General features: G+C 45.1%; 1 protein-coding gene across 1 annotated transcript; it reads right to left on the bottom strand.

The window, feature by feature from the left end:
* Nucleotides 1–16,462: 16,462 nt before the first annotated feature.
* On the bottom strand, nucleotides 16,463–40,178 carry LOC119516067 (cystatin-8-like). Its single transcript, XM_037812245.1, has 4 exons — nucleotides 39,948–40,178; nucleotides 32,965–33,078; nucleotides 30,336–30,389; nucleotides 16,463–16,669 (listed from the first exon to the last, which is right to left on the bottom strand). The coding sequence occupies exons 1-4, from the start codon at nucleotides 40,176–40,178 to the stop codon at nucleotides 16,463–16,465; spliced, it is 606 nt and encodes a 201-aa protein (XP_037668173.1).
* Nucleotides 40,179–72,089: the final 31,911 nt, after the last annotated feature.

The raw sequence follows: 72,089 nt of genomic DNA, 5'->3' as shown, positions 1-72,089 counted from the left end.
TACAGCACATCTCAATTTGGACCTGCCATAATTCAAGTGCTCAGTAAGCTCGTGGCTCCTGTATTGGACACCATGGGTTAGGATGAGCAAAATCACGAGGGGAGCATCCTGTTACCCACTCCCCCAAACTGAGGAGGAGCAGACCTCCTGTTCCAGGGAACTGTGCAATTAGGAGGCAGTTAGGATTTGGGGACTTGAATTTCATGTCTGAGAAGATGGCAACTTAAAAAATAAAAAAGTGTTCCATTTTTTTCCATTAGTGTGGTTTCTGCCTATAAAGAGTGCGTGTATTTTAAAACCTGGCAATCAGGTGCTTTTCCTACTCGGGCAAATTGGCCTATTCAGTGTCATTACTTTAATCATACACGTGCAGTCTTTACAAGCAATTTACCACAGAAATTGAGAGAAAAACCCACCGCCTTCCAACTGAAAATATAACAGTCTTTTTATAAATATGCACAACCATATGACAAACAGTTTCTGGGGCACAGTGCTCCATTCCATTTCCTTTGAGAAGTCGGAACTGTGGATCTCCAACACTGTTTGGAAGTGTGAATTCTTCATTTCTTGGCTCTGGTGAGCAATGTCCTCATCATGGCCAGTTTTGCCATTTTTCACTTTTCTGTTTGTGTTATGATGCTAGAGGAAAGGAGCATAGAGAGAGGACATTCCTAATATTTGTCATCTGCTTTCTTTCTGCATCTTAAAGCTAAACAAGCATTGACAAGTGTGGTGGTTTGAAGTTGTATGTACCCCAGAAAAGATCAGCTCTTTTAATCCATTCCTGTGGGTGTAGACTTATTGTGGGTGGGGCCTTTTGATTAGGTTATTTCAATGAGATATGACCCACCTCATTCAAGATAGGTCTTAAGCCTCTTACTGGAATCCTTTATAAGAGAATAAAACACAGAAAAAAGCCCAAGAGAAGCTAAGAGAGAAACACCCAGACAAGCTGAGAGAGGAAGCCACTAAACCCAGAAGCTGGAAGCAACGAAACCTGGGAGAGAAGGACCAGCAGAGATCGCCATATGCCTTGCTATCTGACAGAGGAGCCCAGGCTCACCAGTAGCTGGAGTTTAAAGTACAGGTATCATCCTGTTGATGCCTTAACTGGGACACTTTCACGGCCTCAGAACTGTAAACTTGTAAGTGAATACATCCCCACTGTAAAAGTCAACCCATTTCTGGTATATTGCATATTCAGCTTTAGCAAACCCAAACAACAAATTAATGTGGTTGATTTTGTCCAGTACATTCTCTGAGAAAAATAAGCACTGGATGGGACACCTGGCACAAACTACTAATGAGTGGCAGAAATCTTCAGGCTACAGTCTAGCTGAGAAAGCTGAGTGCTGTGCCATTAGGAGGGAAACAGAAGCTTGAAAATGAGGAGACTATGTTGGGGGAGGAGCTGACCGGTCCTGGGCTGACTCCTAGTGCGTTAAGCCTATGGGTCCATCTGCTTTTCCTCAGGCTTCTATTTGTCATCCCTTTCTTTTCACTCTGCATCTTCTCTTTGGCATGATGTCACCCATTCCCATGGCTTCACCTGCCATATATACTGTCCTGTACCAAACTCTAAAGCTCCAGAATCCTCTATCCAGTTGAATGTTGGACATTTTCATTAGCTGTCACTCCAGCAAAATAAACTCCAGGTGGCAACAGCAATAGACGAAGGCCACCTGTGGGAACCCCGGGCACAGGGCATTCCCCAAGGACCTTGAAGACTGCACATAGCAGCTTGTGGGACCTAGGTCAGTTAAGGTTTGACCTATTCTTGTGAAATCAGGAGCTAAATGTGATCTATACCCAAAACTACCTCCTCCTTGAGACTCCCTGAGATAATGTTATCTACAAGATAATCTATAATCTTCCCTCCTCCATGTTGATTACAATCAATCTCTCCCTGCTTTGCAAGACCCCTGCTCCTGCCTTATGTTCTCATATCCATTGGAATGTTGAGCCCTTATAACCAGCCTATTCGGCCCTGCCAAAGTGCAGAGCATCTTCACATTGAGCTCTGAACCTGCCGCCATTCAGAACAGCTTCTTTTTTTTTTTTATTTTTTTATCTTCATTTTATTGAGATACATTCACATACCACGCAGTCATACAAAACAAATCGTACATTCGATTGTTCACAGTACCATTAAATAGTTGTACATTCATCACCTAAATCAATCCCTGACATCTTCATTAGCACACACACAAAAATAACAAGGATAATAATTAAAGTGAAAAAGAGCAATTGAAGTAAAAAAGAACACTGGGTACCTTTGTCTGTCTGTTTCCTTCCCCTATCTTTCTACACATCCATTCACAAACTAGATAAAGTGGAGTGTGGTCCTTATGGCTTTCCCAATCCCACTGTCACCCCTCATAAGCTACATTTTTATACAATTGTCTTCGAGATTCATGGGTTCTGGGTTGTAGTTTGATAGTTTCAGGTATCCACCAACAACTACCCCAATTCTTTAGAACCTAAAAAGGGTTGTCTAAATTGTGCGTAAGAGTGCCCACCAGAGTAATCTTTCGGCTCCTTTTGGAATCTCTCTGCCACTGAAGCTTATTTCATTTCCTTTCACATCGCTCTTTTGGTCAAGAAGATGTTCTCCGTCCCACGATGCCAGGTCTACATTCCTCCCCGGGAGTCATATTCCACGTTACCAGGGAGATTCACTCCCCTGGGTGTCTGATCCCACGTAGGGGGGAGGACAGTGATTTCACCTTTCAAGTTGGCTCAGCTAGAGAGAGAGGGCCACATCTGAGCAACAAAGAGGCATTCGGGAGGAGGCTCTTAGGCACAATTATAGGGAGGCCTAGCCTCTCCTTTGCAGCAACCGTCTTCCCAAGGGTAAAACCTATGGTAGAGGGCTCAACCCATCAACCACCAGTCCCCTATGTCTGTGGTCATGTTAGCAACCATCGAGGTGGGGTAGGCCAATACCCCTGCATTCTCCACCGGCTCCTCAAGGGGGCTCTACATATTTTTTTCCTTGTATTTTTCTTTTTTTTTAAATCAACTGTATGAAAAAAAAAATTAAAAAACAAAACAAAACAAAACATACACTAAAAGAACATTTCAAAGAGACCATAACAAGGGAGTAAGAAAAAGACAACTAACCTAAGATAACTGCTTTACTTCCAACATGTTCCTACTTTACCCGAAGAAAGTTACCTAATATAGCAACATTTCTGTGAACTTGTTCCTACTATATCCATCAGAAATTAACAGACCATAGTTGTTCCTGGACATCCCCAGAACGTTAAATAGCTTATCTGTTCTTCTTGGATAATTGTTCCCCCTTCCTTAATTGCTCTCTATTGCTAGTTCCCCCACATTCTACATTATAAACCATTTGTTTTACATTTTTCAAAGTTCACATTAGTGGTAGCATATAATATTTCTCTTTTTGTGCCTGGCTTATTTTGCTCAGCATTATGTCTTCAAGGTTCATCCATGTTGTCATATGTTTCACGAGATCGTTCCTTCTTACTGCCGTGTAGTATTCCATCGTGTGTATATACCACATTTTATTTATCCACTCATCTGTTGAAGGACATTTGGGTTGTTTTCATCTCTTGACAATTGTGAATAATGCTGCTATGAACATTGGTGTGCAGATATCTGTTCGTGTCACTGCTTTCCGATCTTCCGGGTGTATACCGAGAAGTGCAATCGCTGGATCGAATGGTAACTCTATATCTAGTTTTCTAAGGAACTGCCAGACTGACTTCCAGAGTGGCTGAACCATTGTACAGTCCCACCAACAATGAATAAGAGTTCCGATTTCTCCACATCCCCTCCAGCATTTGTAGTTTCCTGTTTGTTTAATGGCAGCCATTCTAATTGGTGTTAGACGGTATCTCATTGTGGTCTTAATCTGCATCTCTCTAATAGCTAGTGAAGCTGAACATTTTTTCATGTGTTTCTTGGCCATTTGTATTTCCTCTTCAGAGAACTGTCTTTTCATATCTTTTGCGCATTTTATAATTGGTCTGTCTGTACTATTGTCATTGAGTTGTAGGATTTCTTTATATATGCAAGATACCGGTCTTTTGTCAGATACATGGTTTCCAAAAATTTTTTCCCATTGAGTTGGCTGCCTCTTTACCTTTTTGAGAAATTCCTTTGAGGTGCAGAAACTTCTAAGCTTGAGGACTTCCCATTTATCTATTTTTTCTTTTGTTGCTTGTGCTTTGGGTGTAAAGTCTAGGAAGCGGCCACCTAATACAAGGTCTTGAAGATGTTTTCTTACATTATCTTCTAGGAGTTTTATGGTACTTTCTTTTATACTGAGATTTTTCATCCATTTTGAGTTAATTTTTGTGTAGGGTGTGAGGTAGGGGTCCTCTTTCATTCTTTTGGTTATGCATATCCAACTCTCCCAGCCCCATTTGTTGAAAAGACCATAATGACCCACTTCAGTGACTTTGGGGGCCTTATCAAAGATCAGTCAGCCATAGATCTGGGGGTCTATCTCTGAATTCTCAATTCGATTCCATTGATCTATATGTCTATCTTTGTGCCAGTACCATGCTGTTTTGACAACTGTGGCTTTATAATAAGCTTCAAAGTCAGGGAGTGTAAGTCCTCCCACTTCGTTTTTCTTTTTTAGGGTGTCTTTAGCAATTCAAGGCATCTTTCCTTTCCAAATAAATTTGATAACTAGCTTTTCCAAGTCTGCAAAGTAGGTTGTTGGAATTTTGATTGGGATTCCATTGAATCTGTAGATGAGTTTGGGTAGAATTGACATCTTAATGACATTTAGTCTTCCTATCCATGAACATGGAATATTTTTCCATCTTTTAAGGTCCCCTTCTATTTCTTTTAGTAGAGTTATGTAGTTTTCTTTGTATAGGTCTTTTACATCTTTGGTTAAGTTTATTCCTAGGTACTTGATTTTTTTAGTTGCTATTGAAAATGGTATCTTTTTCTTGAGTGTCTCTTCAGTTTGTTCATTTCTAGCATACAGAAACATTACTGACTTATGTGCATTAACCTTGTATCCCGCTAATTTGCTAAATTTGTTTATTAGCTCTAGTAGCTGTATCGTCGATTTCTCAGGGTTTTCTAGATATAAGATCATATCATCTGCAAACAATGACAGTTTTACTTCTTCTTTTCCAATTTGGATGCCTTTTATTTCTTTGTCTTGCCGGATTGCCCTGGCTAGCACTTCCAGCACAATGTTGAATAACAGTGGTGACAGCGGGCATCCTTGTCTTGTTCCTGATCTTAGAGGGAAGGCTTTCAGTCTCTCACCATTGAGTACTATGCTGGCTGTGGGTTTTTCATATATGCTCTTTATCATGTTGAGGAAGTTTCCTTCAATTCCTACCTTTTGAAGTGTTTTTATCAAAAACAGATGTTGGATTTTGTCAAATGCTTTTCAGCATCTATTGAGATGATCAATTGATTTTTCCCTTTTGACTTGTTAATGTGTTGTAATACATTGATTGATTTTCTTATGTTGAACCATCCTTGCATGCCTGGAATAAACCCCACTTGGTCATGGTGTATGATTTTTTTAATGTGTGTTTGGATTCGATTTGCAAGTATTTTGTTGAGGATTTTTGCATCTACATTCATTAGGGAGATTGGCCGGTAGTTTTCCTTTTTTGTAGCATCTTTGCCTGGTTTTGGTATTAGATTGATGTTAGCTTCATAAAATGAGTTAGGTAGTGTTCCATTTTCTTCAATGTTTTGAAAGAGTTTGAGTAAGATTGGTGTCAGTTCTTTCTGGAAAGTTTGGTAGAATTCCCCTGTGAAGCCATCTGGCCCTGGGCATTTATTTGTGGGAAGATTTTTGATGACTGATTGGATCTCTTTGCTTGTGATGGGTTGGTTGAGGTCTTCTATTTCTTCTCTGGTCAGTCTAGGTTGTTCATATGTTTCCAGGAAATTGTCCATTTCCTCTACATTATCCAGTTTGTTGCCATACAGTTGTTCATAGTATCCTCTTATATTTTTTTTAATTTCTTCAGGATCTGCAGTTATGTCACATTTTTCATTCATTATTTTGTTTATATGGGTCTTCTCTCTTTTTGATTTTGTCAGTCTAGCTAGGGGCTTGTCAATCTTGTTGATCTTCTCAAAGAACCAACTTTTGGTGATATTTATCCTCTCTATTGTTTTTTTGTTCTCTATGTCATTTATTTCTGCTTTAATCCTTGTTATTTCTCTTTTTGTACTTGATTTAGGATTGGTTTGCTGTTCATTTTCTAGCTTCTTCAGTTGATCCATTAGTTCTTTGATTTTGGCTCTTTCTTCCTTTTTAATATATGCATTTAGTGCTATAAATTTCCCCCTTAGCACTGCTTTTGCTGCATCCCATAGGTTTTGGTATGTTGTGTTCTCATTTTCATTCGTCTCTATATATTTAGCAATTTCTCTTGCTATTTCTTCTTTAACCCACTGATTGTTTAGGAGTGTGTTGTTTAACCTCCAGGTATTTGTGAATTTTCTAAGTCTCTGATGGTTATTGACTTCTAATTGTATTCCATTGTGGTCAGAGGACGTGCTTTGAATAATTTCAATCTTTTTAAATTTATTGAGGCTTGTTTTATGTCCCAGCATATGATCTATTCTGGAGAAAGTTCCATGAGCACTAGAAAACTATGTGTATCCTGGTGATTTGGGATGTAATGTCCTGTATATGTCTGATAAATCTAATTCATTTATCAGATTGTTTAGGTTTTCAATTTCCTTATTGGTCTTCTGTCTGGTTGATCTATCTATAGGAGAGAGTGATGTGTTGAAGTCTCCCACAATTATTGTGGAAACATCAATTGCTTCCTTTAGTTTTGCCAGTGTTTTTCTCATGTATTTTGTGGCACCTTGATTGGGTGCATAGACATTTACGATTGTTATTTCTTCTTGCTGAATTGCCCCTTTTATTAGTATGTAGTGGCCTTCTTTGTCTCTCAAAACATCCCTGCATTTGAAGTCTATTTTATCTGAGATTAATATTGCTACACCTGCTTTCTTTTGGCTGTAGCTTGCATGAAATATTTTTTTCCATCCTTTCACTTTCAGTTTCTTTGTGTCCCTGTGTCTAAGATGAGTCTCTTGTATGCAACATATTGATGGTTCATTTTTTTTGATCCATTCTGCGAATCTATATCTTTTAATTGGGGAGTTTAATCCATTTACATTCAACGTTATAACCGTGAAGGCATTTCTTGAATCAGCCATCTTATCCTTTGGTTTATGTTTGTCATATTTTTCCCCTCTGTCTATTAATATCCTTTATTGTACCCATACCGAATCTCTTTAGTACTGAACCTTTCTCCAAGTCTCTCTGTCCTTTCTTTGTTTCTCTGTCTGTAGGGCTCCCTTTAGTATCTCCAGTAGGGCAGGTCTCTTGTTAGCAAATTCTCTCAGCATTTGTTTGTCTGTGAAAAATTTAAGCTCTCCCTCACATTTGAAGGAGAGCTTTGCTGGATAAAGTATTCTTGGCTGGAAATTTTTCTCACTCAGAATTTTAAGTATATCGTGCCACTGCCTTCTTGCCTCCATAGTGGCTGCTGAGTAGTCACTACTTAGTCTTATGCTGTTTCCTTTGTATGTGGTGAATTGCTTTTCTCTTGCTGCTTTCAGAACTTGCTCCTTGTCTTCTGTGTTTGACAGTGTGATCAGTACATGTCTCAGAGTGGGTTTATTTGGATTTATTCTATTTGGGGTTCGCTGAGCATTTATGAGTTGTGTATTCATGTTGTTTAGAAGATTTGGGAAGTTTTCCCCAACAATTTCTTTGAATACTCTTCCTAGACCTTTACCCTTTTCTTCCCCTTCTGGGACACCAATGAGTCTTATATTTGGACGTTTCATATTATCTATCATATCCCTGAGGTCCATTTCGATTTTTTCAATTTTTTTCCCCATTCTTTCTTTTATGCTTTCATTTCCCATTCTGTCAACTTCGAGGTCACTGATTCGTTGTTCAACTTCCTCTAGTCTTGTACTATGAGTGTCCAGAATCTTTTTAATTTGGTCAACAGTTTCTTTAATTTCCAAAAGATCATCCATTTTTTTATTTAGTCTTGCAATGTCTTCTTTATGCTCTTCTAGGGTCTTCTTGATTTCCTTTGTCTCCCGTACTATGGTCTCATTGTTCATCTTTAGTTCTTTGAGTAGCTGCTCTAGGTGCTGTGTCTCTTCTGATCTTTTGATTTGGGTGCTTGGGCTTGGGTTATCCATATCATCTGGTTTTTTATATGCTTTATAATTTTCTGTTGTTTTTGGCCTCGTGTCATTTGCTGAACTTGATAGGGTTCTTTTAGGATTTGTAGACCAATTGAAGTCCTTATCTCTAATTTATCAGATCTACAGCTTCGTGGAGTACACTTTCTCTAACTAACCAGCAGGTGGCGTCCACGAGCCACCTGTTCTCCACAAGCCAGTTCTCCCCTGCTTAGCCTTTTTGGTGAGTGGGGGAGTGAGTCTTGTGGGGTCCAATTGGTGTACCAAGCTTGCGTGTGTAGTTGGTGTTGCCTGCCCTGTGTATGGGGTGTGTTTCTTGGTAGTCAGGGAGGGGGGGGGGGTGGCTCTAACAATCAAGTCTCCCTGGTGATCCTAGAGTTTTAAAGCTGCTGCAATATTCTAATCCTTAAGTACAGTCCTGCCACAGTTTGTCTCTGCCACTGACCCACAAGTCCTTGGTATTGGCGTATGGCTCCTGAGACTTGCAAGTGGGCCCCTCTTCCAGGCCGTGCACCCCGGGTCCTCTGTTGAGGGATGACTGTGCTATGTCACAGCTGAGTGCCGTCCCCCCAGGGCAGTTCTGGGCTGCTGGGCTGTGTAGGGAGGCTCCCAGTCTGCTGAAATGATGGCTGAATGGGGCTTTGTTAATTCACACTGCTCTACCTTCCCAACTCTGGGACAATCAGCTGAGATTGCAGGGAAGGCTAATGTCCACGCCCAGATTTGTGGTGTGTGCCTGTTATTTGAAACACTTCCGTCACACTCGGTTGTCTGGGGCAGTTCTGGGCTATGGGGCTGGCGATGGGCAGGAGTGTTTCCTGTCCACCAGGATGATGGCTGTGAGCAGACACCCCCCTTTTCTTGGGAAGTTGTGGTGTTTAGTGAATTTTCTCAGCCACTGGATTATTGCGTTTTGTCTCAGAGCTCTCCTAGTTCTGCTCTTGACTTGACCTGCCCAAATTGCAAGTCTTTGAAGCTTTCTGTATTGGGCTTCTTAGAGTAATTGTTTTAGAAAAAGAAAAAAGGATTAAAAAAAAAAAAAAAAAGGGGCCCTCCTCAGAGATCTAATGGGTTATTGAAATGCTAAGAGACAAAGCAACCTGTGCCATTAAGGAAAGGTCCACAGGGCAGAGAGATCAGGTTTTCTTCGGTATTTACATATGCGCCTCAGGGCCTGAGCTCGGGCCTGAGCTCTGCCCTTCCCCCTTCTATGTTCACCAGAACTCCAAAATCCTCCGCTTTTATTTTGGAGTTTTTCGTGTTGTTTTTTTTTCTATGCCTGTCTCCTCTCTGCTGGGCTGGCTGCTCTCAGATTCTCTGGTGTCTGGTCTCCGTCTATCTATGGTTGGAGTTTGGATCAGCAGAATGAGTTTCCGATAAGGGCTGCCACTGCAGTTCTCCCTTCTCCTTCCCGGAGCTGACAGCCCCTCCTCCCATGGGACTGAGCCTGGCAGGGAGGGGCGCGGGTCCCCTGGCCGCAAAAACTTACAGATTTCGCTGATCTCAGCAGTTCCACGTTTTCATGAGTGTTGTATGAAGTATGCCCAAAGTCAGATTGCTCTGTGATGTCCAGTCCACGCAGTTCCTGGCTTTCTACCTACTTTCCTGGAGGAGTAACTAAAACATACATCTCACCAGTCTGCTATCTTGCCCCACCTCCAGCCTTCTGGCCCTTGATTCTTGAAGCATCCATGGTGTACAATCAACTGTTCATAGTACCATCATATTGTATTATCTGGAAGTGAATTGCTTGGGCAAGTCCACACCCAAGGGGCATGGATTCCACAAGGACGCGCACCCCAGGGGGAAGGGAGCCTGGGAAGGTCCTTGGAGCCAGCCCAGCACGTTGGCTAAGGAGAGGCCCTCGGACGTGACTATCAATGGAATGGGAAGCCCTTGGAGGGCTGACACCCGAGGGTGACAACGTCTGGTTTACACTGAATTTCAAGCCCCTCCTGGTGTGGACTGAGGAATGAAGCCTGGGAGGGTCGTGACTTTCCCCGGATCACACCCCACGGCTCAGCTCTGATGTGAGGTGGGTTCCCTGCTCCTCCCACTCCTTCTGGCAATTCTCCCTTCTCTAAGCTTGTGCATTAGCCAGAGGCGACACCGGCCCTCGAGTGTGATAGGAATTATTGCGCGTCCACCTCCTTCTTGGGAAGGAGAAGCCACCACTGTCCCCTCGAGCAGGGGCGTGACCTGGGGGGCTCTGAGAGGCACAATGACTTGTTCCAGGTCACAGAACTGGTTGAAGACGGGGTCTGAGCCCAGCTCCGCCTCCCAGTGGTGTCCTGAGGTCCCCAGGCCTTGGGGGGCGGCGTGGAGGGCTGTGTGGGTGACACCATGTGCAGTAAGGGGACAACATGGGGGAGGAGGGGAGCAGTCAACAGTCAGGGGGATGGGGAGAGTTTTATCCAGGGAGGGGGCACAGGGAAGTGACCTCACTTCCTTGGAGACACAGCCCCACAGAACATGGAACCCCAGTAACCAGGCACCTGCATTCCAGAGACGGCCCATAACAGCTCACTCGAGCACAGACACTGGAGAGGAGAAGATGTTCTCGTGCTGCCTCCCGCTGTACCGAGGCCGGAGACCCCAGAAAGGCCAGGGCGAGGGTCTCATCCCCCGCTGCAGGCGCTGGCTCAGCCGTCGCCCTGGCAGGATCTGGCCGTTTAGGCAAAGGAGGACACAGGGAACCCAGTGCCCCCCAATGTGGGAGGCGGGTCAGGTCGACCCGGGGATCCTGCCTGGGCAGCCTCAGCACCCCAGGGTGGGTGTTTGAGGGGAGGGGCAGGGGAGGGGTCAGGCCCTGGGCAGGAGCAGGGGTCAGAGTGGACCCCTGGTTCCCAACCAGGACACGGCTGGGAGGGCAGGATGGGGGAAGGTGGGGGTGGCGTCCACCTGCCCAGGTGCTGACCGAGAGCCATGGAGCTGTCCCCTCCTGTCCCCCAGCGCGGCTCATGGTCTTGTCTTCACAGAGCTCCAGGGAAGAGACCAGCAGAGAGCTGGATGACGGGGAGTTCGACACCCCACCCGTGGTCACGGGGCCCGAGGGCCACACCCCCAACAGGGGCCAGAGCAGGATGGAGGTGAGACGGGGCAGAGGGGCCACACCCAGATCCCAGGACAGGAAGGGGCTCCGGGAACCAGCCTGCCTGGGCTGCCTTCCAGGGTCCTTCCGAGGGACTCCCCTGTGGGATCCCCACTCCCACTCCCAGAGGGATCCGGAGGCCGCCCCCCACTCCCCACTAGGCCCCAGGCTTCACCAGCTGCAGTGTTTGCTGGAATATAGGGTTCCCAACTCTGGTGAGTCCACGGCAGCCTTTGCTTGTGATGCTGCCTTGGTTGTTTCATCTACCTGCGCCCAGGTGCTCTCTGCACCAAGGGGTCCCCCTGCAGTCAGCTAGATGTCCCCCCCACACCTTCCCCATCTTTTACCATCGTCAGGCTTTCAGGTGTGCGTTTACCCACAACGACGTGGGAGTGATTATCCTATAACACAGTTATCCTCTCATACATGTGTCTCTGCCACTTGCCGTCTCATGGGGCTCACCGCGACCCTCCAGGTCAGGCGACAGGGCTGTCGTGTTCCCTAGGGGAGGCCAGGCCCTCAGAGGTTCAGGCTCTCAGGGCCTCGGGCCTTGACGTGACTCCTTCCTGCTGCCCTTTCCACAGGGCTGCAGGGGGCATCACGTCCCCTGAACATCCTAATGTTCCCGCCCACCCAGGATAGACCCCAGGAAGGGACGGTCAGGCCACAGGTGATGCATGTTGAGAGTGTGAACGGCTGGGGCCAGGTTCCCTGAAGCAGCCGAGGGTCCCACAGCAGGTGAAGACGGGCTGCTCCCCTGCCACCCCCTGACCACGTGTCTGATCTGCTGTGCTAACTGTTGTCCTCTGGTGTCAGCCAGGCCCATAAAATCTCACTGTTGTTTTAATTTGCAATTGCCTCACTGAGAAATGGGTCCACATTTCAGTTGGTTAAAGGCCATACAGAATTTCTCTTCTCTGAGTAATCAACTTATGTCCTTTCACATCCTGGGACTGTCTCCAGCCCTGGAATCTCCAGGCATTTGCCCCTTGACAGGATCTGGGTCACTGGAGCCCCAGGTTCTCAAAAGTCCCTATCATACAAAAGAGAGAAGAGGACATGGACGGCTCTGAAATCAAATGCGGGATCAGGGCGGGTCTCCCCGTGCGCTGTCGCTACCCAGGGGGAGAAGGAGGCTCCAGGAGAAGCCCCTCAGTGCCAGGGCCGGACCCAGCCTCAGGGAGCACGGGCGGAACATCTCACAGCCAGAGTGTGGGACGGTCCTGGGTGTGACCCGTGTCCCAGCAGCCACAGGCCCTCGCTAAGCCTTTGCTTTCTCCTCTCTAGAATGGGGTGGATTTGTGAGGACTCAGGGCCCAATGCTCGTGTTACAGGCTGTTTGTAAGGGAGGTGCTACTATTACTCAGGTAACAAATTAACCTGAAGGTAGTACCACAGAAATCATTGCCCCACGATACTTTCTTGCCATAAGCCAAGACTTTCTTCTGCTAGAGACACCCGTGTCCTCCCTCCTGCCACAGTCCCTGAGGACTTGGGTCTCCGGGTCAGAGCTTCTGCCTCGAACCTCCTGGTGTCCTGGTGGAGCCACTGACCCCGGATCCCTCCTTCTCCCACCCACTGTGATAACGGGATGGCTGGGGTCATGGAGGACACTGGCCTGCTGCCGACCATCATCAGCAGGTGGGAAGAGCCGGGCCAGTGCCTGGTGCCCGCCCTCCAGGCCAGGGAGGGCCCCTCTACCCTCCAGCAGGTGACGGGTCAGCTGGTCACCAGGTCAGTGCATTGCCCCTCTGCACCCCGATTCAGCCAGCCCTTGCTGGGTGTCTAAGGCCTCAGGGGGCTCCTCCAAGGAGTGGGGTGAGAGGACATATCACAGGGTTACTGTGAGGATGAAAGGGGATGGGCCGTGGGAAGGGCTGACCCAGGCCTGGCCCTGCATGACGAGCAGCTGGAGGCGCTGGGCTTGGTCACAGTTAAACCTCTCCTCTCCCGCTGGAGAAGCATCTGGCTCAGCCCTCACCTGCCCGGGGCCCTGGCCTCACCCACGTTCCCATCAGTAGAGATGGTTGGAGATTCCATCCTGGAGGGCCCCGTCGGAGGTGTAGTCAGAGTGGGGACCGACGGGGGTGGGAGATGAGGTCCAACCCACTCTACATCCAGGAAGGTGCTCGTGGGGCTCCTTCAATAAATGGATGTTGTGTGCCTACTACATGCAGTTTTCTAAATTAAGCATGATTGGAGGAATAAAGCAATAAAATACCCCATCTTCCTGGGCTTTCATTACTTTTGGGGTGTCAGACAGTCCCGATGACCTCATGGGCAGGAAGGAGAACAGCAAGTCACAGGTGACGTCCCCTTGACCCCTCTAGGTGTGGACTCCTATATCAACACCTGGAGTGTGTCCACCGCCAGGACCAGCTGAACATGTGAGTGGACTCTGGGTGAAGGATGAGGGGCTCCTTCCTCCAGTGTCGAGTGGGAAAAGTGGGGTGGGGGGCAGTATGTGGGAGGAGCAGTTCACATGCCTGGGTCCCCCACAGCTGAGAATTCCTACCTTCCTTCCGTCACCCCATTGTGGTTGAGTTGCCCCCCTTTCTCGCCTCCAACCCGAGAACAAGGTCCCAGGCTGGGAGGTGGTGAGCATCCTGCTTCCCCATCTGCCTGGGTCCTCACTCGTGGGTGCTGAGCTGCAGGCATGGGGGGGAAGGCTGTGCCCCTGGGGCCAGGAGGACAGTGTCAGAGGGATGAGACCCCCACAAGCACAGATTCAAGGCAGCACTTGGCACACAAGCTTCAGGTGTGTAGGGGGCACCCACTGTAGCAAGCACAGGGCAGTGAGCAGAGAAGACCCCGCCCCTCCCTGCCTTGCTGGTGCCCAGATTCCTGAGGGAAGGGGCAGGGGAGGCAGACACGCACATATGGGGGTTCCCTGAAGGAGGGCAGATCTGTTCCGACGATAGATCGCGTGCGCCTGTGATTGATCGTCTATGTCAGATCCCTGGCCGGTGACAGGATGGCCACTTCCAAGACTGCCGGGGAGGGGCTGGGGTGGGACGTGAGGCCAGGCCGCTGACCTGCTGCCCGCGCTCCTCCCCCAGTACCATCTGCTCCATCGTTGTCCTCTGGAGGGACCAGGCCACGGGGAAGTTCCCTCAGCCCCTGCCGTCCCCTGGCCTCAAGGTGCTGGAGGGCTACGGGAGAGTCACCATCAGATGGGAGCTCCAGGACTGGGCCCATCTCTCCTGTGCCCACCTGGAGTCGACAGAGGCTGTGCCAGAGGGTAAGAGGACTGGGGTGGGAGCCTGTGATCCCGAGGGGAGGACACGGGGGTGAGGGCACCCAGAGAGGAGACTCCACGGCTGGTGTTGGGCCGGGAGCAGAGAGGAACCTCAGACCAGTCATCTGCTGGACCTCCGTCCGGGAAGGACTCCTGGATTGGGAATCATGGGTTCGGGCATTCACAGGTAGTGGGATAACTTCTGACTTTGGAGCAGTCCCTGGGGAGGCTGTGACAGTAGTGAATTTTTTCCATCTCTTGCAGCTCTGGCCCTACCTGCTCCACCAGCTCAACCTCTAGCTCTGCCACCTACACCAGACCAAGCAAGCTCTCTAGAGCTGGAGCCCCCTCCAGGGTGTACCCAAGCTCTGGAGCTGAGTCCAGGTGCACGGTCAGCTCGAGAGACAATTCTAGAGCTGGAGCCCCCTCCAGGGTGTACCCAAGCTCTGGAGCTGGGTCCGGGTGCACGGTCAGCTCGAGAGACAATTCTAGAGCTGGAGCCCCCTCCAGGGTGTACCCAAGCTCTGGAGCTGAGTCCGGGTGCACGGTCAGCTCGAGAGACAATTCTAGAGCTGGAGCCCCCTCCAGGGTGTACCCAAGCTCTGGAGCTGGGTCCGGGTGCACGGTCAGCTCGAGAGACAATTCTAGAGCTGGAGCCCCCTCCAGGGTGGACCCAAGCTCTGGAGCTGAGTCCGGTGCACGGTCAGCTCGAGAGACAATTCTAGAGCTGGAGCCCCCCTCCAGGGTGTACCCAAGCTCTGGAGCTGGGTCCGGGTGCACGGTCAGCTCGAGAGACAATTCTAGAGCTGGATCCCCCTCCAGGGTGTACCCAAGCTCTGGAGATGAGTCCGAGTGCACGGTCAGCTCGAGAGACAATTCTAGAGCTGGATCCCCCTCCAGGGTGTACCCAAGCTCTGGAGCTGGGTACAGGTGCACTGTCAGCTCGAGAGACAATTCTAGAGCTGGAGCCCCCTCCAGGGTGTTCCTAAGCTCTGGAGCTGGGTACAGGTGCACTGTCAGCTCGAGAGACAATTCTAGAGCTGGAGCCCCCTCCAGGGTGTTCCTAAGCTCTGGAGCTGGGTACAGGTGCACCGTCAGCTCGAGAGACAATTCTAGAGCTGGAGCCCCCTCCAGGGTGTACCCAAGCTCTGGAGCTCGGTCCAGGTGCGCCGTCAGCTCGAGAGACAATTCTAGAGCTGGAGCCCCCTCCAGGGTGTACACAAGCTCTGGAGCTCGGTCCAGGTGCGCTGTCAGCTCGAGAGAGAATTCTAGAGCTGGAGCCCCCTCCAGGGTGTACCCAAGCTCTGGAGCTGGGTCCAGGTGTGCTGTCAGCTCGAGAGACAATTACAGAGCTGGAGCCCCCTCCTGGGTGTACCCAAGCTCTGGAGTTCGGTCCAGGTGCGCCATCAGCTCGAGAGACAATTCTAGAGCTGGAGCCCCCTCCAGGGTGTACCCAAGCTCTGGAGCTTGGTCCAGGTGCGCCGTCAGCTCGAGAGACAATTGTAGAGCTGGCATCGATGCCGTCAGCAGCTATGAATCTATGAGGCAGCTCCAGAGCTGGAGCCCGTGACAAGTGCATGGCCTGTACCTGCCCTGGATGCACGGCCAGTCCCCGCTCAGGCAGGGAGCCCTCGCCCAGGGAGAGCATCTCCATCCCAGCAAGAGGCAGCTGACGGGACCAAGCCTGACCTCTCTCCTGAGAGGGTGTTGTTTACCTTTTTGTTTTCATTTTTCTTTATGTTTTATGTTTTACATGGTTTTCTTTATTTCTGCTATTCAAAGTACTGTTGAATTAAATTTTTTTGTTGTTGTTACCCTTTTGAAGTGTGCATATCAGTGTCTTGGGTACATTACCATGCTGTGCAAACATCATCTGTCTCTTCCAGAACATTCTTCACCCCAATCAGGAACCCCACCCCACTCGGCAGTCACCCCCATTCTCGCCTCCTCCGGGCCCGGGAACCCCGGATCTGCCTCTGTCTCGTGTGTCCCTGTGCCCCCGGCCCTGTGCTGAGCGCATGGAGGGGCTTAGGTCCTGGTACAGAGTCGGGCTCGGTCAGGGAGCCGTTGTCCTCACTACCGAGACTGGGCAGCGTGGCCCCGGGAGAGTGAGGGATTCCTGCATAATGTCCCGTCTGGAAGTTCGGGGACCAGGGACGGGCACACGGACCAGGGCTCACAGCAGGGCCAGGCACCTGCAGCCTGAACCCCTCACTGTGGCCGGGACCCTCCGCCTTCTGCCCCTGGGAAAGTGCTCAGCCCCTCGCACCTTACCCGGTTCTGACAGAGTCAGTCCAGGATGTGGACACGGCCTTGTGGACAGTCCAGTCATGGCCAGTTCCGAGGAGGTGGCTCAGGACATCCCTGCGTCGTCCTGGATGTTGTCACCATGGTGACCCCCACCAAATGGGGCAGGGGGTGTCCAGGAGGTTGGGAAATGGTGGGTGGAGATCTTGGCTCCCCTGAGGAGGAGAGAGGAGTGTGCACTGTTATCTTTTTAACTGTTTGTTTTCCTTACCCATTTTTCTACTGAGCTCCAGGACTTTTTTTTTTTCAGTTGAACTTTTTATTTTGAGATCATTGTAGTTTCACATGCAGTTGTAAGAAGTAAGACAGAAATTCTGTGTATCCTTTGCCATCCTGAAGAACTTGGGGGCAATATCACAGTCAGGATTTGACATGAACACAGTCAAGATACACCATTTCCATCACCAAACCCACTTCCCTCCTGCCCCCACTTTTACAGAGCAAATGTTTCTAATTTTGATGAAGTCCAATTTATCAGTTTTCCCTTTCAGGGATTTCCCTTTGGAATCAAGTTTGAGAACTCTTTGCTTTTCCCTGGATCTCAAAGATTTTCACCTATATTTTTGTCCTAAACATTTTATAATTTTGCATTTTTCCTTTAAGTCTGTTACACATTTTGAGTTAATTTTTGTATAAGGTGTGAGAGATAGGTTGGGGGTCATTTTCCCGCTTTGGAATGTCTACTTGCCCTGGCACCATTCATTGAAAAGGTCATCTTTTCTCCATTGAATTGCTTTTGCTTTTTGTAATAAATCACTTGGGCATATTTGTGGAGGTCTATTTCCAGCTTCTCTATTCTGTTCCACTGATCTGTTTATCTAAGTCTCTTATTACCCACACAGTGTTGATTACTGCCTATATGTAGTAAATCTTGAAATCAGTCAAGTTTTGCTTCCAGAAGAATTTTCACCAGTACGGCATTCGGGTATCTCAAATTCTGTCCAAAACAAATTTTCATCACTATCATATAAACTATCATATAAGCACATAAATAAAATAATTCATGCCTTGAACTCCTTTTCTGGCCAATGCCTAAATATCTTAGCCTTGGAACGTCCTTTACCTGGATTTCTGGGGAGCAGGGGTGATGGTAGTGATTTTAAATTTAAATCCAACTTAAAAGGCCATTTGTTTTGACAACAACCAAAACCCACCTATTGTTCCTTTCAAGCAAAGGCAATTCTTGTCTTCTGGAAATTGGATTCAATTTCCCCATAAGAGTCCATCCAAGTGTAAACTGAAAAAATATACACTGTTCACTTTTTCTAGGTCCAGTTTTACCACTGAACTGCATAAACACTGCAGGGTTATCATCTGCTATTAGCATTTTTTAACTAGAATTATCAGTCTTCCAAGGACACTAGAAGACACGATGGGAGGAAGCTCTCCTTCTTAGACACTTATCACCGCATCGGAATTAAGATCACATATCAGTGTGCTTCATTTTTCCAATTGGAATACTGTGGCAGTTTCCCCTTTCTGTCGTTGGCCAAAGCACTTCTTGTGTGTTGTGGGGAGCCAGGCAAGGGGTGGTGAAGACGCTGACATCAGAGGTCCTTGCTCACTCAGTCCCAGGATTTAAATAACCTGTAACATCAGGAAGGAGGGGAGAGAAGGTGGCAGGTTATGTCTCCTTCCTCTGCTACCTCCTCCTACTTGCTCACTATTGACCTCGTCCCATCCAAGTGTTGCAAAATGTTAGTTCTGTGGTCACTTTTGCTCCTGAGCTGACACAGACCTTGATTGTTGCAACTTCAAAGTAGGCCAGGGATGAAAGAGACAGAACAGAGGGTTCCTAGATTAGGAGAGAGGGGGGTCAAAGGAGGAAGCCCCCAGGTTTTATCTAACACTCGGGACTCTGCTGCACAAACAGGAAGGTGAATCTGGGGGACACTCTTGGGGAAAGACTCTCTGGAAGCTAATGATAATGTTCCCTTTCCCCTTCAGCCCACATCCCCTGCCCCTCAGGCCCCCACCACAGATCCCCAGGGACAGGTCCCAGAGCTTTCCAACACAGCAAGCTCTTCCCAAGGCATGCCCACGTGCAGGGGCTCTGCTTCCGGACCCTGCCTTTCTCTCCCTACCAGGACCTCCAGGACCGCCACTGGCTCCTTGCAGGAATCGGGTCACACAGAGACTGTGGACATGTGCCTGCTGAAGCTCACTGGAATCACTTGCTCAGCATTACCCAGTCAGGCCAAAGAAGCCAGACTGCAGGACTCTGCCCTTTGCAAAAATGAGGAGCTTGACACCATAGTGGAACTGATTTCACCTTGCTCAGTAGTGACATCAAACTTCACCCACAAGAGAAGGCCCAGTGCTGGCTGCAGATCAGAGTAAGAACTGCTCAAAATCCAAGAGATTAGGCCCTCTGCCCCCACCCACCCCCACTGCCAAGGAAATTTCTCCAGGGTCTTTTCTGATTCAGCAACCCCTGCAGCAAGACATGAGGCCTGTGCTATAGGAAGAATCACCAAATCAGATGATTCTAGCTCGAATTGCAGGTCATGCAATCCTGTCTGCTAGCTCAGACCATCACATAGCGGAGAGATAAAGCAACTTCTCCAAACTGGTACTACAACCCAGGGACTCTGACCTCAAGGGTGGCCCCTGTACCTCACTTTGAGTCCTGCTGGGCCCTGCATGGTCCCTAACTGGGGCTGCAGTGTATGTCAGCTTCTGCCCTTGCTAAGTGGCTGGTGCATAATGGACCTATGAAGGAATGGGTGGTGAATCATTTTCCTTCGCAAGCTCATTTGCTTTTTAGAGGGTGCTAATCTTAAAGTAATAGCATCATACACTTTGAGCATCAGTTGACAGTCCTCTGTGGGGATCCCTGTCCGGGACAGAACATTGCATCCCTGTCTCTGGTCTCGGGCAGGGAATAGCTTTAGGTGGACTAGGGAGAGCTCTGGGAGAGGTTTTTAGTGGAGGGGCAGAGGCCTTGACAGAGGCAAGAGAGATGAAGCTCTCGGTGATTTATTTTGGTAACTTCATCTGCACCCCACAGCCCAAGGTGGCACCAATATTTTGTAGTGAAGTCTTCATCCATAGCAGTTCTGATGGAAGAGAACCCAGAGGGCATGTCTTAAATCTGCCTTTCCACAATCTATATGAGTGAGGAAGAGTCGCTTGTTCATATCTAGAGGTGGGAGGAGCTGCTGATGGGTATGATTGCGGGAGGGAAGATGCCGCACCCTCAGTTCGCTCCACGGGTCCAATGAGGCCCACCTTGGCTCACTGCATGTCTTGTTTGGACTATTTTCAATGTTTTTCTCCCTCCCTAAGTACAGCCTCTGATGCAGGTTGTGAAGCTTGCCTGCACCAACAACCCATTGGGTGTCCCATCCTCTTGCCTAAATCCCTTCTGGTAGGCAGAAATGGATGTGTGCTGACAAAGCCATGAAGATGGTGGCCGCCATCTTGGAGACCTGTCCCAACCCCCAGTCCCACCTCTGCCATCTGTCCCAGGGCCATTACACTGGCTGTCTCCATCAGTGAGTCAAAAATAAAGTATTTAAGTGTATCCATAGCCAAGATAGGGGAAAATGACTGCCACTCCACTGAGAAGTGTTAAAGCTTACCCAGTACTTCTATTACCACCCTGCTTTAGTTTCCTAGCTGCTAAAACAAATACCATATATAGGTTGGTTTAACAACCTTTATGGAGTCTAGAAAGCTTGGTCCCTCCCTGGGGTCAGTATCATCTGGCTAGCCAGCAATCCTTGGATTTCCTTGGCTTTTCCTTTACATGGCAGTGTATGTGGTGGCATCTTCTCTTTTCTCCTCTGGGAGAAACTTCCAGTTTCTGGCTGCTGCCTTTGGCTTCCTCTCTGTGAGCTTTCCTATACAGCCTCCAGTAATAGGCTTAAGACCCATCTTGATTCAGTTGGGCCACACTTCATCTAAAGGTCTTATTTACAATGGGTTCACACCCACAGGAATGGGTTAAAATGAAGAACCACCATACATCCCTACCCTCCACTCCCAACAACCACATCTGAGATGGCAGCCCTACTGTTACCCCAAGTTGCAGTGAGCAGGTTACAGGGTTGAAACATATGGATAAGGCCCTGAGACCAGGAAATGAAGAGCTGAGACAGACTCATGTCTTCCACACCTGGTCTGTGGCTTATTCCCTGCATGAACATTTGGTTGTCCATGGCCTGGGATCACAACCCAGGTGTCCCTGGTGTCCACAAGCTTTTGTGGACCCAGTTCTTGCTTCTGACATCACTTCCCATTGTGGGGTTCCCATAAGCCAGCCAAGACTTTGAAACAACATTCCCTTGAACTCAAACATGGTCATGCCTGTGAAGGAAAGTGATTAGCTGGGACCGGTCACCAAGTATCCAGGCAGTACCTACCTATACAGACAGGTAAGCCAGCGTGGGGAGAGGGACATGCTGCATGCACCAGCCTTTTCACCTCCACAGCCACAGCAGTGACCCAAACCCCACATCTCCTCTCCTCATGTCCCTTTGACCCAGCCTCTGTCCTCTGCTCCATGTTGCTTCCTGGAGCTCTGGTCCTCCATGGCCCCAGGTGGGGACGCTTTCTGTATCATGAGTCATGGTAGGGTGGGGGACAAGCAGAGGAGGACAGGAGCCTCATCAGGGAGAAGACAAAGTAACTCTGGGCATGGGTGGGATTCATGGCCAGTGAGGGCCCCAACAGCAGTGACTGTGGTCAGCCCCAAGAGCAGAGCTCACAGAAAGGGATGTCCAGGAGACTGAGACCTGCACTCGTCAATCCACAGAGAGGATGAACTGGTGTGAGGGGCTGAGGAGATTCTCATTCAGTGAAGTGACCTCAAACCGATCCAGCCACACAAGCCCAGCAGAAAGTCGGGGAACAGGGGCCCCAAATTTATTTTTGTTAATTCCCATTGGTCTACAGAAAAGGCCACCTGACTTTGTAAGTGAGGAAAATGCACAAAGTAATGACAGATGTAATATCAATGCTGCTTCAAGTGTAGGGAAGGGAAAGAGGGAAAGAAGAGGAAGAGAGAGAAAGGAGGGTGAGGGGAGGGAGGAAAAAGGAAGAGAGGAGGGAGGGAAGAGGGAAGGGAAAGAATAGGGAAGAAGGAGAGGAGACGGAGAGGGAAAAGGGAGAAAGAGAAGAAGGAGAGGGAAGTGAGAGGGGGTAGAAGGAGGAAGGGGGGAAAGAGGGAGGAAGGGAATGCAGGAGAGAGGAAGAAGGGAAGGGAGAGGGAGGAGGGAGGAAGGAGGAGAAAGGGAAGATGGAGGGAGGAGGGGGAGTAGGAGGGAGGGAACAAGGACATTCTCATGGCTGATGAAACAGTCCCCTAAGTCCTCACTGAAGCAACTGCTTCTCAGAGCTAGCTGTGGCTAAGAGCTATTTGCATTGAGGGCACTGAAAGAGAAAGGTGGAGAAAAGTCAGAGACAAGATAAGGAGTTAGGAAGGGCCAGATCCCCACGTGTGTGTGGTAAAGAGTCAGAACATTGGTATGAAGGCTCTGGGGAGTAAGTTTTTCCATTTGGCTCTGTATGGTCTCACAGGAGAAATCTGCATGAAGACATCTTGCTCTTTTGGTGCTGAGTCTCAGGGTTCTCTCAAGAATGGAGCAGGGGGAAGGATGGAGAGGGTCTGAAAATCAGAACTTAAGGTCTGGAGAGTTCTGAATCCTGGAACCAGGGAACCCTACATGCTCCCAGGCATGAGAAAACAGGCTTCTTCCAAACTGGGCTACCCAAAGGGTGAGAAGCTGGGCCACCCTTTCCTCTCCACTGACGTGCAGGTGAGCCCACAGCCCTGCAAAGCCTTCTTTGTTTCCTGATATGTCCACTTTATTTCCCAGGGGCTTCTAAACCCTTTGACTTAACCATCAAAGGAATCAATTCAAATCCCATTCACATTAATTTATGAAGTAAGAAAAATGCCAAAACCTCACAACATCATAAAATCCACAACATTCTCCATACAAACAACAAGAAGCTGGGGTGGGGTGGGGGTGGGAGATCCATGTACAGCAGCAACTAAAAACCACTGGGAAGTTAATTAAGAACAAAATAAAGACAGGTATATAGACTCTATGTAAAAAATAAAAATAAAAATAAATTTTAAACACACTGCAGGATGAATCTGGACCCGACATCGTGGGATTGAGAACATCTTCCTGACCAAAAGGGGGATACAAAATGAAACAAAATGAAGTTTCAGTGGCACAGAGATTCCAAACGGAGTCAAGAGGTCACTCTGGTGGGCATTCTTATGCACTATATAGACAGCCCTTTTTAGATTTTAATGCATTGGAATAGCTAGAAGTAAATACCTGAAACTATCAAACTGCAACCCAATAGCCTGGACTCTTGAGGACAATTTGTATAGCAATGTAGCTTATAAGAGGTGATGGTGTGATTGTGAAAGCCATGTGGATCACACTCCCCTTTATCCAGTGTATGGATGGATGAGTAGAAAAACGGGGACAAAAACAAAATGAAAAATGGGGTCAGGGGATGATTTGGGTGTTCTTTTTTATTTTTATTGTTTATTCTGATTCTGATTCTTTCTGATGTAAGGAAAATGTTCAAAAATGGATTGGGGTGATGAATGCACAACTATGTGATGGTACTGTGAACAGTGGATTGTACACCACGGATGATTGTATGGTATGTAAATATATTTCAATAAAACTGAATTCAAAAAACAAAACAAAACAAAAAGCACTGCGGGATTTAACCAATCAAATATTCCAAAAATGCCAATCATCCCTCAAGTTACTTTATAGAATTAGAGGACTTATAATCAACACCCAGGAGAAATATTTAAGAATTTGCAGCATTGCTCCTCAAGCTTTAATTGTGCACACAAATGATCTGGGATCTTATTAAATGTCGATTCTGACTCAGTGGGTCTGGGTGGGCCTGAGATTCTACATTTCTAACAAGCTCCTGGGTGGCACTGGGGCTGCCACACTCTGATCATCAGGGCTTTAGGACAGGGAAAACGTCTTGTTGTCTTGCGGTTCCACCACAATGAGCCGCTTCCTTAGGGGAAGAGCAAGAGTCAGGGGTAAATTATAGCTTACTTGGCCCCACACTCACCCCCACCATGCCCTGCTGTACTCGTCTGAGCATTGATTAAGTTTTCAAGGTAGATGTTTACCAGGATGGGATGAAGAGGTTTCTGTTGATATTTATTTTTGAACATCAATAAGCTGTCTATACTTATTTTCCAAATAGCTATGAACAAATATGTACTTAACTCAATTAGGATAAAAAGGTCCTATCTGAGAATAAAAATATATATGCAGGGCCCCCATGAGGAGCTGGGGGGAAATGCAGAGGTGTTGGGCTTCCTCACCTGGATTGTCGCTGATGTTCTCACAAACATTGAGGACTGGCAGTTTGATGTGCCAAGACCTCTATCAAGGGACTTGCCCTTATGAGGTTTGTTACTGCAAAGGAGAGGCTAAACCTGCCTATAATTGTGCCTAAGAGTCTCCCCCTAAGTGCCTCTTTGTTGCTCAGATGTGGCCCTCTCTCTCTAGCTAACCAACTCGGTGGGTGAACTCACTGCCCTCCCCACTATGTGGGACCTGACTCCCAGGGGTGTAAATCTCCCTAGAAATGCAGGATATGACTCCCGGAGATGAATCTGGACCCAGCATCATGGGATTGGGAACATCTTCTTAACCAAAAGGGGATGTGAAATGAAACAAAATAAAGTTTTAGTAGCTGAGAGATTTCAAATGGAGTCAAGAGGTCACTCTGGTAGATTTTCTTACACACTATATAGATAACCCTTTTTAGGTTTTAGTGCAGTGAAATGGCTAGAAATAGATACCTGAAATGATCAAACTGCAACCCAGTAGCCTTGACTCTTGAAGATGACTGTATAACTATGTAGGCTTACAAGGGGTGACAGTATGATTGTGAAAACCTTGTGGATTGCACTCTCTTTATCCAGTGTATGGATGGATGAGTAAAACAATGATGACAAAAGACTAAATGAAAACTAGGGTGGGAGGGGATGATTTGGGTGTTCTTTTTTGCTTTTTTTTTATTCTTTTTTTCACTTTTTCTGGTACAAGGAAAATGTTCAAAAAATAGATTGAGGTGATGAATACACAACTATATAATGGTACTGTGAACAACTGATTGTACATTTTGGATGATTGCATGGTATGTGAATATATCTCAACAAAAATGAATAAAAAAAAAAAAAAGTTCTGCCTTCTAGGAGGCCAAAGTCCAGAATCACATATTTTCCAGTTGGTCGCACAGCTGTGTCTGACCCCAGACAGGGGTTGCGTTTTTCTGGCCTGGCCACACAGGCAGCTTAGAAGACCACAGCCACAGTCTAGAGGGTGCAGAAAGCAAGCTAGAGATTGAAAGCTTCCAGTGAGGCCAAGGGGAGCCTTCTTCCTGAGCAGGAAGGCTGTTCTCTGTCTTTTACAGAAGCCACAGGAATACTTCCTTCCTTTGGGGTCTGTGCCATCTCTCCTGGGCAATTCCCAGACCCTCTTAAAAACTCCGTAGATGTTGAGATTGCCCACAGCAATTGCAAACAAACTTCAAATGATGCTGAAGTTTCCATGTGAAGTGCAGCAAGTGACAGGCTTGTGGGTTAACCCAGAGCTCTCCCTGGGTTAACCCGGTGAGGGACAAGGTGCAAAAAGAGGGGGGCAGCCTGTCCTGAATCCCGGCAGCTGAGGTGTGGAGAACTCCAGAGATTCACAAGGAAAGTGTCAAAGCAGTTTTGAAAAAGTTGAATACGTGATCCACTTACAACTACAATGTGAGCATCTGATTCATTTAACTCAGTAAAGACAGAAGCAGCTGGCTCAGAGAATTATAGCATTAGTGGGTATTAGGCAGGGAGAAAGAACGTTGGGGGAAAATACCAGATGAGACACAAAACTGGCAAATTTCCTACAGAGTAATAAAACCATAACATCTGGGTGATCTTTTGTTTTTGTTTTTTTTTTTTTTTTCTAGACAGAAATCATTTATATCTCTCTTGAACAAAAAGACCCATAAGTTAGCATTTAAATTTACAGAGACCGGCCCTTTGATTAATAATAAATAGCATGTCAGAGAAAGGTACATTCCCCTAGATAATTCAATAATCAGTGACTGGGCCCATTGGACCATGTTCCAAAAGGGCATTAAAAGGGCATGCTGACTCCTTTTCCCCTTTTTACATTTCCAGCTAACATTTCTTCGCAGTGGAGGACAAGGAATAAAGGGCAGGCCCTTCTGGGGGAAGACATGCAGAATGGCCTCCACCACCTCTGTGCAGTTTGGATGTATTATGTCCCCCAAAGCACCATGTTCTTTGATGCAATCCTGTGGGGGCAGACGTAATAGTGTTGATTAGGTTGGAATCTTTTGATTGAGTGTTTCCATGGAGATGTGACTCAATCAACTGTGGGTGAAACATTTGAGTAAATTATTTCCATGGAGATACGGACTCCACCCATTCAGGGTGGGTCTTGATTTAATCACTGGAGTCCTATAAAAGAGCTCCCAAACAGAAGGAGCTCAGAGCAGCTGAGAGGGACATTTTGGAGAGCAGCTCAGGGAGACATTTTGGAGACGGCCGCTGAAAGCAGACTTTTGTTTACACTTTGGGGATGCTAGCCCAGACTTTGCTCCAGAGAAGCTAAAAGAGGACAAAATGCCCCAAGAGCAACATTTTGAAGAATGCACAGGAGCTGAGAGAGGAGCTGGAACACAACCTGAGATCAAGAGATGCTAGCCATATGCCTTCCTAGCTAACAGAGGTTTCCAAATGCTATTGGCCTTCCTTTGGTTTTCTGAATGTATACTCATGTTGGTGTCTTAATTTGGACATTTTCATGGCCTTTGGACTGTGAATTTGTAACCAAATAAACCCCCTTTATAAAAGCCAACCCATTTCTGGTATTTTGCATAACAACAGCATTAGCATAACAACAGCATTAGCAAACCGTTTCTGGTATTTTGCATAACAATAACAACAGCATAACAACAGCATTAGCAAACCAGAACAACCCCACCCCCCCATTCCCCCATTCCCCACCCTCACCCTTGCTCCCACAGCCCTGGAGGGACTCAGCCCCCACAAAAGCAGCTCTGCAACTGTCTGGAGGTTCCGGTCACCAGGGGACCCACACTGGAAGTCACTCAACATGACACTCATTGCCTCCCACTGCTGCTGGCCCCTTGGAGCCGGGTGGTCCAGGTAAATCGCCAGTGGACACCCCAGGGGCTAAGTGGGGTGGTGAAGACCCTAGCTAGGAAGTGGCAGAGCTGGGACAGAGCTCCCATCTTCCAAACCTGGACTGGACTCCATCCTCTGTATTGGCCCTTCCCCATATCCATGTCCTGAGCTCCTTGCATGCTTGGCCCTGCCTCTGACCTCAGTTTCTGTAAGCCTGTGGGGTCCCCATGGTCCAGCCCAGGATTTTGCTAAATTGGATTCCTTTTCCTCAAACACATTTACGGCCATGACTGATGACCAGGTGGACAGCCCAAGCATCCCTGATAAAGCAGGGAAGGCTAGGTGGCTAGTGTTCATGTCCAATTCCTTGAGATTATAACCCTACCCAGTCTCTGTGGACTCCTGCACCCCAGGCTGAAACACTGCTTGGCTTCCAGGGCCCAGCACAGGGTCTTTAACAGAACCTCGCTGAAATTACAGGTTCTATGCAAAGGGCTCTGCTCTGGAGAAGGGAAGGGAAGGGTTTTTACATGTGTGCACATGTGTGTAAGTATGTGTATACATGTGTGTGTGCCTTGAGGGAGTGTGGGTGTGTATGTGTATAGTGTACATGTGTGTGTTCTGGTAACTTTTTAGCAAAAGGGATATTAAATCCACAATGGGGAAATTGAGGCCTGCCTTCCATTTATTGTCAGCCCATGCTAGTGAAAGAGAAGAGATTCAGAGAGGCAGGTTGAAAAAGATGAGATTAAATTAAATCAAATTGTAACATAAATAAAAGCATCCTTAATAGTAGACCGTACATATAAGCGCATGTACATGACGTGACCCTGGGCCTGTGTGGGAAGTAGACCCACCTAGGCTGAACACAGATTGCTGACACCTGCCTGCTCCAGGTTCCTGGGGTTTCCCACGCAGCCATGTCCATGAGGAAGGACAATCCATGATGTTGATCTATAATGCCATTTTTCCCTAAGGCATTTCCATGCTCCTCAGATATATTCAATGCAGCCGGACAAGACATACGAAGCTGTAGTGGATCCAGCTACTGCAGTGGTCAAGCTCAGTTCTTCCCTTACCTGCTGCCCCCACTGGGCCATCCCATCAGTGTGCCTGGGATGCAGGAGTGAGGGGAACAATTTTGGTGGAGCCTCCCTGGCCCACAGGGAAGAATGTTTTTTAATTAGGAAAATTGTATAAGCTCAAGTAATGTAAAATGATGTTTCAGGTCCAAACCCTGGCCTCTTAGTTTGGCGAGGATCTTGAGAAGCCGGGCAAGGAAGCAGAGGGGGGCCCTCACTAGACGGAAGCAGGAGGCATGAAGGTGAGGTTGGATGGGGAAGCACAAGAATCACGGGCCAAGGCTGGGAGGGGAAGAGATGACACAGGTCTCTCTACTTAATGACATCAATTGGGCTAAACAGAGAAACCAGAGGAAAAATGGTTGGCCTCTGAGTTTCATGGTGTTCCAGTTTGCTAATGCTGCCATTTTGCAAAACATCAGAAATGGATTGGCTTTGATAAAGGGGGTTTATTTGGTTACAAAGTTATGGTCTTAAGACCATAAAGTGTCTAAGGCAAAGCATCATCAATAAGGTAACTTCACTGGAGAAAGGCCTTTGGCATCCAGAAAACCTCTGTTAGCTGGGAAGGCACATGGCTGGCGTCTGCTTGCTCCCAGGTTGAGTTTCAAAATGGCATTCTCCAAAATGTCTGCATCAGCTTCCAAAAGCCATCTTCAAAATGTCTGTCTCAGCTGCAGCTGTTCTGATGTCCTTGTGTTTGTGAGCTATTTTATAGGGCTCCAGTAATTAAATCAAGACCCACCCTGAATGGGGGGGTCCACACCTCCATGGAAATTATCCAATCAGACATTTCACTCACAGTTGATTGAGTCACAACTCCATGGAAACAATCAATCAAAGGATTCCAGCCTAATCAACACTAATACGTCTGCCCCCACAAGATTGCATCAAAGAACATGGCGTTTTGGAGGACATAATACATCCAAAGTGGCACACATGGCCTTGTCTTAGACAGAAATTTTGCCGTCCACCTACCAGTCCACTTGAGGTAAAAAACCTGGCTCATGTTTGTGTATTTGAAGAACAACTGACCTCTGTTGGGGGTTGAGTCATGTCCCCACAAAGGTCATGTTCACATCCCAACCCCTGGTCCTGTGGGCGTGAGCCCATTTGTAAATAGGACCTTTGAAGATGTTATTCATTAAGGCATGCCCAAACCGAAGGAGGGTGGGCCTTCATCCAATATGGCTGAAGTCCTTGTAAGCAAAAAAGGCATGAGAAGAAACAGGCTGAAAGTCAATGGAACCCAGAAGAGAAAAACGGCATCACCGTGTGCATTGCCATGTGATAAAAAAGCCAAGGAGCAATGGTGGCTGGCAGCCAGCACCAGGATATTATAGACTTAGAGGAGAAAGCATCGCCCTGCTGACGCCTGGATTTTGGACTTCTCCAAGCTTCAAAACTGTGAGCCAATAAAGAGCCCTTTTTTAAGTCAACCCATTACATATATATATTTTTTGTTTCAGCAGTCAAGGAGCTAAAATAGCCTCTGAAATCATATCAACACCACCTTTAAAATAGACACATCTATTTTTAATGATTATCTCTTCAAGTGATTTTTATTGCCTACCAACCTCTCTGCCTATTTCCTTCTCACATTCTCCAACTTCCCTCCATCTCTCTCTCTCTGTATCACTCACACTCACACACACACACACATAGCACACACACTTTACTCTTGAGGTTGTATTGCCCTCTCCTTTCTCTTTTTGTAACAATTTGTTGAATTTACATAAAAGAAACACAAAGCCCCCCACCTCACAAAGATACTGTGGAGAGGACTTCTGGTCTACCAATGTGGTTTCCCAGCTCAGGAGTCCCATCCACTCAGAACTTGCAGAAGGAAGTAGCCTCACACCAAAGACACCTGTCACCTGCACCACTGGGTGCAGACCTCATTAAGGGGCTGTTACCCCATCACTAGGGTCTCATCCTCAGATGGCGAGGAATGAAATCAGACCCTTGTTCCGTTCTTTATACTTAGTGGCAAACATCCCTGGTGGTACAAATAAGCTGGGCAACACGAGTGATATCCCTGGATGCCAGGAAAGAGGAATTAGACATTCCCATTTTTAGAGACCGCAAAAGGATCTGAAACTAAAAATCAGAAAGGCAAGCAGAGAGGATTGGTGAGGAAAGCAAGTTGGTAACAGCTTTGGAGAGCCATTGTTCTTTTTCAAAGGGAAGACAGAGATAGTGGTTGAAAGAATGCCCCAGAAGCCCATTAGTCATCTGCACAGTGAAATCACCATTCCAGGGCAGCGCTCCTACCACAAAACTGCAAACTGTTTTCTGAAAGAAAAGACAACACAAATCAGGGGTGCACCAAAAGGAAAAGATAAATTTGTCCCATTGCTAGGTGTCAGCTTTGGAAAGTCCTAGTAATGGGTCATCACCCTTAAGGATGCCTCCAGGGATCTGCTGCACAGAGACTCAGAGCTTCAGAGCCATCAGCAGTTTCCCATAAGGATCCTTGTTCAAATCCTAACCACAGGCAGGCAACACACATTAACAATCATAGTAATATCGGTGGGAGATTAGCTGTAAACTTAAATTTTAATTCTTTTTAATATTTTTAAACAGATGTACATTATTTTAATAGTTAAGTAAGTCAGGATAAGAGCAATTTAGAGGATTCTAGGACCCAAGTATATATTTTTTCCAAAGAACCTTCAAAATACCATTGAAATGACAAAAGAAATATTCTGTGTATGTGATGAAAGGATGGATGGATGGATGGATGGATGGATGGATGGATGGGTCGATGGATGGATAGATAGTTGGATGGATCAATGGATCAATGGATGGATGGATGGATGGAAGCATGGATGGATGGATGCATGGATGGATGGATGGATCAATGGATCAATGGATGGATGAACAGACAGACAGGCAGACAGCAGTACTAGAAAACAGCAAAGGGCATCTTAAATAGACTGCAGACATTGAGGAGCTACGAGGCAGATGGAGTCAGACAGAAGGAAGTTCGACCCTTGGTGTGTACTAGTCACATGCAAAGGAGGACTGTGGATGACTTTTGACCCACATACCCATGAAAAAGACCCAATCAAGATGATTTTATAGGCAAATTACATTTAATCTTGTAAACTGAGGTTTGGTCTTTGGTCTTTAAACTGATTCAGATGGAAAGCCCCATTCTCCCTACACCAGAACAGTAAAATCCTGAGACCAAAATGTGACAAAGAAATAAATTACAGCCCAAATTCACCAAGTCAATAAGGAACAAAATAGGAACAAAATACTAGGGAATTAAAGCAAGCCAATTGCCCATTATATGATTACTGTCCCAAATGCAGCACTTTCTAGACCTTGCCAGTGATATGAAATACTTATGCTATTTGTACCTGGAAATGCTGCCATGAAAATTCTTTGTGTGCATATCTTTGTGTAAATGTGCATATGTGTGTGTGTGTGTGTGTGTTCATGTGGGGGGTCAATGAACATGTGTGTGGATACACATGTGTACATTTGTGTAAGCACGTGCACGTGTGTCTTGCCAGCGTGTTCATGTGTATGTATGAGTGTGTACATGTGTGTGAGTGCAAGTGAATGTGTGCACGTGTGAGTGTGTTGTAAATGTGTACACGTGTATTGTGTGAGTTCACGTGACCATTGATTCATGAGTGTGTGTGCACATGTTTGCATTTACCACATGCTTCAAGTGATTCTGAACATCAGGGAAGTTTAAGAGTGCTTAACACATATAAAATAAAAATTCCTAAATAATACAGTGGCCTCTCGAATCCCACTGTATTCTAAAAGAAAAATGCACCATATTCCAGACATGTAAGAAATGGCCCAACATTAGGGAATCCATTGTTTTAATTAATTACACTAACAGATGAAAGAAGAAAAACTATCCAATATTCTTGGTATATTTTGAAGAAATATTTGATAGAAGAGACAATTGTAAAAATAACTCATAAACAGAGACTTAAAGTAACATCAGAAATCAATGCTTAATATTTAATAATAGTATATAAAAATGCATACATTCCCATGAGAGTCAGTACAAAAGAAATGTTCAGTATTTTTACTCTTCAGCCTTATTCCAAAGGCCTGGAGAGAAAAAAATTCAGTTTTCATTATTGAGAAATGTGCATGTGTGCCTTAAAATCCAAAAAGGTCTGTGGAAACTTTAGACAAAAGAGGCCCCGTGGGGACAAACAGGCAAAAAGCAACAATTGCCCTATGGACCAAAGAGTCCAGTAGAAAATATAAATTCAAAACATGTATATTCCTAAAAAGAATAAAACATAAAATAGTCGCACATAAACATAAAAGACCCAGTGGCCTTAGGATGTGCTCGTTGCGTAAATGCTTGTCTGGTGGGCATCTACCATCAATTGGAAATGGTAGGACGTATTTCATTTGAGTGGACAGGCACAGTTTTAGTCAAACATCAGATCTAAGTGTACCTTACAATTTCCTGTGCTGTGGCAATATGTAAAGCAGAGGTTCTCAAGGTATGGCCCTGGGCCTGTGGCAGCAGTGTCACCTGGGATCTTGTTAGAACTGCACCTTCTTGAACCCCCGGCACAGCTACTGAACCAGACACTCCAGCTGGGGCCCCGTCACCTAGGTTGCACCAAAGCCTCTAGGGGATTCTGATGCTCACATTACAAAGAAAGGAGCCAAGACATACCAACATTCCCTGTTGGGTAAACTCCAGAAAGCCTGGGTCATTCACCAGTCTTGGACAAAGCACTGTCAGAAGGGAACAATCTGGGGCTCGCCCTACCTCAAAGACCAAGAAATTCAGTCCTGAGGCCAAAGACCCTAAGCAGACCAAGTCAGCCCTTGGGTGACACGCTGGACTGTTTCCTGACCTTATTTTTTCACCCACCTTTTCCAGCTTGGAGTTTTCCTGAACGACACAGCTTTCACTGTGGTTTAAAGGCTTTCTGCAATTGCTGCGGGCAATTTCGACATCGATAAAATATTCCATACGGTCTGTGACCTGTCAGGTAGCAATCGTGAAGTTTAATTTTTAAAAAAGTTTTTATTTTATGTCAAAGAGTTTTAGCTAACCCTAAAGAAGTCACTCTCACTCTTGTTTTCTTCTCTCCTTTTCTCCTTCCCCCTTTCCCCAGTTCCTCCCTTTCCTTGCTCTCTCCCTCTCTCTCTCCCCAGACATATCTTCAGGGGAAGCCAACTGATACCCTCTGCATCAAGTCCTTTGCACGCTGAGACTAGTGACGATCTGGGGCCAGATGTTGAAAAGGCTCCTTTCCAGGGTGGGGCCTCCCTTCTCGTTCCACTTTTTGCCCCAAAACCCAGGACATGTAGCTACTCAATGAAGGGTGGGAGGAGGAGGATGGGGTCACCACAACCATAGACTTTCCTGGACCCGAGATGCTACATGTTCCCCAGGTCCTTTCACACACATGTGCACACACACACACACACACACACATATCTCTGGTCACACTGACCCTGGTGAAAGCTCTTGCTCTTTTAAGCTTCTTGAGCTTCCCCACCCAAGTCCCTCCCACCACCCCAGGGGCCATGTTCTCTGTGGGGTCTTCAATGAGTAGAGCAGCAGGAGGTTCACAGTAAGAGATCAGTATTTGCTGAATTCACTAATGATTGAACACCAGATAATGCTACACATGATGACACTTAAACCTGCTTTCATCCGGTTTTAAAAGACTATAGCAGTCAATGAAGAGTCAGGAAGCTAGACTTTTGCTCGCCACCAGGGTAGCCCATGGCTATGGTTCCTGGAATAATTGTACAAAGAGGTGGAAGACAAGAGCTGTCTTGCAGGGTCTGATATTCAAGCCTAGTCCACAGACGTTCTCTGGAATTTAAGTAAATCTGTCAGATCCCCTGGTTTTACAGGCAACTTTCCTCATTTCTTATGTCCCACTAAATTTATTCTTGTGTATTTTTACAAGTTTGTTTTGAGGGGTTGTTTGGGATGCTACTAGGAAAGTGATTTTTTTTCACATGATATAGATAGATGATAGGTAGATAGATAGATAGATAGATACATACATACATAATACATAATAGATAGAATACTCTCCAGTGACCTCTAGCTGGTGTCGGGAGAACCAATGACTTTTCCATGTCTTTGGCTGTCACTCTATCAATCCCCTATGTTCATATACACAATGGATAAATACACTCTGAAAAGGAGGACACATCCTTGGATACCAAGGAAAATGATGACTTGTCCCACTGAATCAGGAATCACGAGAGCACATATTTTATATCCTTTAGGGGAAATATATGTTGATATACATGCATATGTAGTTTTTGTTTTTTGTTTTTTTTTTCTTTTGTATTCACTCATTTGCTGGGCAATCCCAGACTATTCCAACTCATGCAGCTGTTGCCGCTGAGCAGTCAAATAAACACCAGCAAATAAACTGCAGGCAGACATTTCCTGAGTAATAATAATGGGCAAAGAAGTGCAAATTTACACATAGCATCAGTTCTAGCATTTTCAGTCAGGGACTTCAAGGTTAGAAGGGACCTAAAACTGACCAATTTCTGCTGCTTGCCAAGCCCCTGAAGCCCCTTCCCACCCACCACCAGTGCAGTCCCTCTCGTCAGAATCTGCTGACTTGTGTCCCTTCCTGGCTTAAAGGGGATGGGCAGGGCTTTGAAACGTGCTGGCCAATAAGGAGCAGGCTTCTCTGGGACAGTGCCATATGCCTCGGGCAGTAAGTATCAGCCATAGCTCACGGTCACCAGAAATGCCCCAGCCTCCTACTGCAAGCTCTGCCGGCACAAAATACCCTCCTGACCAGCTCTCTTTTTAAAGGACAGGACATCCCATCTGCTTGTCACATCTTAGGTGGAAATTGCCATTGCATTGATAGCATCAGTATGGTCTGTGCCATGAGGATGCACACAGGGAGGCTGTCAAGGAGGCGCTTCACTGTTGTTATGAATGGAATCATGTCCCCTACAGAGATATGCTCAAATCCTGACCTCTAGTCCCATAGGAGTGAACCCATTTACAAACAGGGTCTTTGAAGATGTTATTCGTTAAGGTGAGGCCAAACTGAATGAGCATGGGCCTTAAACCAATAGGGGGCCTTAAAAGCAAAGGAAATTTGGACCCAGTTGGTGGGAAACTGAAAGAACAGAAGGAGACAGATGGCATGTGATGGAGGCAGAGATTGAGTTGAGGGTAGCCAGCAAGCCACCACCAGAATGCTACAGACTTCAAAGGATGCATGATCCTGCCAAAACTTTAATTTTGGACTTCCAGCCTCCAAAACTATGATACAATAAATTCCTGCTGTTTAAGCCTACAGCTAGTCTTTATAGTAGCTCTGGCAAACTAAGACACATGTCTACTGAAACCATATGTTTCCATTTTTATGCGATCATGGTAGACAGAATTCTGGTCTCCCAAAGCTGTCCATGTCCTCATCCTGGGAACCTGTGAAAAGGCTATGTTACATGGCCAGAAGGACTTTGAAGATGTGATTAAATTAAGAATCTTAAAATAGGGAGATTATCCTGGACTCCTGGGTGGGCCCGATGTAATCACAAGGGTCCTTAGAAGAGGGAGGAATAAGAGAAGGAACTGTGAGGACACAATACAAGGATGCTTGGAAAATGGCTCAATTCAAGGTATGAGAAGCATTTTGAAGCTAGTCTCTGAGATGTGAGAAAAAATTAATATAAACACACATAAATGTATTTCAATATGGTGCCTATTTAAATATATTTACATTTTTATATATGCACACTCATTAAAATAGTGTATCCTTATTTGAAGAGATCACTCTTTCTTTTGATCATCTTGATCCATTGGATCATTGATCTTCTCCTTAGTTTCCAAAGTCATACCATGAAAAGACACTTACTCCCTGGGGGGGGTACCCTTATTAGAACCCCCTTCTGGACTGAAGGACACAATCCAACAGCTGCTGAGAGGAACCTGGGCAGACGGTCCTCATGGATCAGACCCCTCAGAGATGGCCTTGCTACCCAACGTCATGCCCTTCCTGAGATGGCCACCCAGAGGCACACCTCTCCCTGGGGTGTCCGTCATCCAATAGCTGATGTGTGATGTCAAGGCTCTGGCTTCTCACCACATTTGGGACACCTCTGAAAGGCCATCCACCTTCTGATCACCCTATGGGGTGGCTGAGGTTTCTGCTCAGACATTCTCTCTATTTTCCTCAGGGCTTATCCCCCAGGGCCTCCCTGAGAAGCTTCCTGCACACTCATCTCAAGTTCCTGGGATCCCACCGAGTCACTCCTCTTTCCCACGGCCCTTCCTAACATCACCTGCCATGTCTCAAACACCTACAGGCTCCCAACACTAGATTCTGGAGTCAAAAGAGAAGGCTTTCCAAACTAATTAAGTCCACACATGCATGGGTTCACTTTCAAACATCCGAATTAAGAAAGAAGAGGAGTGATTTTTAATGATCCAAAATTTAGAAAATGATGCGATTTCTCTTATTAAATATTTCCAAAATTTGCATTCCAGTTTCCTCCCCTTAATTTGGTTGACTCTCATCACTCTTCAAGTTTAGATAAGTGTGTGCTGCCTGCACCAGTGACTTGTGGTTGAGAAGGAGTTCTCCCTGGGCAGGTGGGATTAGATGAGTCTGCGCATTGGGCCCAAGTTCACCTGAACTCACCTTTTCCTATCAGGCCCTTGAATAAATTGGTGTGAAATTTTAGCTGTGCTACAAGGCACCAGCAAAGGGCCCTCTGAGTAGCCATTCCCAGGGTGGGGGGTGAGGAGAGAAACTAGATAAAAGACATCAAGAAGTGACCAGCTGGGTTTGGGAGTTAGGTTTGTAGTTTTTAGGGAATCTTGAAAATAGTGTGGAGGTGAACCTGAGAATCAACAGCACATCCCATTTATAATAGTAATAACTGATAGTTCCCAGCCACAGGGGACCCTCTGTCCAGCCCTGTTCTAAATGGTTTGATGCAATTCATTTAATCCTCACACCAGCCTCTAGGTGAGGCTGTCACCCCCCTCCTCCAAAGGTAAGGAAGCTGAGGAACAGCACGACTGAGTAGCCTGCCTAAGGTCACGCTGCAGCCAGTGGCAGACCCAGATTCTAACGGAGGCCCCAGAGGAGAGCTTATATCCCTAGCCCAGTACTGAGCCACTATGCAATGTCCCACGGATTCTGCTCACCTACTCTTAGAGATTGAATCCTCTCCCCCCAGGTCCTGTGGGTGTGGACTCATTGTAGATAGGACCTTTGAAGATGTTGTTAGCTAAGGTGTGGCCAAATGGAATGAGGATGGGCCTTCATCCAATATGGCTGAAATCCTTATAAGCAAAGGAAATTGGACACAGAGAGAGAAGCCACAGGGAACAAACAAAAGCTGGAAGTTAATGGAATCTGGAAGAGAAAGAAGACACCACCATGTGCATTGCCATGTGATAGAAAAGCCAAGGATCCCCCCGAGGATGGCCAGCCAGAAAATACTGACTCTGGGATGAAGCAAGCCTTCTAGTCTCTGAAACTAAGAGCCATAAGTTTTTGTAAAGCCAACCCATTGTATGGTATTTGTTTTAACAGCTGGGAAATTAAAGCATCCAGCCATGAGAAGTCAGAGGCATCCGTATATGCTAATTCCAGGGAAACAAGGACTTAAAGGTGAGAAGAAGGAGGCCATGTGCTCAGGTGGACATCCCCATGAAATCCTCAACACCCCTCAGCCTAAAACTGAGTTTACCAGGACAGTAGTTTTAAAAATCAAACCTGGTACCATGAATCCTAAAAACTTCCCATGCTAATGTTTTTTCTGGCCTTCCAGGGCTCCCAAGTTAAATAAAGATCTTGCCCAAGGCCCACAGGGCCGGGAATTGTCTGGCCGCTGTCTACCACTATGGCGGTCACACTGGCTTCTCAGAGTTGCCCAAATGGGCCGTGTTCCTTCCAACTGGGAGCCTGGATGCTCTTTGCCGCCTCCACACACTCCCCTCCTGTAATAGATGCTGTGAGTGGTACCCTGCACCCCACACTGTGCCCAAACACAATGCAGGTTTCCGGGCTCCCTGCCCAAGGGCTTGCAGCTGCCAGAAAGAGTGAACAGCTCCTGGGGCAGCATTTAGCCAATGACTGATGAGAGTTGGTGGATAAATACCCCAGCTCCCTCACCTGTAGGGTGGGCAACTCTGAGGTGGGATCTATGCTGTGTCCCTGAGGACCTCAGAGAGGCTGAACATCAGTTGCCCATGGTGGTTACCTGCTCATTGACTCACCTTGTGCCCTCCTAGTTCTTCCTGGGATGGCCTCCTGAATAAACTACTTGCACTTGAATTTTAGTATCAGGCGCTGCTTCCAGGGAAACCCAAACCAAAGTATTTCCCACCAACCTCCTTCCCCTCTTTCCCTCTTCGACTCATAATCAGGCTTCAGGTTTCATCTTCAACATCACTCCCTTAAAAGTGGTGGTTCTCAACCTTAACTGCATGTTGGAATCACCTAGAGAGTTTTAAAACCTGAGACTTGGGTTCCTACCCAGAGATCTTTATTTCATTGGAGAGGGCACAGCCTGGGCAGTGGAAACTTTAGGAGCTTCCCAGGTAAGAACAGGTGTTGAAGGAAGACTTTCCCAGTGCCCCAGCCCCCATATACCACATCATCACGGGCACCACAACTCTCATTCTTGGTTTAGGATTTTTCTTTCCAATTAGACTGTCGGCTTTCTAACGACCACAGTCATTTATATCTTGCCATCGTATCTATAGTAGCTAGGACAGCAGCTGTCTCATTAAGAAGTGGCATGTGAGAAAGTTGTCAAATGCATATGCTACTTGGATACCAAAGAAAGAAAATATTGAAGCAAACTAGAAAAGTTGCAAAACCCAGGAAACTTTTTAGCATACTTTTAGTAGTTGGTCTTGCTGGCCCTCATTTCAAAACGCACTGGGAATTTGTATCTCTTGATGAATTGTCCAGGGCAGCAACTGGGCCTAATCAATAGAGGGTGCCACATCATCAGCTTTACGTACTGGAAATTCAGTGCTGATGACTCATGTTGGCCCAAGGATCTGGGGGACATAAGTGGCAGAACATGAAAGGACCCCTCTCCTGCTAACGGAGGCAACTTGGTGAGCATAAAAGCTTAAAAAACCATTTCCAGCAATGATCTATCTGATGAGTCATTTTCCACACATCCTGAAAGTTTCACAGTACAATTACAAACCCCACTACCAACAAATCCACAGAAGCTGGGAATCAGAGTCAGCTGAAATTTCAATATTGAGGGCCTTTTATTGACCATAAGTGGCAGGGCCACCAGCTTGCAAACACCAGGGAGCATCACACACTTAGCAATCCATATAAGAAATGCTTCCCAGAGCTGGGCAACTCTTGGCCCCGTGGAGAGGGAGGTTTCATAAACAGTAAACTGGTATGATCCACAGTCATTAAATCAATGTTGAATTAAAAGAATGAAAAATATAGGAGGGGGCACTTTTTATTAGTTTATGCATTAGATAGTGCCGTATGCCTCCCTTCTGCTCTGCACTCTGGGTTATTTTGATAGGTTTAAATGTTGCCCATGGTGACATGACTGCAAAATGCTCACAGCACTCAGTTTGCCTGCAGACTTTAGCAAAGACAAATCATGAACACTTGATTTGCAGTAATGGGTTTAAATGAGCTAATATACGTAACATACTGAGAACAGACCAAACATATGGAAAGTATCATATGCATGCACTGTTGTTGCTGTTCTGTGTGAGCGTGTATGTTTTTAAAGCCCTAGCACTTGCAGGACTTTTGCATATCAGCCTTCCTCTCATGTGCCCACTTTTTCAGTCTGGTTTCAACCTGACCCACCCTACGCCAATGTCTCATATGGAAAGAGCACCTTTACCTGCAGCTGAACTTGCAGTATCTTGACCACCTGGAAGACGTACTTGTCCTCGCTCTCTTTGTTGTACTCTTTCATGGAAAACCACAGACACTGCTTGACATTGGAGTTTGAGGAGTTCTTGAGATTTATTTTCCTCAACGCCTTCACCTTGTTCTTGTCTGGGTCCGTGTTGTCTGCCAGAGCCACCAGCATAGACAGCAGGATCAGGGAGGACCACCAGTGTATGCTCATGGTACCTTAGCTGGGGGCGCAGGGCAGCCTCCTCCTTGTGCTCTCAAGGCTGCAGTGGGAAAGCTTGGAGGGGGTAAGAAAGAGGATCAAGGCGGAGGGCAGCTGCTTCTGTGGGTCCAAAGATCCTACCACACCAGGCTACCTTCTCGCAGCATCAGCCCTAAAGGGTGACCCTCCTTCTCCAAGGAGAACTACTCACAGGGTGGGAGTGGGTGGGGCGTGTTCTCTGCTATGACCCTCCTCTCTCCTTCTCCTGGGTGTTGTCTTGCTTTCTGCTTCTCCACATTAGAACCCAAGGTGCCAATGCTGCCCCTGTGTGTATCACCAACCACCAATATGAGTTGGGTCTTGGTCTTCTGACATGTGACTGAACTGCTGCTGGGTGAGAGCCCCACCTCAGGACTGGGTACCTCCCTCACCCCCAGGTCTCCCAGCTCTGGGCTTCCCGTGGACTTCCCAACCTGCTCTAACTCACTGGGCTCCCCCTTCCTTCTTAGACTTGGGCTCTGACCACCGAAGCCCTGGTTTTCCTGTGTCTTCTGACCCCTCTGTTCATGCCTGTGCCCTGGTCAGGTGCTGGGAGCTCACCCACAGCCCCTTTGTGATGTAATCCCAGCACTTGTAGCCCAGCCTCAGGGAGGCCTCTTCTCACCTGCTCTTCTCACCTGCTGGGCTCTGGCTTTTGGGTCCAAGAGGTTCTCGGAGGGCCATGGACAACATGCAGATTCCCTCCTGCCTCTGCCCTCAGAGTGCAGTGCTTCAGGGGGTCTCCTACCTGCCTGCACCAGGACTGTAGCTTTCTCAGTGTCCAACCTCAGGCTGCACCTCCCCACCCTGCCCTGCCAGGGCACGGTCCCCTGATGTCCCAGGCTTGGCCTTAGTGGGAAGAAGAGACCACCCACCCCCTGGGCTCCCAGAGGTTCTGCTTCTCTGTCAATCAGGTTCCCAGAGGGGAAAGCAGATGAGCATGAGTCCCAAGGACGACCTCTTGTCCATGAGGAGGAAATCTACTTTGCAAACAACAGGTGTAAGACATTCCAGTGTGTGCATACACCATGTTTCATCTTACCTTTCTGCCTATTGATGGATTTTCCTGGTTGTTACTCATTTTTAGTTGTTACAAACAGAACTGTAGTGCACAACATTTTCCCAATATCTTTGTGCAATTATACAAGTATTTCCATATAATAAAGGCTAGAAGTACAATTGATAAAAAAGTTTTACATAAATTTAAATTTAAAATTAATATACTGCCGGAGGCGGGGCAAGATGGCAGACTGGTGAGCTGTATGTTTTAGTTACTCCTCCAGGAAAGTAGGTAGAAAGCCAGGAACTGCGTGAACTGGACACCACAGAGCAATCTGACTTTGGGCATACTTCATACAACACTCATGAAAACATGGAACTGCTGAGATCAGCGAAATCTGTAAGTTTTTGCGGCCAGGGGACCCACGCCCCTCCCTGCCAGGCTCAGTCCCGTGGGAGGAGAGGCTGTCAGCTCCGGGAAGGAGAAGGGAGAACTGCAGTGGCAGCCCTTATCGGAAACTCATTCTACTGATTCAAACTCCAACCATAGATAGACTGAGACCAGACACCAGAGAATCTGAGGGCAGCCAGCCCAGCAGAGAGGAGACAGGCATAGAAAAAAAACAACACGAAAAACTCCAAAATAAAAGCGGAGGATTTTTGGAGTTCTGGTGAACATAGAAAGGGGAAGGGCCCTGAGGCGCATATGCAAATCCTGAAGAAAAGCTGATCTCTCTGCCCTGTGGACCATTCCTTAATGGCCCTGGTTGCTGTGTCTCTTAGCATTTCAATAACCCATTAGATCTCTGAGGAGGGCCCGTTTTTTTTTTTTTTTTAATCCTTTTTTCTTTTTCTAAAACAATTGCTCTAAGAAGCCCAATACAGAAAGCTTCAAAGACTTGCTATTTGGGCAGGTCAAATCAAGAGCAGAACTAGGAGAGCTCTGAGACAAAAGGCAATAATCCAGTGGCTGAGAAAATTCACTAAACACCACAACTTCCCAAGAAAAGGGGGGTGTCCGCTCACAGCCATCATCCTGGTGGACAGGAAACACTCCTGCCCATCGCCAGCCCCATAGCCCAGAACTGCCTCAGACAACCCAGTGTGACGGAAGTGCTTCAAATAACAGGCACACACCACAAAACTGGGCGTGGACATTAGCCTTCCCTGCAACCTCAGCTGATTGTCCCAGAGTTGGGAAGGTAGAGCAGTGTGAATTAACAAAGCCCCATTCAGCCATCATTTCAGCAGACTGGGAGCCTCCCTACACAGCCCAGCAGCCCAGAACTGCCCTGGGGGGACGGCACTCACCTGTGACATAGCACAGTCATCCCTCAACAGAGGACCCGGGGTGCACGGCCTGGAAGAGGGGCCCACTTGCAAGTCTCAGGAGCCATAAGCGAATACCAAGGACTTGTGGGTCAGTGGCAGAGACAAACTGTGGCAGGACTGAACTGAAGGATTAGACTATTGCAGCAGCTTTAAAACTCTAGGATCACCAGGGAGATTTGATTGTTAGAGCCATCCCCCCCCTCCCTGACTGCCCAGAAACACGCCCCATATACAGGGCAGGCAACACCAACTACACACGCAAGCTTGGTACACCAATTGGACACCACAAGACTCACTCCCCCACTCACCAAAAAGGCTAAGCAGGGGAGAACTGGCTTGTGGAGAACAGGTTGCTCGTGGACGCCACCTGCTGGTTAGTTAGAGAAAGTGTACTCCACGAAGCTGTAGATCTGATAAATTAGAGATAAGGACTTCAATTGGTCTACAAATCCTAAAAGAACCCTATCAAGTTCAGCAAATGCCACGAGGCCAAAAACAACAGAAAATTATAAAGCATATGAAAAAACCAGACGATATGGATAACCCAAGCCCAAGCACCCAAATCAAAAGACCAGAAGAGACACAGCACCTAGAGCAGCTACTCAAAGAACTAAAGATGAACAATGAGACCATAGTACGGGAGATAAAGGAAATCAAGAAGACCCTAGAAGAGCATAAAGAAGACATTGCAAGATTAAATAAAAAAATGGATGACCTTATGGAAATTAAAGAAACTGTTGACCAAATTAAAAAGATTCTGGACACTCATAGTACAAGACTAGAGGAAGTTGAACAACGAATCAGTGACCTGGAAGATGACAGAATGGAAAATGAAAGCAGAAAAGAAAGAATGGGGAAAAAATTGAAAAAATCGAAATGGACCTCAGGGATATGATAGATAATATGAAACGTCCAAATATAAGACTCATTGGTGTCCCAGAAGGGGAAGAAAAGGGTAAAGGTCTAGGAAGAGTATTCAAAGAAATTGTTGGGGAAAACTTCCCAAATCTTCTAAACAACATAAATACACAAATCATAAATGCTCAGCGAACTCCAAATAGAATAAATCCAAATAAACCCACTCCGAGACATATACTGATCACACTATCAAACACAGAAGAGAAGGAACAAGTTCTGAAAGCAGCAAGAGAAAAGCAATTCACCACATACAAAGGAAACAGCATAAGACTAAGTAGTGACTACTCAGCAGCCACCATGGAGACAAGAAGGCAGTGGTACGATATATTTAAAATTCTGAGTGAGAAAAATTTCCAGCCAAGAATACTTTATCCAGCAAAGCTCTCCTTCAAATTTGAGGGAGAGCTTAAATTTTTCACAGACAAACAAATGCTGAGAGAATTTGCTAACAAGAGACCTGCCCTACTGGAGATACTAAAGGGAGCCCTACAGACAGAGAAACAAAGACAGGACAGAGAGACTTGGAGAAAGGTTCAGTACTAAAGAGATTCGGTATGGGTACAATAAAGGATATTAATAGACAGAGGGGAAAAATATGACAAACATAAACCAAAGGATAAGATGGCTGATTCAAGAAATGCCTTCACGGTTATAACGTTGAATGTAAATGGATTAAACTCCCCAATTAAAAGATATAGATTCGCAGAATGGATCAAAAAAAATGAACCATCAATATGTTGCATACAAGAGACTCATCTTAGACACAGGGACACAAAGAAACTGAAAGTGAAAGGATGGAAAAAATATTTCATGCAAGCTACAGCCAAAAGAAAGCAGGTGTAGCAATATTAATCTCAGATAAAATAGACTTCAAATGCAGGGATGTTTTGAGAGACAAAGAAGGCCACTACGTACTAATAAAAGGGGCAATTCAGCAAGAAGAAATAACAATCATAAATGTCTATGCGCCCAACCAAGGTGCCACAAAATACATGAGAGAAACACTGGCAAAACTAAAGGAAGCAATTGATGTTTCCACAATAATTGTGGGAGACTTCAACACATCACTCTCTCCTATAGATAGATCAACCAGACAGAAGACCAATAAGGAAATTGAAAACCTAAACAATCTTATAAATGAATTAGATTTAACAGACATATCCCAAATCACCAGGATACACATACTTTTCTAGTGCTCATGGAACTTTCTCCAGAATAGATCATATGCTGGGACATAAAACAAGCCTCAATAAATTTAAAAAGATTGAAATTATTCAAAGCACATTCTCTGACCACAATGGAATACAATTAGAAGTCAATAACCATCAGAGACTTAGAAAATTCACAAATACCTGGAGGTTAAACAACACACTCCTAAACAATCAGTGGGTTAAAGAAGAAATAGCAAGAGAAATTGCTAAATATATAGAGATGAATGAAAATGAGAACACAACATACCAAAACCTATGGGATGCAGCAAAAGCAGTGCTAAGGGGGAAATTTATAGCACTAAACGCATATATTAAAAAGGAAGAAAGAGCCAAAATCAAAGAACTAATGGATCAACTGAAGAAGCTAGAAAATGAACAGCAAACCAATCCTAAACCAAGTACAAGAAAAGAAATAACAAGGATTAAAGCAGAAATAAATGACATAGAGAACAAAAAAACAATAGAGAGGATAAATATCACCAAAAGTTGGTTCTTTGAGAAGATCAACAAGATTGACAAGCCCCTAGCTACACTGACAAAATCAAAAAGAGAGAAGACCCATATAAACAAAATAATGAATGAAAAAGGTGACATAACTGCAGATCCTGAAGAAATTAAAAGAATTATAAGAGGATACTATGAACAACTGTATGGCAACAAACTGGATAATGTAGAGGAAATGGACAATTTCCTGGAAACATATGAACAACCTAGACTGACCAGAGAAGAAATAGAAGACCTCAACCAACCCATCACAAGCAAAGAGATCCAATCAGTCATCAAAAATCTTCCCACAAATAAATGCCCAGGGCCAGATGGCTTCACAGGGGAATTCTACCAAACTTTCCATAAAGAACTGACACCAATCTTACTCAAACTCTTTCAAAACATTGAAGAAAATGGAACACTACCTAACTCATTTTATGAAGCTAACATCAATCTAATACCAAAACCAGGCAAAGATGTTACAAAAAAGGAAAACTACCGGCCAATCTCCCTAATGAATATAGATGCAAAAATCCTCAACAAAATACTTGCAAATCGAATCCAAAGACACATTAAAAAAATCATACACCATGACCAAGTGGGGTTTATTCCAGGCATGCAAGGATGGTTCAACATAAGAAAATCAATCAATGTATTACAACACATTAAGAAGTCAAAAGGGAAAAATCAATTGATCATCTCAATTGATGCTGAAAAAGCATTTGACAAAATCCAACATCCCTTTTTGATAAAAACACTTCAAAAGGTAGGAATTGAAGGAAACTTCCTCAACATGATAAAGAGCATATATGAAAAACCCACAGCCAGCATAGTATTCAATGGTGAGAGACTGAAAGCCTTCCCTCTAAGATCAGGAACAAGACAAGGATGCCCGCTGTCACCACTGTTATTCAACATTGTGCTGGAAGTGCTAGCCAGGGCAATCTGGCAAGACAAAGAAATAAAAGGCATCCAAATTGGAAAAGAAGAAGTAAAACTGTCATTGTTTGCAGATGATATGATCTTATATCTAGAAAACCCTGAGAAATCGACGATACAGCTACTAGAGCTAATAAACAAATTTAGCAAAGTAGCGGGATACAAGATTAATGCACATAAGTCAGTAATGTTTCTATATGCTAGAAATGAACAAACTGAAGAGACACTCAAGAAAAAGATACCATTTTCAATAGCAACTAAAAAAATCAAGTACCTAGGAATAAACTTAACCAAAGATGTAAAAGACCTATACAAAGAAAACTACATAACTCTACTAAAAGAAATAGAAGGGGACCTTAAAAGATGGAAAAATATCCCATGTTCATGGATAGGAAGACTAAATGTCATTAAGATGTCAATTCTACCCAAACTCATCTACAGATTCAATGCAATCCCAATCAAAATTCCAACAACCTACTTTGCAGACTTGGAAAAGCTAGTTATCAAATTTATTTGGAAAGGGAAGATGCCTCAAATTGCTAAAGACACTCTAAAAAAGAAAAACGAAGTGGGAGGACTTACACTCCCTGACTTTGAAGCTTATTATAAAGCCACAGTTGCCAAAACAGCATGGTACTGGCACAAAGATAGACATATAGATCAATGGAATCGAATTGAGAATTCGGAGACAGACCCTCAGATCTATGGCTGACTGATCTTTGATAAGGCCCCCAAAGTCACTGAACTGAGTCATAACGGTCTTTTCAACAAATGGGGCTGGGAGAGTTGGATATCCATATCCAAAAGAATGAAAGAGGACCCCTACCTCACCCCCTACACAAAAGTTAACTCAAAATGGACCAAAGATCTCAATATAAAAGAAAGTACCATAAAACTCCTAGAAGATAATGTAGGAAAACATCTTCAAGACCTTGTATTAGGCGGCCACTTCCTAGACTTTACACCCAAAGCACAAGCAACAAAAGAGAAAATAGATAAATGGGAACTCCTCAAGCTTAGAAGTTTCTGCACCTCAAAGGAATTTCTCAAAAAGGTAAAGAGGCAGCCAACTCAATGGGAAAAAATTTTTGGAAACCATGTATCTGACAAAAGACTGATATCTTGCATATATAAAGAAATCCTACAAGTCAATGACAATAGTACAGTCGGCCCAATTATAAAATGGGCAAAAGATATGAAAAGACAGTTCTCTGAAGAGGAAATACAAATGGCCAAGAAACACATGAAAACATAGTCAGCTTCACTAGCTATTAGAGAGATGCAAATTAAGACCACAATGAGATACCATCTAACACCGGTTAGAATGGCTGCCATTAAACAAACAGGAAACTACAAATGCTGGAGGGGATGTGGAGAAATTGGGACTCTTATTCATTGTTGGTGGGACTGTATAATGGTTCAGCCACTCTGGAAGTCAGTCTGGCAGTTCCTTAGAAAACTAGATATAGAGTTACCATTCGATCCAGCAATTGCACTTCTCGGTATATACCCGGAAGATCGAAAAGCAGTGACACGAACAGATATCTGCACGCCAATGTTCATAGCAGCATTATTCACAATTGCCAAAAGATGGAAACAACCCAAATGTCCTTCAACAGATGAGTGGATAAATAAAATGTGGTATATACACACGATGGAATACTACGTGGCAGTAAGAAGGAACGATCTCGTGAAACATATGACAACATGGATGAACCTTGAGGACATAATGCTAAGTGAAATAAGCCAGGCACAAAAAGAGAAATATTATATGCTACCACTAATGTGAACTTTGAAAAATGTAAAACAAATGGCTTATAATGTAGAATGTAGGGGAACTAGCAATAGAGTGCAATTAAGGAAGGGGGAACAATAATCCAAGAAGAACAGATAAGCTATTTAACGTTCTGGGGATGCCCAGGAATGACTATGGTCTGTTAATTTCTGATGGATATAGTAGGAGCAAGTTCACAGAAATGTTGCTATATTAGGTAACTTTCTTGGGGTAAAGTAGGAACATGTTGGAAGTTAAGCAGTTATCTTAGGTTAGTTGTCTTTTTCTTACTCCCTTGTTATGGTCTCTTTGAAATGTTCTTTCATTGTATGTTTGTTTTCTGTTTAACTTTTTTTTCATACAGTTGATTTAAAAAAGAAGGGAAAGTTAAAAAAAAAAAAAAAAACAAGCTAAAAAAAAAGATGTAGTGCCCCCTTGAGGAGCCTGTGGAGAATGCAGGGGTATTCGCCTACCCCACCTCCATGGTTGCTAACATGACCACAGACATAGGGGACTGGTGGTTTGATGGGTTGGGCCCTCTACCACAGGTTTTACCCTTGGGAAGACGGTTGCTGCAAAGGAGAGGCTAGGCCTCCCTATGGTTGTGCCTAAGAGCCTCCTCCCGAATGCCTCTTTGTTGCTCAGATGTGGCCCTGTCTCTCTAGCTAAGCCAACTTGAAAGGTGAAATCACTGCCCTCCCCCCTACGTGGGATCAGACACCCAGGGGAGTGAGTCTCCCTGGCAACGTGGAATATGACTCCCGGGGAGGAATGTAGACCTGGCATCGTGGGATGGACAACATCTTCTTGACCAAAAGGGGGTTGTGAAAGGAAATGAAATAAGCTTCAGTGGCAGAGAGAATCCAAAAGGAGCCGAGAGGTCTCTCTGATGGGCACTCTTACTCACACTTTAGACAACCCTTTTTAGGTTCTAAAGAATTGGGGTAGCTGGTGGTGGATACCTGAAACTATCAAACTACAACCCAGAACCCATGAATCTCGAAGACAGTTGTATAAAAATGTAGCTTATGAGGGGTGACAATGGGATTGGGAAAGCCATAAGGACCACACTCCACTTTGTCTAGTTTATGGATGGATAAGTAGAAAAATAGGGGAAGGAAAGAAAGAGACAAAGGTACCCAGTGTTCTTTTTTACTTCAATTGCTCCTTTTCACTCTAATTATTATTCTTGTTATTTTTGTGTGTGTGCTAATGAAGGTGTCAGGGATTGATTTAGGTGATGAATGTACAACTATGTAATGGTACTGTGAACAATCGAAAGTACGATTTGTTTTGTATGACTGCGTGGTATATGAATATATCTCAATAAAATGAAGATTAAAAAAAAAAAAAAAAAAAAAAGACATAATGCTGAGCAAAATAAGCCAGGCACAAAAAGAGAGATATTGTATGTTACCACTAATGTGAATTCTGTGAAAAATGTACAATGTTTTATACTGTAGAATGTAGGGGACCTAGAGATACCAATTAGTGGAGGGGGAATGATAATCTAATAAGAACAGATAAACTATGGAGGGTAATCTCAATGTTATGGGAATGCTCAGGAATGATTATGGTTTGTAAACTTTCTTGGATATAGTAAGATCATGTTGGAAGCAATAGAGTTATTTTAGGTTTTTTTTTTCTCTTATTCCTTTGTTTTCTTAGGGGTTGTTAATTTTCTTGGGGTATGGTAGGAACATGTTGGAAGCAATGTAGTTATTTTAGAGTATTTGTTTTTCTTACTCCTCTGTTTGGACATGGTTTATTAATTTTCTTGGGGTATGGTAGGAACATATTGGAAGCAAAGTAGTTATTTTAGGTTATTTGTTTTCCTTAATCCATTGCTTTGTTTGAAATGTTGTGGGGTTTTTTTGGTTGTTGTTTGCCTGTTTGTTTTTAATTTTTTGATAAACAAAGTTAAAAAATTGAAAAAAAATCAGTAGAAAAATGGGAGTAAAAACTAAATGACAAATAGGGTGGGATGGGGGGATAGTTTGGGTATTCTCTTTTCACTTTTATTTTTTATTCTTATTCTGATTCTTTCTGATGTAAGGAAAATGTTCAGAAATAGATTGTGGTGATGAACGCATAACTATATGATCATACTGTGAACAGTTGATTGTATACCATGGATGACTGTGTGGTTTGTGAATATATTTCAATAAAACTGAATTAAAAAAAATTAATATATTGCCAAATTGCTAGCCATTTATAAACCATATATTAGTGATTTTCAAACTTGCTGCTTATTAAAAGTACATGGAGTTTTAAGAAGACCCTGGGCCACACCCAACCAATAAAATCGGAATCCCTAAGAGAGCAGCCTAGACAGCAGTATTTTTTAAAGTTCCCCAGGGGTTCCAATGTGCAGCTGTGGTGGCTTGGAGTTGTGTATGCCACAAAAACTTGTTCTTAATCTTAACCCTTTCCTGTGCGTGCGAGTGGTAATGGGTGGTGGTGATAGCACAAAATTGTGAATATAATTAATACCACTGATTATGATATTTGAATGTGGTTAAAAGGGGAACTTTTAGATTGTATATATTTTACTAGAATAAAAATTTGAAAACATAGGACTGCACAGTACAAGCAATGAAATCTTATGTAAACAATGGACTACAATAGTATAATTATAATAATATCACTTCATCAATTGTAACAAAGTTACCACACTAGTGCAAATTGTGAATATTGGGAAAAGTGTGGGTGAGTGTGAAATACAGAGTATTTATGGGAACTCTGCATTTTCTGCATGATTTTTCCATAAACCTACAACTTCTCTAGCTAAAAAGAGAGAAAAAAAGGAAAAAAAAATGTTGAAGGATGTCTACCACAACCTTAACAGCTAAATCCTGGTAACATTTAAATATCTTCTGTCAGTAAATGTGTTATGATACGAATAAAAGAATATTATGTTGACTTTAAAACTGTATTTGAAGAATACTCAGTGATGCTGGGAAGCACTCATAAGAAAAAAAAAACTTATTCACAGGATACAAAACAGGAATAATTAAATCTATTTTAAATTTAAATTTAATTTATTTTATTTGTTTAATTTATTTTTATTTTAGTATTTATTTTATTAGTGAATTTAATTGATTTATTTTAATTTTAAGTTTAAATCTAAATTCTACAAAATCTGATTTTGTATAAATAAGAAAATTTTATGAGAAATTACAGGGAGAATATTTATGCATTCTGATGGTGTGTGAGCTGGCCCCTGCTCACCACTTCAACAACATCTCCAACATCCTCTCCACTCCTCACCAGGAGGCAGGTCATCACCCTCAGGAGCCTTGTGCTGCAGCTGCCTCTACTGGAATGTTCTTCCCTCACCCCCACTCATCAGTTTATCTCACCCATCAAGTCTCAACACAGATGTCATTTCCACAGGCACCCCTTCATGTGAAGTGCCTCTCCCAGCTACTCCCAGATACTCCCCAGCTACTCTCACTCTCATCCCCATGTTTACTTCCTTCATTTAATTTATCATAACCTGTAGTTATTTCTTAGGAAATTTCTTTGATGTCTGTCCTTCCCCACAAAATAAAAAAGACTTTCTGAGGGTAGGGGAGCTATTCTGTTGCTTATTACTGCACCCCAGAGCCTGGAACAAATATTTGTCAATATTTGTGGGTGAGTGAATAATAGTTCTGCTTTGGAGAAAGAAAATATATTCATTTCTGATTTGTGCTCTTTCTTTTTGTATATTTTTCAAATTTTCTATGTTAAATATGCATTACTTCAGTAATTGGAAAAAATTAAAGAAAAATGTTAGCATGAGTATTATGTTACTGTGTCAGTTTGGATATATTATGTCCCCCAAAATGCCATGTTCTTTAATGCAATCTTGTGGGGGCAGATGTATTAGTGTTGTTAAGGTTGCAATCTTTGGATTAGGTTGTTTCCATGGAGATGTGACCCACCCAACTGTGGGTAATACCTTTGATTAGATTATCTCCATGGAGGTGCAGCCCCACCCATTCAGCATGGGCCTTGATTTAATCACTGGAGTCCTATGTAAGAGTTCAGACAAAAGAGAGACATTTTGAAGACAGCCATTGAAAATAGACTTTTGCTACTTCAGAGTTTGCCTGGGAGAAACTAGGAGAATAACCCCAGACACCTAGAGAGAAATGTCCTGGGAGAAAGCCATTTTGAAACATAACCTGAGAGCAAAGGAAGAAGATGCCAGCCACATGCCTTCTCAGACAACTGATGTGTTCCAGACGCCAGTGAAGGTGCCCTATTGTTGATGCCTTAGCTTGGACACTTGTATGGCCTTAAGGCTGTGACTTTATAACCAAATAAACCACCTTTATAAAAGCCAATCCATTTCTGGTATTTTGCATAATGGCAGCATCAGCAAACTGGAACAGTTATGTAAGTAAAAATAAGGTTAGATTAAAGGGCATTTCAGGGAATGAGAGATTTGGGGACTTATGCTTGTGCTGTAAATGACTTTTTTTAATTTTTAATGCAATTTTATTGAGATATAATCATATAACATCCAATCATTCAAAGTGTACAATCAGTCATCAAGAGTATTGTCATATAGTTGTGCATTTATCACCACAATCAAAGTTTGAACATTTTTATTATCCAAAAAATAAAAGTTAAAATAAAAAAGAACATCCCAAACATCCCATTCCCTTCCTCCCCTCCATTGTTCATTTACTTTTTTTATTTTTTTGGCCAATTTATTTTTGACAAGACTGCAAAGTCCACTCAAATGGGAAAGAATAATCTCTTTAACACATGGTACTAGGATAACTGGATATCCATATGCCAAAAAAAAAAAAAATGAATGAGGACCCCTCTCTCACACCATACACAAAAATTAACTCAAAATGGATCAAAGACCTAAATATAAGAACCAGGACTATCAAACTCCAGAAAAAAAATATATGGAAACATCTTCAGCATCTTGTGTTAGACAATGGTTTCGTAGACTTTACACTTAAACCACAAGCACCAAAAGAAAAAAATAGTTAAATGGGACCTCATCAAAATTAAGAACTTTTATGCATCAAAGAGTTTACCATGAAAGTGAGAAAAGAACCTACTCAATGGGAGAAAATATTTGGAAACCACATATCCAATAAAGGTTTAATATCCAGCATATATAAAGAAACCCTACAACTCAACAATAAAAAGATAAACAACTCAATTGAAAAATGAGCAAAAGACTTGAATAGACATTTCTCCAAAGGGGATATACAAATGGTTAAAAACCACATGAAAAGATGCTCAATATCATTAGCTATTAGGGATGTGCAAATCAGAACCACAATGAGATACCATTTCACACCGATGAGAATGGCTACTAGTTAAAAACAAGAGCATTATAAGTGTTGGGGAGGATGTGGAGAAATAGGAACACTCATTCATTGCTGGTGGAAATGTAAAATGATGCAGCTGCTGTGGAAGACAGTTTGACAGTTCCTCAGAAAGCTAGGTATAGAATTGCCATGTGATCCAGCAGGGACTCGAACGGATATTTGTTCACTGATGTTCATAACGGCATGACTCTCATTGCCAAAAAATGGAAGCAACCCAAGTGTCCATCAACTGATGAATGGGTATACAAAATGTGGTATATACATATAATGGAATGTTACCAGCATTAAAAAAGAATAAGGTTCTGATGCATGCGAGAACATGAATGAACCTTGAAGATGTCAGGTTGCGTGATACAAGCCAGTCACAAAAGTACAAATACTTTATGATCTCACTGATATGAAATAATTAGAACAAGCAAACTCATAGAATCAGAATCTAGAATACAGGTTAACAGGGACTAGGTTGGAAGTAGGGAATGGAGAGTTAATGCTTAAATTGTACAAAGTTTCTCTTTGGGTCTATTGTAAAATTTTGGTAATAGGTGATGGTGATGGTAACACAAAATTGCAAATGTAATAGTATTGAATTGTATATGTAAAAGGGGGGATTTTAGGACATATATATGTTATTTAAATAAAAATTAAAAGAAAAAATCATCTAGGACCATGTTAACCACAGGGCAATAAAATTATAGTTTAACAAAAAATAAAAAAATAAGGATGGTTTAAAATCTATGTCCATGGAAATAAAGAAGGTGGGGCACTGCATTTTTAATCTGGTTAAGGAGAAATCAATTGAAATGGAAATTACAAACCATTGCAAAATAAAAAGCAATAAGAGCTCTACATATCAAAATCAGTGGGGTGTAGCCAAACTAGATCTTAGAGGAAAATGCATAGCCTTAAATGCATTTATTATAAATCAAAATTGAAAAAAAGAAACCAAGCTTTCAAGAATCTAGGTGAAAGCACACAAAATAAGCTCAAATAAAAGTAAAAGGAAGTAATTAATAAAGTCAGAATCAATGAAAGAAAATACCAAAAGTAGAGTTGAGCAATACACAAAAAACTGCTTCTTTGCAAAGACCAACAAATTAGACAAATGTTTTTTCTGATAAAGAAAAAGAGGGTAGAGATAAATAATGATAAGAATAAGTTTCAGCTCCAGATTAGATTTTTTAACAAATAAACTTTCAAAACAGAAACAGGTAGGAAACCATAAATTACTAAAATTGTGTAAGAAAAGGTATAAGACTAGTATGGACCAATAGCCATAGAAGAAAGTGGAAGGGTAGTCAAAGATCTACCTTTAAAATTTGTTTCAGGCAGCCTCTAAAATGGCCTCTAATAACACCTACTGGTATTCACACCCTTCTGTAATCTCCTCCCTTTGAGCATGGCTGGACTAGCAATTTGCTTCTTCTAGCCAATAAACTGCAGCAAAAGTGACGGGATATTACTTTCAAGGTTAGGTTACAAAACAGACAGTCACTCCTGTTTTGTAACAAGACTCTCTCCTTAGTGAAGCCAGTGCCAAGTTGTGAGCTGCCCTGGGGAGAGTTCCATGTGTCAAGGAACTGAGGGGGCCTCTGGCCAACAGCCCATGAAGAACTGAGGTCTTGAGTCAGATGACCCACAGGAAACTGCATCTTGCCAACAGCCACATGAGTGAGGTTGGAAATGTATCCTCCCCCTAGATAGTCCTAAGATGACTGAAATCTCAGCCAACACCTTGATTGCAGCCTGTGAGAGATCCATGCTCAGTTTCTTGACCTACAGAAATTATGAGGTAATCAATGTTTGTTGTTTTAAACCATTAAGTTTTGGGGGTAATTTGTTACACAGCAATATATAGCTAACACAAAAATAGGCCCCTAGCCCAGATGATTTTCTATATTATGTAAACAACCCCTGAGCATAGAAAAAGATGGTTGGCTATTCACCTCGCTTTTGGAAGTTAGCTGAACCCTGTTACCAAAGGTGGACAGGAACAGGATATATAAAGAAGATGATAAGCGAATCACTTTGCAAACACCAAAGAAAAAGTCATAAACAAACATTTAACAAGTGAAATCTAAAAACATGGTAATTGAATACTGAATTGTAACTATGTAGAATTTACTTCCAAGAAAGCAATATTTTAAAAAATATATATTTAGTAATTATTATGTACTAGGCTCTGTCATAGGTGCTTTACATGTATTTAGTGATTTAACCTGCATAATAACCTAATGAGGTAGCACCTATTGTTTAAACCCAATTATATATTTGATGAGACTGAAGGGGAGAAGTTACACAAGTCCCAGCATTACCTGGATGATAAAACCAGATAAAGACATTACATGAAAGGAAAACTACAAATGAATATCTTTTATGAATATAGATGCTAAAATTCTCAACAAAATATTAGCAAATCAAAACCAACAAAGAATATATTACTGAACCTTTCTCCATATCTCTCTCTCCTGTCTTTGTTCCTCTGTCAGTAGGGCTCCCTTTAGTATCTCAAGGAGGGCAGGTTTCTTGTTAGCAAAATCTCTCAGCATTTGTTTGTGAAAAATTTAAGCTGTCCCTCAAATTTGAAGGAGAGCTTTGCTGGATAAAGAATTCTTGGTTGGCAGTTTTTCTCTCTCAGAATTTTAAATATGTCATGCCACTGCCTTCTTGCCTCCATGGTGGCCACTGAGTAGTCACTACACAGTCTTATGTTGTTTCCTCTGTATGTGGTGAATTGCTTTCCTCTTGCTGCTTTCAGAACTTGCTCCTTCTCTTCAGTATTTGACAGTCTGATCAGAATATATCTTGGAGGGGGTTTATTTGGATTTATTCTATTTGCAGTTCACTGGGCATTTATGCTTCATGTATTTATATTGTGTAGAAGGTTTGGGAAGTTTTCCCCAACAATTTCTTTGAATACTCTTTCTAGACCTTTAACCTTCTCTTCCCCTTCTGGGACACCAATGAGTCTTATATTTGGACATTTTACTATATCTATCATATCCCTAAGGTCCGTTTCAATTTTTTTCCCCATTCTTTCTTTTGTTCTTTCATTTTCCATTTTGTCCTCCTCCAGGTCACTGATTCATTGTTCAGCTTCCTCTAGTCTTGTACTATGAGCATCCAGAATCTTTTTAATTTGGTCAACAGTTTCTTTTATTTCCATAAGATCATCTATTTTTTTATTTACTCTTGCAATTTCTTCTTTATGCTCTTCTAGGGTCTTCTTCATGTCTTTTATATCCTGTGCCATGCTCTCATTGTTTGTCTTTAGCTCTTTGATTAATTGCTCCAAGTACTGCATCTCCTCTGATTTTTGATTTGGGTGTTTGGGTTGGGATTATCCATAGCGTCTGTTTTTTTCATATGCTTTAAAATTTTCTGTTGTTTTTGGCCTCTTGGCATTTGCTTAACTTGATAGAGTTCTTTTAAGATATGTAGGTTAATTCAAAGACTAATCTCTAATTTGTCAGATCTATGGCTTGGTAGCATGCACTTTAACTAACCAGCAGATGGTGTCCGCAAGTCCCCTATCACCCTCAAGTCAGTTCTCCCCAACTTTGTCTTTGTGGTGTGTGGGGGTCTGATTCTTGTGGGGTCCAATTGGTGCACCAAGTTTGGGTGTGTTGGTGCTGTCTGCCTTGAATGTAGGGCATGTGTCTGAGCAGTTAGGAAGGGAGGGCAGCTTTAATAAACCCCCCAGGTGTTCCTGGGGATTTAATGCTGTTGCAAGAGTCTAAACCTTCAGTTCAGTCTCACCACAGATTGTCTTTCCCACTGACCCAGAAGTACTTGGTATTGGCATATGGTCCCTGGGATTTCTGAGTGGATGCCTCTTCCAAGCCATGCCCTCCTAGGGCCTTTGCTGAGAGAAGGCTGTGCTATGCCACAGGTGAGTGCCATCCCCCAAGGGAAGTACTGGGCTGCTGGCTGTGTAGGGGCATTCCCAACCTGCTGAAAGGATGGCTGCATGGGGCATGTTAATTTCCCCCTTTTTGCACAGCTCCACGTTCCTAGCTCCAGGACAATTAGCTGTGGGTGCACGAAAGGCTATTGTCCATGCCCAATATTGTGGCATGTGGGTGTTGCTGGAAACACATCCTGTCACACAGGTTTTTTTGGTATGGCTCTGGGCTGTGGCTCTGGCACCGGGCAGGAGATTTCCCATCCTACCAGGAAGATGGCTACAAGGGGCGTGGTTATTTTCCCCTTTTGGCTCACCTCTGCCTTCCTTGCTCTGAGACAATAAGCAGTGGGTGTGCAAAAGGCTATCATCCATGCCAGATATTGAGGCATTCACACAGCCCGTTCCTGCTGCACTTCACTGTGCATTTCTCACTGCCATATCTGCAGCTGCTTTCGGGTTTTTTAAAAACAACTAGTCTGCTTCCAGATGCCAACCCATGGTTTCCCCACACTGCAGCATGGCTGCCAGACATTCAGCAGGCTTACTCACTCATTTCAGAATGTAGACTCCTGGTTTCACCAAGTACATGGTCCCTGTGGATTTAGCAGAACTTGTCCAGCTGGTGCATCACTGGAACTGGTATTCTGGGTCACTTTATGGCTCTTATCTAGTATTTTTCATGGAGGTGTTTTATTGCCCTGTCTCTCCTAGCCGCCATCTTCTGGAAGTCCCCACTGTAAATGACTTTTGCTAATTTGTTACTTCTAGGGATTCATAGGTAGCAAGATCATCTGTCCCTTCTGCCCCTCATTCCTGTGCTCCCTGGTGGAGAGCCCCTCTGTCAGCACAAGACCTGGCCCTGGGGGGATTGATTCCCATGAAGCAGATCAAGCTCCAGGGACTGAGGCACCCCATCTTGTGGGACCTGACAGTCCCCTCAGGGAGTTGGGATACCTGGACACTTTCCCAGTTTATCATTGCTGAGCAGGGTCCTTAGGCCAGAGGCCTGATTACTCTGAAATTCAGCCTCCATTTCTGTAAAATTGGGGCAAGCTTTCTTTTATCCACAAGGATCCCATGACTCAGGGAAGTGGAGGTGAAGATGGACCCTCAAGTGTGCAGGCCCCATGCAGAACCCAGAGGCAGCCCCAAGATCCTCACTGTGCTCCATCCTGCCCCTTCCAGTGGTTTGAGAGATGCTGTGAGAGTCATTCATGAACCCCCAGGCCAAGTGAGTCACCAAGGATGAGCCCCAAATAGCAGTCCAGTCAATCCGAGCCAACAAGTAAAGAAATTAAAATAGTAATCAAAATCTTCCCAGAAAGAAAAATCCAGGATTAGATGGCTTCAGTGGTGAATTCTACCCATTTAGAGAAGAATTAGGACTTCTGGGAAGATGGTGGATTAGGAGAGACAGAACAAAATTCTCCTCTGTGAAAAACACTAGATATAAGACAGAAAATGCTCCAGAACAGCAGTTCCAGGCTTTCATCCGCTGGGCAGGGACTTCTATACCACATAGCAAGTACTTAGCTGGAGAAGCCAAGAGACTGCATTTAAGACCAGTGAGTGTTCAGGCCAGAGCATCACCAGAGAATGGGCAGCTGGAGCTGGCTGATGAGCCTGGAGGGTAGCATCCTTCCACACCCCATGCATCTTCCTCAGCACTTGGCTAGGGTGATAACCCTTCATAGACCTATGACCAAGAGCCCCTGTGCTAGGGACTGGAGGTTGGAACAGGCAGATGATCATGGAAGGTGGCAGCATTCCATACCCTGTGCAGCCATCTTAGCAGTTGACTGGGGAGATAATCCTTCAGAGCCCTGCAGCTGCTGAGAACTCCCTTGAGGAAATTCAGGATTCAGAGACTAGTGACAGCATACATCCTTCCTCCACGGAAGCCCATGGTATGCACAGCCTAGAAGCAAGGGTGTAAATTTGTAAGCTAATTGTTTCAGTTTGCTAGAGCTGCCAGAATGCAATACACCAGAAATGGGTTGACTTACAATGAGGATTTATTAGTTTACAAATTTACAGTTCTAGGACTGTGAAAATATCCCAATTAAGGCATCAACAAGATGATACCTTCTCTGAAGAAAGGCCAGTGACATCCAGGATTCCTCTGTCACATGGGAAGGCACATGACCAGTGTCTGCTGATCCTTCTTTCTCAGGTCTTGTGGCTTTCAGGTTCTGACTCTCAGATTCTGTGGGTACTTGCTTGCTTATCCCAGGGCTTTTCTCTCCAAGCTCTCTGTGTGTTTCTCTCTCTGAGATTTCTGGGTGTTTCTCTCTCTGCACTATCTGGCTATTTCTGTCTTTACTCCTCATAAAGGATTCCAGTAAATGATTAAGGCCCACCTTGAATTGGGCAGGTCGTATCACAACTGAAACAACTTAATTAAATTGGTCTGCCCCCATAGGAATGGATTTAAAGAACATGACCTTTTCTTGGCTACATAATAGCTTCAAACCAGCACATGAACAAATCCCCATTGTAAAAGCCAAACTTTCTGGTATATTGCATTCTAGCAGCTTTAGCAAACCAAAACAGATTTTAGTACCAGGAGTGGGGTGCTGTGAATTGTAAATACCAAAAATGCTGGAATGGCTTTATAAATGGTTAAAGGGAAGATTCTGGAAGAATTGTGAGGAGCTTGATAGAAAAGGCCTAGATTGCTTTGAAGAGACTGTTGGTAGAAATATCGATGCTAAAGGTACTTCCAATGAGGCCAAATGATGAATGTGCCATTGCAAACTGGAAGAAAGGCAACCCTTGTTTTAAAGTGGCAAAATTGACTCTTTGTTTCAGATGGAAGGCAGCATTTGAAAGTGATGAGCTTGGAAATTTAGCTGAAGAGATTTCCAAATTAAATATCAAAAGTGCAGCTTTGTCTCTCCTTGCAGCTTATAGTAAAATGTGAGAGGAAAGGGATAAGCTAAGAACTGAATTCTTGGATTAAAAAAAACAGAATTGATGGTTTAGAAAATTCTGAGTATCCAGAAAATGAGTCCCAAGAGAATATAGCCACATGTGAGGATTCAACTGAATATGGAGCCAGTCAGCCATTTCAGTGCAAATCAGAACTGGAGACAGAGTTATTCAGAAAGGATTTGTGGAAAGTACTATTGTCTGACAGTTGGGACCCCTGTGTGCTGCATGTGAAACCAGCATGTTTTTTGTGAGATCTGTATGAATGGAACCACTGCCAGCCTGGACTAAAAGGGAAAGAAAAGAACAGATTGAAGGAAGAATGACTTGAAAGGCAGAACCATGGAAGCTGAAGTCTGGAGCTAAGTTATCTCAAGCCAGGAAAGCAGACCCACCCACACAGTGTAAAGGATGAGCATGCCTTGAAGCTTGCAGAGGGCAGTTCTTCTGCCCATTTTTTGGGGAAAAGTGCTGCCACCCTAGGCTTAGAGGGTGGAGTACATTCCCAGGGATTGGGGAGAGTCTGGCTACCACCCCACTGTTCTGAGAGGGTTGAGTTTGTGTCCTGGAGATGGCAGAGTCTGGCTAACACCCTGATGCTTGAGGAGGGAGGAGCAAAGAGCATGGCCATCTCCCCCATGCTTGGAGATGTCTGAGCCTTCACCCCAGTGTTTGGAGGGAGCCGGGCTTCTGCATAAGCAGTTGGAAAGAATGGAGCTGCCACTTTATCAAGCCCTGAAGACAAAACAACATTCTATAGATGATTCTCAGACCTTAAACTTTAATGAACTACGCCCTGCAGGTTTTCAAGAAATGTTTGGGTTTGGTGACCCCTGTTTTCCTTCCAACTTTCCCTATTGAAATGGGAATTTTTATCCAATGACTGTCTCCTTTGTTTATTGGAAACAGATAACTTGTTCTAAGTTTCACAGATCCTCAGCCAGAGAGGAATTTTGACCCAGGACAGACCATGCCTGTAACTGATTTTAATGAAACATTGTACTTAACAGAGTTACTGAAATGATTTAAGCCTTTGTGATATTGGGTTGGAATGAATGTATTTTGCATATGGAAAGAACATGTCTTTTGGTAGTTCAGAGGGTGGAGTTTGGTAGTTTGAAACTGTTATGTACCCAGAAAAGGCATGTTCTTTTAATCCATTTCTGCAAGTGAAGATATATTGTAGGTGGGAATTTTTCATTAGGTTATTTCAATTGAGGAGTTGACCAGGGTAGGTCTTAATACACTTACTGTAGTGCTTTATAAGAGGATAAATGACACACACAAAAAAAGCACAGAAAGCTCAGAAAAGCTCAGAGAAGCTGAGAGACAGGGACATACCCACAGAAGCTCAGAGAGGAAACCACTGAAGCCAGCAGCTGAAAGCAACGAAACCCAGGAGAGAAGGGCCAGCAGACACCAGCTCTGTGCCTTCCCATGTGAGAGAGGTGACATGGATTGCCAGCAGCCTTTCTTCATAGAAGGTATTATCCTGTTAATGCCTTAATTTGGACATGTTCATGGCCTTAGACCTGTAAATTTGTAAGCTAATAAATCCCCATGTAAAAGCCACCCCATTTCTGGTATATTGCATTCCAGCAGCTTTAGCAACCAAAACACTGAGTCTAAGGAGTTCAAGGTTTTAATGGATTCAAACAAATGGATATAAACAGGCCTGAGACCAGGCTAGAATAACCAACAAAATAGTAGGTATACACAGGCCTGAGACTAGTTGAGTTTCAGTAATTCCAAGTATTAACTTTTGACTAGTCTACGACATAGAAAGACAATCATAATCATTTGTTAAGTCTTAATTTCTTGGTTATACCATGAGCACTGAAAGAAGGAAATGAAGCAGTCACCCCTCTGAGTTGTTCAGGGAAGCACAGGGATGAACACTGAGGGAGGGTGGAGCTGTCAGCACGAGTCCTGAGAACTACAGAATGGGAACCCAGCTTTGGGTGCCCCAAAAAGAGCATTTCTGTCATCATCCCCTTCCCTGTGCCCATGTTGCAAGATAGTCCTATTTGTCCCCAGGGAATGGCAGGTGTACCCAGGAGATGGCCCCACTGGGCACATGGACAGGTCAGCAGCTGCAAACATACCCCCAAGGAACTGCCGCTCCTGTAGGGCTGTTACTCAGGATGGTGAGAGCAGCCCTGTGTGGAGTTACAACCTTTAGCAGCCCATCCTCAAATTCCATCCCCCTTAATCATTGGAGGGGAGAGGCTGGAATCTGCCAGCTCTTGGCATGGGGAGGCTCAGCAGAGTCCTGGGGAGTAATCAGCAAGATAAGGCTGGATGAGAGAGAAGTGAGTAGCTCCCCCAGCTCCGTAGAACATGGACAGAAGAGTGAGGATCACAGGGAAAATACCATCTTCTTGAGCTCTGAGAGGCTCAGGGACTCAGGACATAAGGGCTCCATCCAGCAAGGAAGACCATGTGTGTGCTTCTGGTTTGCCAGCTGGCCCAGGGTGGAAATGTACTGCAGCACAGAGGGCTCAGCCCTGTCCACCTCTGTCTCAGGAACCAGGGCTGCTGTCACAAACACCACAGTGTGGACTGGCTTAAACAACAGTAATTTATTGCTTCACAGTTCTGGGGACAGGAAGTCCAACATCAAGCTATCAGCAGGCAATGATTTCTCCAAATCCAGTAGCAAGCTCTGCCTCTGTCACATGGCCGTCTCTCTTGTTCCATATTTCCTCTGCTTGTAAAGTGGCCAGTCATATTGGACCAAGGCCCATCCTGATTCAACTTGGCCCAAAGACCCTATTTACAAATGAGTGCATGTGGGGGGCATAGTTCAAGCTACCTGAGACCACAGTACCCTGTCCCTCTCCATTCGGGGCCTCGACAGATCCAAATCGAACTAGAGGAATGTTCCTAGTTCACTGAACCAAGTTAGGCTAACTCAACTGCCAGGGTCATAATGGTCAGTTCAACTAGACACCCAATATGCCGTCTCCCCTCATTAAATCCAGGCTGTATCAGAGGAATGGGTGCCCAGGGAAAGGGGGGTTTGGAGTAGCAATGGCGCAAGCCAGAATAAGGCTGTTGTCTGGTGAGTGGCTCCTGCTCACAAACTAATGGTGGCTCCTGCTCCTAAACCATTCACAGCTCTAGATCCCACCTGGCCAAACTCCATCTCTCCTCCTGCCCTCAAGTTTTTGGAGCCTTGAGATGCTGATATACTCTCAAATGAGCCATACTCTTAGCATGTCCAGACATGACCCATCAGCACAATTGGTCACAGAAGCAGAGGCACCTTGACGGACATGGGGCTCTCCTCAGCAGATTGTGAAGTCTGAGGACATAGGGAACAGAGAGTGAATAGCAGCAGCTGCCAGGGATACCCATCAGGGCTCTGGACCCAACATAGCCCTGGCCATCTAGGCCCCAAGCTTATCAGCACCCCTGCCTTGGACCAGTGCCTTGGTCCAGCTACTCCTTTATCACCAAACACAAGGCCAAGCAGGAGGCTACATTTTTGATGGAGTCCATGTCCTTCTGCCAAAACCTTGGACCCAGGGACACACATCAACCTGTCTACTCCCTGCACATGTCCAGGGCTGCTCCCCCTCCCCAGCCCAGCCCTGATAAGGACCTGGGTGAGCACTGTGTCCACATCGCTGGTCTCTCAACAGTGCATCCAAGGTCCAGGAGGGTCACAGACTTGGAAGAATAATAGGATAAAGAGGACAGAAGCAGATCTGCTTGTCACCTTGGTGTGCCCAAGCTCCATGGTGAGCATTACAGAGCTTACGGGGGTAGGGGCATTGGTGTGGTCCGCGGGGTACCATTTCCTCTCTCTGCTTGTGCCCATTACCTGTGGGGGTCCCCTCTGACAACTGCCGACCAACCCACCATGCCCTGACCCCCTCCCCAAGGCCCAACAGCAAGGATCAGGGCTTTACAATGTCCGGGGGTGAACTGAGAACCCCAGGAAAAGAGGAAACTGGAGGCATAGGCATGAGCTCTGCTGGCAAAAATGTGGATGGCTGCCAGGGCCGGGAGGAGGGTCGGGGCTGGGGAAGACGTGCATTCCCACGATGCTCAGCCCCTTTCTGGTATCCTGGCCTCAAAGAGGAATCGACCCCTGATGCCTCCTTCCCTGAGAGCTGCTGGGAGTAAACAGGACTGGGGAAGGGTGAGGACAGGCAGTAAGCAGCCCTAACCATGAGTGAGGGTGCTCTGCATGGAGACCATTGGCCTGCCCTGCCTCAGACCTGGGCATCAGGATGCTTGTACATTGCCATCTCAAAAATGGGACCAAGGGTGGGGAAACACACCCTCAGGGACAGGTAGTCAGGCAGGACTAGGTGTAGCACAAGTAGTGACCAGCAGTTCGAGCAGGTGACCCCACCTTGGCCCCGTTCATCTTCATGTATCAATTGACGCCTATCACATGGGTTCTGAGGACACAGCAGGTGAATTCGAGCAGTAGGAGGGGACATAGCAACCTGCCAAAGGGGGTATCTACGTCTAATTGCACAGGCACCCTAGAGGCTGCAGACCCCAGTGCTTGTGCCCCTTCAGGCTTCCTGCCTCAGGTGCGTTATTCTAGTCATTGTCAACTTTGAGGTCAACGGGGCTGGAAATGAGGCCCCTTTGATTCCCAATGTGGTTATGACCTCCTTTTCCATTTCCAGAGCTCTCTAGCCAAGGCTGACCAATATTATTAAACTTTCAGAGAATCAACTTTGGGCTTCCTTGATGTTTTCCAGCATATGCTTGTTTTCTATTTCCCTCATTGCCACATTTCTGTTATGCTTTCTTTCCTTCTAAAGTATTTTCTCTGAGTTCAATTTGCACTCTCTGTCTAACTCCTTGAGATAGAAGCTTGAGTCACTGACAATACGCTACCATAACAATTCCAGCATTCCTGGACCATCTGCCTTTTCCTTGAGAGAAGGGGGTAGAAGGTGGGTTCAAGCAGCTGCTCTCTGGCAGCTTTTTCCTGCATTCCTATCAGGTGGAATGGATGAAAGGTGAGGAGACACAGGATAATGAACGAATGAACAAGTGAATAAATGAACAAATAATGCTGATGAGTGAATGAATGAATGAGCCTGCAAAAAAACACAAGAGGGCCTACATAAGCCAGCAAGGAATGCCTGACCTGAAGTGAGGGCTTTGCTTTACTCAAGACTGTGCACCTGCAGCCCAAATAATCACAGTAATGGTAAGAAATACCCAGTTGCTTTTCACTTCACAGGAACATCCATGACAGTCAGAAGAGAAGTCAGAGTGTGCAGTACACGGGGCCCAGAAAGTGCTCTGAATGCCTTTATTCCCGCCAGACACGTGCACACACTAGGTCTGCAGAATTGAGTGTCGCTCCTGGCGAGAAAACCCACACCTCCCTACTTTTCCTCACAAGTGCTCTTTAGGAGGGTGAATTCGAATGTCCACGGGTCAGAATCCACCAGAAAAATGCAGCGTAGCTGAAAAGGAGAAATAATGAGAGAGAAATTAGAAATGCAACACGTTGAGAGCAAGTACATGAAAAGGAGCTCAAGATGCACCCAAAATTACAAAACCACAGAAAGCAAACTCTGGTTCTCCTGGGGCACAGCAAGATCTCAAGGCAGCACCAGGAGAAAGGAGCAGAGGCTGCTGAACCCTGCGTCTGCCCACCTGAGCCTGGGTTCCCTGAAGATGCCAGGTTGAGTGTCCCTGTCCCCAAGGGCTTCCTATCTACTCACAGTCTCCCCTGGGTACAGGACTCTGGAGGATCCCCAACCCCATTGTCCTGGGCTAGCTGACTGCCCAAGGGGTGCTCCAGCTGAGCACCCACTCACTGCCCAGCCATAGGACAGGCTGCCTGCAGAAGGCAGAGGGTGATGGAGTACCAGCTCTTCTGAGGGGTCCACCCTCACTGAGGCCTGCCCCAACCTCCAGGGTCCCCTGGGCCAGATTCAGCTCCAAGGAAGGTGATGACATCAGAACTCTGGATGAGCAGCATCCTTGCAGCCAAGGAAACTACAAACAGGGAGGAGGATCAGATAACCCAAGAAGTCTCCCAGTGGACATGGACATGCTCCCAAAAAGGACCCCAGGGAGGACCTCATGTGACTGAGTCTCACAGGGAGCAGAAGGGGTCGAGGCTGGGACCCCAGAGTTAGGGCTCTGCCCAGAGGGAAAATGGGGTGGGGATGCCCAAAGGTTGGCCCTGTTCTCCCAACCTTGCTGTCTTCTCAAAATGGGCACATTCTCCTTCCAATGTGGGAGCCCTGAGACCCACTGGGAGAAGGGTCAGGAAACCCTCATTCTACCAGCAGCATCTCTTGGTGACTCTCCTAAGCTTTCCCCCAAAGGCCCTCCTGGATTTTACTTTAGATACCCAGAGAATCTGTGCTGCTTTGGGGTCAAATTTATTGTCAAACCTTTTTCGCTTCTTGCCCTTCTTGCAAGGGGCAGTTTTCAATGTCATCGTCATTCTTTCTGCAAATTGTGCGGGCTAATTCCAGGTCCATTAAAAATACCCGTTGAAACCTCTGTCAAGAAATTGCAGCAAATGCAATGAAATAACTCATTTTCAGGAATGAGAAGAAGACAAAAAATCATATAGAGAAGGAAGAAAATGACCAGAATTTCATATGTATACAAATTAAGATTTTCTTACAATGTGCATTATCTCTTATTCCTCTTAATTTAATTCATGTTTTATTACTCTGTATCCTCTTATTTATCAAATCTTTTTTTAAAAAGTTGTTCATATGAACACCAAAAAAAAAAAAAAAAATAGAATGGTCCCTGCAGCACTCTGACTAATGGCCAGACCCTGGCAATCACACTGAGAGGTTATTAAATATATAAGTTGTAGCACAGTCACACAGTAAATACCGCACAGCAATGAGCCCAAACACATTTCAGCATCATCTAAAAGTTTGATAAATCTTTCAAACACATATAAATAATCATACATAGAGAGCACTATCTTGAATGACTCCATTACATCAAGGAGGAAAACATGATCATGTTATAAGAAATCAGGCCCAGGCCATCACTCACAGGGGTAGAGCCCACATGGGGATGGGAGTGGCTCCCGCTGCCCAGAAAGTTCTGTGTCTTGATGGCTCATTGACTACTGGAGAGTAAGAGCTCTTCTTGCAAATGTTCATTGAGTTGTGTGATGTTTTGTGAGTTCATTAGGCATCTATATGAAGTCCTTTAAATTTATTCTTTTCCCTTCCTTAATACAGACTCAGAGTTACTTGGGATGAATGAAGAGAGAGAATGAAATCCGTCCAGGAAATCTGCCCCCTACTCCCTAGGTGGACCTGAGATGTGTCTAGAAAGTTGATTAACCTGGGGCTCAGTTGACCATGGTACCCACAAACGCCATCCTCAACCCACCCAGGCACACACACCTGTCCCTCCTCACAGGGACTCCCAGAGGAGCTGGAACTGGGTGGGAGGCTGGAGCTGGGACAGCAGCCATAGAGGCTTCCATGCCCCAGGGGGTCCTGCTGGCCTCCCGGGATACACGGCAGGGGGCTGCAACCCAAGAAGGGGCAGACGGTCAAGGGACTGGGCATACAGCATGCTCAGTGCAGGGAGGGAGGGTTCACAGTGTCTCCTCTTCAGGAGAGCTTTGCAAATGTGGGACCCTCTGCATCAGAGTCCCTGCTAACATGAAACCCAGCTCAGGGCCACTCACCCAGGAAGAGATCTTGGGGATAGACAAAATTACTCCCCAGGGTGGATGACAGTCATGATTCCACCCACAGAAGCAGTAAATAACTAAGAGTAAACACCAGTGGAAAAGCTGGCAGAGTTATGCTAAGGATACATAAATTAACATCATGTCCAAGCTCTTCCTAAACTTCAGGTGCTGTAACACCTCCTCTTTGTCCATTCCATTGGGATGATATACTTTACCCAGCTCATCTCTTTTTCCCTGTCCCTTTACCACTCCAGCCATCATCTTCTCAGCTGATAGGTTCACAGCTCACTCATATACTCAAGGCACTCACCCAGGACCTATGAGATGCACTCTTTCACTCCCATGCACAACTCAATTCAGGCTATCCACCTCTAGGGAGATCCAGAAGCCAGCACTTCCCCACCTGCCAGCACCTCCCATGCCCAGGTGTTTTTCTCCAAGCCTCCCACCTGGGTTCAACCTCCCCATGGGATTAGCAGGGCACTGTAACCAAAGCGCTCAAGTGATGCTCGTAAAGCATGTCTAAGATCACTGAATCATACCCTCCACCAGGTTCCTGACACCTTGGAGAAAATCCCACCTCCTGCAGCTGGCCAGCCCTGGCCCCTCTTCCCCCTCCTCTCAGCACCTCCCTTCCTATGACAGGTTCCAGGATGATCTGGCCACTCCCTGAGCTCACCTGCTATGGTCAGTCTCAGGGGCTTTCCATGCCTGCCACCCTGCTCTTGCAAATTTTTTCATATCGAGGTCCCTCAACTGGTCCTCTGGTAGAGAGGCCTCCTCTGCCCACCCATCCCAAGAGCTAGCCCCTTCCAACATCACTGGCTTCCCTGTGCCCCACTTTACTGCTCAGAGGCCTACAACCCTCCCTGCACCATGACAGTCAGAAACTTGGAGCTCATTTATGTCTCTTGGCTCAGCCTCATGAGAACACAGCCTTCTGTCCTCCTTACTGCATCCTGCCCAGGCACCCCCGCCACAGCGTGGGCCCCAAGGAAAGGTTAAGATTTGCTCCACGATGACACCTCTGATCCCACAGCCCAGGCTGGGGGCTCCCTATTCAGCCAACCAAGGCAGGGCCAGCTCCAAGTGCCTCACACTCAGAAGACACTTCATTGCATCTTCTCTGCTTCTCTTGTCTCCTTTGGATTTTGGTTTTCAGCTGCCTCTCCCCTTCATCTTTCTCCTGCTCGCTCATCTCTGCCCTTCTCTCTTCCCACAGTTATCTCAGGTTCACACTCTGGGTCTCTCCCCCTCAGTCCTAGTAGAAATTCTGACTTTGATATTCACCCCCTGCTGACCTGCTCTTCATCTACCCTGGTTATAAGTTCTCCATCCTTAAGGAAACATAACAGAAAGTTGAAGAATTTCTAATGAACACTTGTATTTAAAAATATCGGCCACCGAGAGACCCGTGACTCTTTCCTCCAGACTCAGGCCTAGTCCCAGACAATTGTGGGGCTGCAGGGGGAAGGAAACCCACCCCTCACCTTGCGCTTGCTCTGGTGGATCCACAGCAGCTTGTACGCGAAATCATCCTTGTTGTCCTGATTGAACCGAAACAGGGCATACTCCATCGACATGAGGAACACATCCATGGTTTTCCTAATGTCATAAAATTCATACTCGAATGTCCAGACACGACCCATCAGCATGATGAGCCCCAGAAGCAGAGGCACCTTGAGGGACATGGGGCTCTCCTTGGCAGAGCTGATGTCTGAGGACACAGTGGGCAGAGAGTGGGTGGCTGCATCTGCCGGGGACACCCGTCAGGACTCTGGATCCCACACAGTCCTGCCCCTGGAGGCCTTGAGTTTATCACCTCCCCCTGCCTTGGACCAGTGCCTTGGTCCAGTTCCTCCTCCCATGCCCTGCCTCGTCCCTCCACTATCTCCAAACACATTTCCCATGGCTTCCAAGTCCTTCTGCCAAAACCTTGGACCTGGGGACATGCATCAACCTGCCCAATCCCTGCACATGTCCAAGGCTGCTCCCCTTCCCCAGCCCAGCCCTGATAAGGACACAGGTGGACACTGCGTCCATCTCGCTGGTCTCCCCACTGTGCATCCAAGATCCAGTAGGGTCACAGACTCAGAAGAATTATAGGGAAAGAGGACAAAAGCAGATTTACTTGCCCCTTGGTGTGCCCAAGTCCCATGGTGAGCATTACAGAGCTTACGAGGTGTGGGGCATTGGTGAGGTCCAGGGGTACCATTTCCTCCCTTGCTTTCACGCTTTACCCGCGGGGTTCCTCTCCGGCACCTGCTGACTAACCCACCATCCCCCGACCCTCACCTCAAGGTGGAACAGTGGGGGTCAGGGCTTTAGACTGTCCTGGAGTGGACTGAGAACCCCAGGGAAAGGGGGAACTGGAGCCCCAGGCGTGAGGTCTGCAAAGGTCAATGTGGATAGCAGCCAGGGCCTGGAGGAGGGTTGGGGCTGGGGAAGATGAGCGTTCCCACGATGTTCAGCCCCATTCTGCTTCCCTGGCCTCAAAAAGGAATCCACCCATGTTGCCTCCTTCCCAGAGAGACTCTGGGGTAAAGGGTGCTGAGGAAGGGAGAGGGCTATTAGTAGGAAACCCCATCCATATCTGAGGATGCACCAACCTGGGCATGATGTCACAAGTGTGTGTGATCTCTAAAAGGGGACTGAGGAAGGCACGGCCTTGGGAACTAGGGAAGGCCCTAGTAGTGATGGGGGTGTGAAGGCAGGGCCCCCACCCAGACCTCATCCATCGTCATGCATGACTTGATGCTGCCTTCATGGAGTTAGGACACATCAGTGCCATCAAGCTGTAGGAAGGGATGCAGCACCTCTTGTAAATTGCGTCCAAGCCTCCTTTTTGTGCACACCCAGAAGCTGAAGACGCCACGCGTGTTCTTCTTAGGATGGGAAGACGTGTATTGAAGCCCCTTTTATTCCTGAAGCAGATGTGATTGCTTTCTGCAATTCCAGATTACTCTTGTCAAGGCTTAGCAATTTCATTAGACATTCAAGGAACCAGCTTTGGGATCTTTGAGTCTTTCTAGGGTAACTTAGTTTTCTGATATGTTCATTTCTGCATTTTTGTTGTTATCTCCATCCTTTATTTTCTCTGGGTTCAATTTGACATTCCTTGTCTGACTTCTTGAAAGAGAGACCTGCTTTTCTGATCACAAGCCTGACCCTTCTCCAATATACACATTTCCAGCTTTCTTTGCCCCTCGCTCCCAATGTTATTTAGGAGCATCCCTGACATTTGTTATGCCAAGTGTTTTTAATCATTTCCTTAAAAATGTATGCCAACCTCCATTGGGACTATTTCTCTAGCCCACGTGTTATTTAGAGACTGAAAAATAAAATCTGGTAGGCTTGACATGGACGCTCCCATGCTGAGTTCCCCAATAGCAAAACCAAAAACCTAAGCGAGCTTCTATTTCCTGTAAATGCATGGCTTGCCCAGACCAAATTTAAATACAGCCAATCAGTGATCACCACCTTAACACCTCAATTCCTCTTTGCTAAGCAACCAACCCCTCCCCATTTTTAAGATCCACCCCTCTAAGGAAAATGGAAACTTAATGTCAACCAATCAGAACATTTCCTCACTGGCTCCTGCGTTTGCTCTCTATGAGCTGCTTCTTTCCAACCCATTGGTGGAGCAAGTTTCTACTTTAGGAATGGGCTGCTGCCCAACTCATGAATTGTGCAATAGAGTTGTGGGATCCTAAATGACATGAAAAGTTTTTCATTTCTCAAGATGTATTGCTGAGTTTCCAAACATTCTGTATGTTTCTGGATAACTTTATCTTCTTAGTCAACAACCCTAACTCCTATTGTGGCCAAAGAATACACTATGACAACAGCTGTGCGCCATTGGTTGAGACTTGCTGTGGATCAAAATCTGGTCAAATTTGATAAATGTTTCACCAACTCAAGAAACATGCATATTCTGTAGTTCTTGTGAAAATGTTCTATATATATCACAAAGTCAAATTTGTCACATGTTCTTAGGTCTTTCCAAGTACCTACTGATTTTAGTCATAAAGTTTCCAACAGTTCCTGAGAGAAATGCTTCAAATAACTCCCCAGGACTGTGAATGTAACTGTTTGCCTTCTGTCCTTGTCAGCTGTTGCTTTATACCATCTTTGTGTCTCCACAGATAGAATCATTGTAACTTCGATAATCAAAGCAAACTGTGGCCTTAAGTTTTCCCAAGGCTATTTTTCTCATCCCATATTTGTCTGAGTCTTAAAACCAGCAGAAAGGCCATAAGCAGAATTGAGCAATTCCCATTTACACACTAGTGCCCAAATTGGAAGACTGTTGGAATCATCGTAGGGGGCTTTTAACATGTCCCAGTGTCTGAGTCCTAAAGCTGGAGGACACT

This window comes from Choloepus didactylus, chromosome 19, assembly GCF_015220235.1.
Source record: "Choloepus didactylus isolate mChoDid1 chromosome 19, mChoDid1.pri, whole genome shotgun sequence".
Taxonomy (NCBI): domain Eukaryota; kingdom Metazoa; phylum Chordata; class Mammalia; order Pilosa; family Megalonychidae; genus Choloepus; species Choloepus didactylus.
The sequence above is the reverse complement of the archived record's forward strand: the minus strand, read 5'-3'. Positions and strand labels throughout refer to the sequence as shown.

Bases quoted from the DNA above. Each gene is read 5' to 3' on its own strand.
- LOC119516067 (XM_037812245.1), bottom strand. From the start codon at position 40,178: ATGAGCATACACTGGTGGTCCTCCCTGATCCTGCTGTCTATGCTGGTG. The intron at 33,079-39,947 runs GTAAAGGTGCTC...GCTACCTGACAG, and splicing joins TACTGCAAGTTCAGCTGCAG to GTCACAGACCGTATGGAATA. The intron at 30,390-32,964 runs GTGGGTGAAAAA...CTTTTCTTTCAG, and splicing joins AAAACTCCAAGCTGGAAAAG to AAAACAGTTTGCAGTTTTGT.